Source organism: Nicotiana tabacum, chromosome 16 (assembly GCF_000715075.1).
Source record: "Nicotiana tabacum cultivar K326 chromosome 16, ASM71507v2, whole genome shotgun sequence".
Classification (NCBI taxonomy): domain Eukaryota; kingdom Viridiplantae; phylum Streptophyta; class Magnoliopsida; order Solanales; family Solanaceae; genus Nicotiana; species Nicotiana tabacum.
Window position 1 is genome coordinate 116,286,012 of NC_134095.1, and position 72,089 is coordinate 116,358,100.

The 72,089-nt window shown below is 39.3% G+C and overlaps 2 protein-coding genes and 1 long non-coding RNA gene across 5 annotated transcripts; 1 reads left to right on the forward strand and 2 right to left on the reverse strand.

Annotated features, from left to right (window-relative positions):
- Nucleotides 1-37,367: 37,367 nt before the first annotated feature.
- Nucleotides 37,368-37,830, reverse strand: LOC142170365 (uncharacterized). The gene is made up of 2 exons (XM_075232262.1): nucleotides 37,662-37,830; nucleotides 37,368-37,549 (listed from the first exon to the last, which is right to left on the reverse strand). The coding sequence occupies exons 1-2, from the start codon at nucleotides 37,828-37,830 to the stop codon at nucleotides 37,368-37,370; spliced, it is 351 nt and encodes a 116-aa protein (XP_075088363.1).
- Nucleotides 37,831-40,343: 2,513 nt separating this feature from the next.
- On the forward strand, nucleotides 40,344-44,758 carry LOC142170756 (uncharacterized). The gene is made up of 2 exons (XR_012700241.1): nucleotides 40,344-40,568; nucleotides 44,049-44,758. It is a non-coding gene; the product is annotated as an uncharacterized LOC142170756 (long non-coding RNA).
- LOC107788772 (uncharacterized) lies at nucleotides 44,384-48,663 on the reverse strand. Of its 3 annotated transcripts, XM_016610488.2 has the most exons (4): nucleotides 48,323-48,643; nucleotides 46,865-46,938; nucleotides 45,403-45,536; nucleotides 44,384-44,700 (listed from the first exon to the last, which is right to left on the reverse strand). In XM_016610488.2, exons 1-3 carry the CDS (start codon nucleotides 48,578-48,580, stop codon nucleotides 45,449-45,451), a joined length of 420 nt encoding a protein of 139 aa, XP_016465974.1. In that variant the 5' UTR covers nucleotides 48,581-48,643; the 3' UTR covers nucleotides 44,384-44,700; nucleotides 45,403-45,448. The 3 variants fall into 3 exon arrangements, with proteins under 3 accessions (XP_016465974.1, XP_016465971.1, XP_016465972.1); XM_016610485.2 differs by lacking the exon at nucleotides 44,384-44,700 and having other exon boundaries at nucleotides 45,214-45,593; nucleotides 48,323-48,663; XM_016610486.2 differs by lacking the exon at nucleotides 44,384-44,700 and having other exon boundaries at nucleotides 45,214-45,536; nucleotides 48,323-48,641.
- Nucleotides 48,664-72,089: the final 23,426 nt, after the last annotated feature.

Below are 72,089 nucleotides of genomic sequence, written 5' to 3' on the forward strand. Positions count from 1 at the left end.
AGTTTAGGGTTTAAAACCCTAATGCTGATTGCATGGAAAAGCTCAGTTTAGAGTTTAAAACTCTAATGCTGGCTGAAAGGAAAATTCAGTTTAGGGTTTAAAACCCTAATGTTGATTGCATGGAAAAACTCAGTTTAGAGTTTAAAACTCTAATGCTGGCTGAAAGGAAAATTCAGTTTAGGGTTTAAAACCCTAATGCTGATTGCATGGAAAAGCTCAGTTTAGAGTTTAAAACTCTAATGCTGGCTGAAAGGAAAATTCAGTTTAGGGTTTAAAACCCTAATGCTGATTGCATGGAAAAGCTCAGTTTAGAGTTTAAAACTCTAATGCTGGCTGAAAGGAAAATTCAGTTTAGGGTTTAAAACCCTAATGCTGATTGCATGGAAAAGCTCAGTTTAGAGTTTAAAACTCTAATGCTGGCTGAAAGGAAAATTCAGTTTAGGGTTTAAAACCCTAATGCTGATTGCATGGAAAAGCTCAGTTTAGAGTTTAAAACTCTAATGCTGGCTGAAAGGAAAATTCAGTTTAGGGTTTAAAACCCTAATGCTGATTGCATGGAAAAGCTCAGTTTAGAGTTTAAAACTCTAATGCTGGCTGAAAGGAAAATTCAGTTTAGGGTTTAAAACCCTAATGCTGATTGCATGGAAAAACTCAGTTTAGAGTTTAAAACTCTAATGCTGGCTAAAAGGAAAAAGTTCAGTTTAGGGTTTAAAACCCTAATGCTGACTAAAAGGAAAATTCAGTTTAGGGTTTAAAACCCTAATGCTGATTGGCTGGAGATAAAGCTCGAGAATACTACACGATCTATTTTTGAGTTTTCTTGTTTCGATAGAAAATAAAAGGGAGTTTTGCGGGAACTTACCTTTTGAGTGAATTCCTTATAGCCAAAATGTTTCTTTTACCCGTGTACCTTCTTCTTTGGGCGACACCCGCTTCTTGCATGGTTGTCTTGGATCATTCCTGTTTCAACTTTTCAGACAAAGAAAAATTGTTAGTTCGGAAACGACGGTTGGTTCGGTGACCTTGATCGTTCCCAATTGCTTTGTTGCGTCTCTATTTCTGTTGCGAAGTCCCGCCATTGATTTGATTCGAATGGCGAAACCTTTAGACTGCTCAGGCTTGTATTTCCGGATTCTGTGATGATTTGCCTCGTAAGGCCTCTTTTTTCTTTTGTCCCGTTTTGATTGAAGGTTCTCAACGGGGATTTTATTGGAGGTGTTCTGTGGGAACTTGTACAAAAGGAAGCTATGTGGGGGGGAATATTTACAAAGTGGATCCTTTGTGCGGATTCTGTACAATGGGGTGTGCTGGGTTTTTGTTTCAAAACGGGTTTCCCAGGGTTTGTTAGGGTAAGCTTGTTGGGGAATATTTACAAAAGGACTCGCCGGGGATGTGCTGATGAAATTCCAACGGGGATTTTTTTTTTTTACTGGGGAGACTTTGTGGGAGATTGTACAAAAGGAGAAACTCTGTGGGGATTTGTACAGGGGGAGACTCTGTGGGGATTTGTCCGAAGGTGGACTTGCTGGGGAAGACTTCAAGATTTCTCTCTTTCTTCTTTACTCCGGAACGACATCAAACGTCATGATTCATCATGCTTGGGTAATCATATCAACGAGATGAGGCGCTTTCCTTCATGAGACGGGATTCCGTGCAAACAAACCATGCCACCTGTCCTTTCCGGCGTGTCCTGAACTCGGGGTTAAAATGCGAAAGGGATTCGAAAAGAAACAAAGAAAGGGGAAAATAAAATCAGAAAAGGAACACCCTTTTTGGGACGAGAAAAACTTATCTGAGGAAGATAACGCTGGCTTTAAATGACATGACATGCTCTTTGGACTGGACGTCTGACCTTCTAAGAGCTTGCGTTTTCCTGAACCAGAACGGATCTGTGATTCCAAACTGGCGGCACTCCACCGAAACTTTCTTGGGATGGAGTCATTCTTTTCGGCCAACAGCGCCCTTTTGAGGGTTTTCGCTGGCTGACCTCTCTCATTTCTCTTCCTGTCATCGCTTGATAGCACTCTTTGCGAGTTTTTACTAAACAAGCTCTCTCATTTTGGTTTCTCTACTCCCGTCGCCTCAGGGTGCCCGAAGGTTTTCACCGCCGAGGCTCTCTCATTTTATCTCTCTCAATTCAAAGTGTGATGGTCTCCATTCGTGACGCTTATTGGTTCCCCATCATATTTGGTAATTGATTTGAAGGCTTGTGCTTGGTAAAGAGAGGTAGTGATACTAACTTCTCAACTGCTCGACGTGCCCCGGTTTTCAATTTCAGGGTGAATGGGATTTTATTATTGGTGTGACTGAACCTCAGGGAGAGGCTGCCTACGTATACTTTCGGAATCAAGTCAAACGTAGTTCAGGCCTCAATCAATGTTTTTTTTTGTTTTTTTTTTTTGTTTTCTTTTTTTTTGTTTTGTTTTGTAAGCGGTTAACTTTTTGTAGAGAGGGTTGGGTAGTGTTTGGGGAGTAGTGGGGAATAAAACCTTCGCCATTTTCAAATGTGTCAGGACCACTGGAGTATGATTCAGATGTAATACCTCTTGACGGCATCTGCATTTACTGCTGTGTCGGGGTCATTTCCTTCGATATCACCTAAATACAATGCTCCTCTTGGCAATATTTTCCTTACGATGTATGGGCCTTTCCAATTTGGGGCAAACTTTCCTTTTGCTTCTTCATGATGCGGCAGAATACGCCTCAGTACCAGCTGACCTACTTCGAAATTCCGGGGTCGGACTTTCTTGTTGTAAGCACGGGCCATCCTTCGTTGGTATAACTGTCCGTGACAAACTGCGGCCATTCGCTTTTCATCAATCAACGTCAATTGCTCCAATCGAGCCTTGACCCACTCGCTGTCCTCGATTTCTGCTTCGACAATGATTCGAAGCGAAGGAATTTCTACCTCTGCCGGTATTACAGCTTCGGTCCCGTAAACCAAAAGATAAGGAGTCGCTCCCACCGATGTGCGTACCGTAGTGCGGTACCCCAATAATGCAAAAGGTAACTGCTCATGCCACTGTCGGGAACTTTGTATTGTTTTCCTCAAAATCTTCTTGATGTTTTTATTTGCAGCTTCCACAGCACCATTGGCTTTTGGCCGATAAGGAGTGGAATTCCTGTGTGTTATCTTGAGTTGCTCGCATACATCTCCCATCAAGTGACTGTTCAAGTTGGCTGCGTTATCTGTAATGATAGTCGCAGGAATGCCGAAACGACAGATAAGATTTGAGTGTACAAAATCCACCACAGCTTTCTTGGTGACCGACTTGAGAGTGACAGCTTCTACCCATTTTGTGAAGTAATCGATGGCAACCAGTATAAACCTGTGTCCATTCGAAGCCTTTGGTTCAATTGGTCCAACGACGTCCATGCCCCAAGCGACAAATGGCCAAGGTGCGGACATGGGATGCAGTTCCGTGGGAGGTGCGTGAATCAGATCACCGTGCACCTGACATTGGTGACATTTCCGAACGAAGCTAAAGCAATCCTTTTCCATGGTCATCCAATAATAACCTGCTCGGAGGATTTTCTTCGCTAAAACATACCCGTTCATGTGAGGTCCGCACACGCCTGCGTGTACTTCGTGCATGATCTTTCTCGATTCCTCGATATCGACACATCTTAGGAGATTGAGGTCCGGGGTCCTCTTATATAACAATTCACCGCTTAGAAAGAAACCATTTGCATGTCGCCTAATGGTCCTCTTCTGATCTCCAGTAGCATGCTCTGGGTATTCTTGCGTCTTCAGGAACCTCTTGATGTCATGGTACCAAGGCTGCGTATTTGATCCCGCCTCGATTACACTGCAGTAACCGTGTCTTTCCTTGATTTGGATTTCCAAAGGATCGACGTGGGCGTTGCCCGGGTAGGGTAGCATAGAAGCCAGAGTAGCAAGTGCATCTGCCAGTTCATTGTGACACCTCGGAATATACCTGAACTCTATTGAGGTAAAGCGCTTGCTGAGGTCCTCCACATGTTGTCGGTATGGGATAAGTTTGATATCCCGAGTTTCCCACTCACCTTGAACTTGCCGGATGATCAGGTCAGAATCTCCCATAATCAGTAAGTCTTTGACATCCTGATCGATTGCCATATGCATGCCCATAATGCAGGCTTCGTACTCAGCTGTATTATTTGTGCAGAAGAAACGAAGTCTAGCTGTGGCGGGATAATGCTGACCGGCAGGTGAGATCAAAATTGCCCCAATCCCTATACCCTTGGCGTTCACGGCTCCGTCAAAGAACATCTTCCAAACATGAGCTTCCTCCGAGATCACTTCTACGGTGTTTACCTCTTCATCTGGAAAGTAGGTATCCAATGGCTGGTATTCCTCATCGACCGGGTTTTCGGCCAAATGATCTGCTAACGCCTGGGCTTTCATTGCCGTGCGAGTGACATAAACTATGTCGAATTCCGTAAGCAAGATTTGCCATTTAGCCAGTCTCCCAGTAGGCATTGGTTTCTGAAATATATACTTCAAGGGATCCAATCTGCTTATGAGGAATGTAGTGTGGGCTTGGAGATAATGTCTCAGCTTTTGAGCAACCCATGTGAGAGCGCAGCATGTCCTTTCCAGCAGAGTGTATTTGGCCTCGTAGCTGGTGAATTTCTTGCTCAAGTAGTAGATTGCTTGTTCCTTCTTTCCGGTTATGTCGTGTTGCCCGAGGACGCAACCGAAAGAGTTCTCCAAGACTGTCAGATACAAGAAAAGTGGCCTCCCTGATTCTGGAGGGACCAAGACTGGGGGATTCGAAAGGTATTCTTTGACTTTATCAAAGGCTTCTTGACACTCCGTTGTCCACTTAATCGCCGCATCTTTCCTTAACAGCTTGAATATGGGCTCACACGTGCTTGTCAGCTGGGCAATAAACCGACTGATGTAGTTCAACCTGCCCAACAGACTCATCACGTCTTTCTTCGTTCTCGGGGGAGGTAGATCTCTGATGGATTTTATCTTAGTTGGATCTAGCTCAATTCCTCTCCTGCTTACGATGAAACCCAAAAGTTTGCCCGACGGAACTCCGAAAGCGCATTTGGCTGGATTTAGCTTCAAGTCATACTTCCTTAGCCTCTCGAAGAATTTCCTCAAGTCTTGGATGTGATTATCCTGCGTCCTGGACTTGACTATCACATCGTCCACGTACACCTCTATTTCCTGGTGCATCATGTCATGGAAAATGGCAGTCATGGCCCTCATGTAAGTAGCCCCAGCATTCTTCAGACCAAATGGCATGACCCGGTAACAGTAGGTGCCCCAAGGCGTGGTGAAGGCGGTTTTCTCGGCGTCCTCTTCATCCATCAGTACCTGATGATACCCAGCATAACAATCTACAAAAGACTGTATCTCGTGTTTGGCACAATTATCAACGAGGATGTGGATGTTGGGCAACGGGAAATTATCTTTAGGACTTGCTCTGTTCAGATCTCGGTAATCTACACATACCCGAGTTTTCCCGTCCTTTTTTGGCACTGGAACCACATTCGCCAACCATGTTGTATATTGGACTACCCGGATCACTCCTGTTTTCAGCTGCTTGGTGATCTCCTCTTTAATCTTGTCACTGACCTCAGTTTTGAACTTTCGTTGCTTTTGTTGAACTGGAGGACAATCAGGATGAATCGACAATTTGTGAACCACTAGATCGACACCTAGTCCCGGCATGTCATCATATGACCAAGCAAACACGTCTTTGAATTCAAAAAGAAGTTGAATTATCGCCTCTCGCGTTTTCTTGTCCGTGTGAATGCTTATCTTGGTCTCCCGGATTTCTTCCGGGGTTCCTAAATTTACCGGTTCAGTGTCATTCAGATTTGGCTTAGGTTTATTCTCAAAATATTCCAACTCTCGGTTTATCTCCCTAAAAGCCTCTTCCACATCATATTCTGGTTCTGGGTTCATTAATTCGCAGTTAAATAGCTCATTGTGATCTGGGCGTGAAGTCCGCAAGCATGTCATATTTAAAGCCGCATTATTAGGACTGAAAAGGAAGATAAGAGGAAAAGTAATAAAAATCAGAACAAAAGAAAGAATAGGAAAGCAATGATGATTTTTTTTTGTATTTTTGTATATTTTCTTTGGAAAGTTGGAAGACAACAATGTTTACAACTAGGAATTCAAAACAACAAATGAAAAGAAGAAAACGTTCAAGTTATGTCCCGGAGATAACTTGTGATACAGGAAAGGTGGCAGGGCAGGTCTACCCGGACTTCCGTCTAGTCGGGAATGGCGTGGCCTCCCAGTTTTGAAGTTGGGCGTTCGGTCCCATGTACAGCATCTCAGCAGTGCTCGTGCCTTCACCTGGTTGAACCATGTGGACCTCGTAGAGCATTTCACTCATCGCCCCACATATTTCCTCGATTTCCTCAGCTGTGAAGACCTCATCATCTTCTTCTTCAGCGTACCTTGGCCTGACGAAAGTCGCATGTAAATCCGGCAGTGGTTGAGGCAACTTCCAGCCCTCATTTCTCCTTTTCTTTGCCCATTTTTCGTCTGCTGGAGTAGGTTTGAAACCTAGTCCAAAAGGTTTCTTGATGACTGGTAAAGTAATGGGTCCTGTCATTCCCTGAAGGGTTCGTCCAAGTCCCTTTCCTGGCCTAAATCCGTGTCGGATCATCTCTTTGGCCACCATAACCGAAGCATTAGACAAGAAAGGCTGGGGGCAGGGTATTCCCTCTTCGTGCTGCTCTGCCAGTACAACCTCGAAAGCTTGATAGACCGTATGTTCGCTCCCTTCTCTCGGTTCAAGATACGGGATGGATGGGTCCCGATAAATGGCATGTTCGTCTTCCCCATGGACCACGATCTCTTGGTTTTCGTACTCGAACTTCACCATCTGGTGAAGAGTGGAAGGCACGGCTCCTGCCGCATGGATCCAAGGTCTGCCAAGGAGAAAATTGTAGGATGTGTCCATGTCGATCACCTGGAAGGTTACTCGAAATTCGACTGGTCCTATGACCAACAACAGGTCTATTTCTCCCATGGTATCTCTCTTGATGCCGTCGAAAGCTCTTACGCAGACGTTGTTGGGTCGGATTCTTCCGGTCTCAATTTCCATTCTTTGCAGCGTGGAGAGCGGGCAAATGTCAACGCCTGAGCCTCCATCCAACATTACCCGCTTGACATAGTAGTCCTCGCATTTGACTGTTAAATGCAAAGCCTTGTTGTGTGCTGCTCCTTCCGGGGGTAGATCGTTCTTGCTGAAGGAGATTTGGTTGACGGCGAAGAATCTTTCTGTCATCCGCTCTAATTGCTCAACCGAGGTTTCAACCGGCACATATGCCTCATTCAGGGTCTTCAGTAAGATCTTTTGATGCTCGGCCGACCTTATCAATAATGATAGCATGGACACCTGCTCAGGGTGCTTGCGCAGCTGATCTATCACTTCGTAATCCGGCATCTTCATTTGTTGGAAGAACACTTCCGCCTCTTCAACACTCACAGGCTTCTTTGGAGGAAAGCGCCTTTGTGTGGCGTTGTTCAGTTCTTGGGTATTTGAGTACCCTCCAATGAAAGTATTTTCTGGAAGTTCTCCCATGACCTCTTTTCCTTTGTACATCACAAAAGTCTTTTGATAATTCCACGGCACTGTGGACGGGTTGGTCATTGGCTTTTGTGGCACGCGTCCGATAACCACTGGCTCATTCAGCCGAGGTGGTTGAATCGTCCCCCGGACCACATAGGCCCCTTTTGGCACGTACATAGGTTTTGTCTTTTTGATCCCGGATTTCTGCGTCTTCTCAGCTTGACCTCGCGGTACGTAAAGAACTCCGCCCTTTGCTGGTACCACTTTCTTCTCCACCTTCTTTTCAGACTTGCTCTCTGCAACCTTGGCCTCCTCCCCCTTTTCTGATTTTTGGTCTATTTCAGGCCTCTTCCCCGTGTCGACAATGGCAATTATGGCTTTCAAAGCAGGGTCGAACTCTTTGTCTTCACAAATCATGCCGATCAGCGGCCCATTATTGTGAGCGGGCAATGGATTGTTTGTTACATTCGGGATCTCCTCGTCCCTTAGCACTATTTTCCCCTGCTCTATCAAATTTTCGACCACTCTTTTCAATGACCAGCAGTCGTTTGTATCATGTCCCTCGGCCCCTGAATGATAGGCGCATCTGACTCCGGCTTTGTAAGAAGGAGATGTCGGGTTTTGCCTTGTTTGAGGGATGGGTTGCAAGAAACCCAACTGGACCAACTTTGGGAACAAAGTTGAGTATGGCTCACCGATGGGCGTGAAAGTCCGCCGTCGAGGTGGCTCTTGGGGGCGGTAGTTATTCTGCGGGGGTTGTGGGTTATAGTGGTTGCGGTAAGGAGGCTGATTTCTGGGAGGTGGAGCTGGGCCTCGGTTGGCTTGTTGTGGTGGATGGTTATAAGGTTGGGCATTCATGACCATATAAGGTTGATGAGCATATGCCGAATTTGAATGGGGGTAATAGTGTTGTGGGGCTCTTTCCGGAAAATGGGGCCTGGGATGACGATACTCCCTTGCTTCAGAGGCTGCCATAGTCGTTTCTTCTTTCTTCTTCCCCCTTGTTGTTCCTCCAGACCCGCTTTGGACGGCCTGGGAGGTTGCCCTTATGGCTGCTTGACTCAAAATCCTTCCCGTTTTCAACCCATTTTCCACCATCTCTCCAATCTTGATCGCTTCCGCGAATGGCTTACCCATGGCCGACATCATGTTCTGGAAATAGTCAGACTCTTGAGCCTGGAGAAAGGTAGTGACCATTTCCACTTCATCCATGGGAGGCTTCACTCTCGACGCCTGTTCACGCCACTTAATAGCATACTCTCTAAAGCTTTCCGAAGGCTTCTTCTTCAAATTCGACAGAGAGTTTCGGTCTGGCGCAATGTCGATGTTATACTGGAATTGTTTTACAAAATCTCTGGCGAGATCATCCCATATATGCCATCGGGACATTTCCTGATCCATATACCATTCCGAAGCTATCCCTACTAAACTTTCCCCAAAGTATGCCATTAGCAGTTCTTCTTTTCCGCCGGCTCCCCGCAATTGGTTGCAGTATTTCTTAAGATGTGCAATGGGGTCACCGTGCCCATCGTATTTCTCAAACTTGGGGGTCTTGAAACCCGTTGGCAGGTGTACGTGAGGAAACATGCATAGGTCGGCGTAAGAGACGCTCTTTTGCCCGCTCAATCCTTGCATATTCTTCAGACTTTGCTCAAGGCTTCTCATCCTTTTGGCCATCTCATTTTGTTCTACAACTCTGGGGTTCTGATCCTGCCCTGGTACAAGCTCGCACTGAGGCGGTAGAGGATTAGTACTGGTAGCGAACCTAGTTGGTTCCATTGAGAACGACGGTGCTTGGAATGTAAAAGAGGATGAGTCAAGGCTTGGCTTGTACGTGGCAGGCTGTGCCGTAGCTGGGCAAGGCGATGCAGTAAAGATGTTCATGCTTGCATCAGTGGCCGACATTCGGGGATGAGGCTCAGAAGGTGATCCTGCAGAGAAGGCGGAGGTGGCTGGGTACCCAAATGGGGTAGCAGGGTAATTTATGGGGACATTAGAAGTCCCACTTGACCTGGAGAATAGTTCAGGGAATCCGGGGACGACACTTGGCGGCTCTTTCCCATTGTTCCAGTCATCCAGCATTTCCAACATGCGGAGCCGTAGGATCCTATTTTCCTCCGCAGTTGCGGATTCAGGTGTGAGGACGGCTGAGATTGAGCTCTCCTCAGAGACGGGGACTGTTTGCAATGGAATTTCCGAAGACATTTCCACACTTCCTTTTGACCTGGTGAAGTAAGTGTGAGTACTGCTTCTGGTCCTAACAACAGGTAGTTGAACACCTCTCCTTGACCTCGTGAAGTATGAGTGCGAGGCCAGACTTTCACCAAACCAACCGTCTTTTCAAAAACCCTGGAAAAATGCTCAATGACAAACGCACGGTTAATTTTGCAGCAAATAATAGATAGTTAATCTCACGTTGGGCATGATGCACCTATACAGTTAAGTGGATTACTATATGTTTGCTACGAGAGCATGCGTCATTCCGGCATTTTTCTCTTATTAGTTTTTCCCTTTTTTCTTTTCTTTTCTTTTCTCTTTTGTTTTCCTTTTATTTTATTTATTATATATTTATTATATATATATATATATATATTTTTATTTTTGTAGTAAAAGAAATGCGACCGGATCCGATGAGGATTGCCTACGTATCACGATGCCTACGTGAATCAGATCATTACGTAGTTCGAAAAACACAAATGGGCGTAAAAGAAACAACCTCTTTATTGTTGAAACGTTCTATTACAAGCTACATTTTGCAAAAGAAAGAGCAAACTTGGAAAATGAACCTAGACTCAAAATAGACTGAAAATCACCTTGATGAAAAAACAGGCAGAAGATGCTAAAATACAGATTTGACCTATGAATGCATTATGGTTTTAAAAATTGGTTTCCGCGGGGCATCGTTCGGCCTCGCCGCGGTCCTAGGCGTGAGATCCCTCTCAAGTTGCTCCAGCTCGTGCATAGTCTGCTTGACATAACCCATTACTGCCGAGAGGACGGTAGCGCTGGACATGTTCTCACATCGTAGACATCGTCTGGTGATGGCATGGGCAATGGCCTTGATCCTATCTCTGGTTTGCTTCTTCTCTATGAGTAGGTGCCTTATCTGATCACCGCACGTCTTGAATACCTGTGAGTCCTGTATGTGCTGATCCCTCAGCTGCCGCACTTCTTCCTTCATTTGGGCCAACAAGTCGTAACAGTATCTACTCTCCATTTGGAAATCCCTGGCCTGCTTAACTGCTTTAAACTCAAGTGTAGCCATCTCCCTCTTTATTTTGGAAACAGCCTTCTCGTGGTCACGTTTCAATTGGTTCAAACATCGGCGATGCTTATCTACTCTTGTTTCCCACCGTGCCTTGAACTCTGTCATGACCTTTTCGGATTCTTCTAACCTGTCTCGCCATTCCGTGATCTCTCTTTTCAAACCCTTTATCAACCGCTAGTCTGATTGACTTCTGGGTTGCTCATCAAGAGACAATCTCAATTTTTGGACTTGGGCCTTAAGTTCTTCATTCTCTTGGATCAACCTATTCTTTTCGCTTCGATCCGCCGCGATTTGTACGCTGTTATCGAATTTCAAACTATCTATTTGTAGCTTCAAATCGCCAATCTCTGCTCGATAACCCTTCTCTTTTGCTAACCAGTTCCATTGCCCTTGGGATGATTCTACGAAATCTTTGAGATGCGGCCTCTTAGCCGGTCTTTCGTAAGACAGGCTACCTCTAAACCAAGCGTGATATCCTGAGGCGACTTCCCCTTTTGCCGTATCAATCACACAAGTGTTTGTTATCAGATGTTGGCATTCACTCCAGATTTGGCGAACTTCTTCTTCAGGGAAATGACCGTTCGGACTGATTTCAATCACTTGGGTACTCAAATCTTCATCTTTCGGTACCACTTGGTACCTCCCAAGTTGCCTCAAAACCCGATACGGTGCATAGGGTTGGATACTTTTCAGTCCCATCAACAGAAAATGAGGCCGGGTTGCCGGCATGTATATGATTTCCTCGATAGGTGACCATCCGAGCGTCCATTGGATTTGGTTGGCGGTGAGAGTTCGGAGAAATGAGGTCCATGATGTGACTCCCTCAGGTAAATTGAGCCCTTTGATTCTTGTGTAGAATTCTCCAATACAAGTTTTCTCTGGCGAACCATAACCCAAAAGTGAGGAGCGATGACATAAATGATCGGTCATCCATACTTGCAACAGTAGGTTACATCCTTCGAAAAAGTCACCCCTGGCTCGACAAACAGTGAGAGCCCGGAGAATGTCAGCCATAATCATAGGCGCCAGAGTACTTTTATCTTGGGTAAGCAAAGTACTGACAACCCCAGTTATTCTTAGATCGATGTGGCCGTCCTTCCTTGGGAACACTATAAGACCTAAGAAGGCCGTCATGAAAGCCAACTGCCTGTGTTCGTCCCATTTTTGTCGGTTGCCTTTACTACATAGTTTGAAATCCGGCTTATTGAACCCGCCCTCATGACCGTATCTAGCATACATGAGATGGAGACTGCAGAAACCTTTGGCAAGATCTGGATGGTGAAATGTTCGGGGTATTTTCAGAAAATCCAAAAATCGGTGTACCGTGACGGCCCTAGGTGCAATCAAGTACTTGAACCTTAACGGAGCTTCATCACCCCCAATGTATCCCGCTATTTCCTCCAACGTCGGGGTGAGTTCGAAGTCTGAAAAATGGAATACATTGTGCGCCGAATCCCAGTAAGTGACCAATGATCTGATAATATCACCCCGAGGCTGAATATCTAGTAAATCCGGGAGATTTTTCAGATATTTCCTCACTTTGCCTTGCCCTTCTTTGCCTAAGTCATTCCACCATAATCGCAACTCAAAAGGGATCTTGGTCATTATTGAAAATGATTCATTTTGTATCGTGCTCATCCTGCACATTTATTTAAGGCGATAAACTTTATTAGACTCAAAAATTAAAATTATCTAGATTTTTTTTTTTTTTGAAAACGGGAGGTTGGACCCGCCGAGGGTTGCCTACGTATCTCACCCCGTGCGAGAATCAAACCGGCGTAGTTCGGTCATATCGCGAATAGAGAAAATCAAATAAACCTAGTAATCAAGAATAAGCATTTTTATTATTTTTGGAGAAAGATAAATACTAAAAAAAATATATTGTTTTTTTTTTTTGCAATATTTGGACTATCAGTCCGAATTTATAAAAGGGTACTACAAAAGAAACAACACATTTTTTTGAATTATGAGTTTTCCATTTTTATATTTTTTTTTTGAAATAAATACCCTCTTTTTTTCTTAAAAGAAAAGAACAATTTTTATATGTGTTTTTTTTAATAAATCAAACTAAAAGGCAACTTTTGGTTTTATTCCCTTTTTTTTTAGAAAAATTCCGACGAGGTTTCGACACTACTTGGACATTGGTTTTATTTTTCCAAAATAAGTAATTATCTCCCTACGCTGCTATTTTTCTTTTTTTTAGAAACCGATCAACATGCGGAACCGAAGCAAATAAATGCGCAAAACAAATAGGATGCAGCAGGGTGGTCTTTTCATTTCTGGTTGCTTGTCCTAGACGGACCCAACCCCTGTGTTGAGCCCCCTAAGCCAAATGCAACATGATGCAAATAAGCGTTCCTACTAGGGATCCGGCATGAAGTCGAGTTATACTAGGTTTAAACCTTGGTATTTGTTCTAGACTGTGTACCCGAGCGGACAACTCGAGTCGAGGAGGGGCAACTTACCGGGAACCAAAAGGCCGTCCGGCTTCGTAACTTATCCGTCCTCTTTCTTATTTCGGGCATTGACACTAACAGAATAGGGAGTCTCGACCAGCGAGCTTCTCCCCGGAGGTAAGAAGAGAAGGGTTTCGGCACAGTTTATATACAGTTCAGATAATATCAAAGCGGTAAAAGACAACATTTAGCACGTTATGCAAAAACATGTAATAAAGATCAAATAATAAAGCCAAATATAACAATTATTCTAAGCTCGAATTCTTGAACCCTGAACCAGTGGTTCTGGGTTAATAAGTCCCCAGCGGAGTCGCCAGAGCTGTCACACCTCCTTTTTGCGCGCCCGCCCCGAAGGGTTAAATGCGCGGGTGGAGTTTTTCCAATTTAAGTGACAATATTCGAAATGGGATTATTTATTTAATTCAGAGTCGCCACTTGGGAAAGGTTTGGCTTTTGGTGTCCCAAGTCACCGGTTTATCTTGAATCCCAAATCGAGGAAATTTTTGACTTTTCCAAATGAAGTCTGCGAACCAGAAATTCTAAGTAAGGAATTCTGTTGACCCGAGGGAAGGTGTTAGGCACCCTCGAATCCCGTGGTTCTAGCACGGTCGCTTAAATTGTTATAATGGCTAAATATCTGATTTAAATACATGTTATGACTTACGTGCTTTTATTAAGTTTAAACCGCTTTTATCATTATCACTTATTTTTATAGAATTGCAACGTCGTGAAAATGCATCTCGAACCACGTCACAATCAATGCACCCGTAGTTGTTAACACATTTTGACTCCGTTGAGACTTGGATTTGGGTCACATCAATATACACCCGATTTTTTAAGAATATATAATTTACTAAAGTCGCGCCTAAAGAATCTAAACACGTTATTATCTTTGGGGAAGGCAGTGGAATTCACTAAAACAGTCCGTCCCAAATTCTAAGTATTTATCATGATCAATTATTGAGGGCCCCGCAATTTGCATTTTTATTCGGCGAGGCTCGTCTCATTATTTTAGAAGGGTACCCTACAATGACTACATTTCTATTACATTTATCTTTAAAGAGAAGGATGATGCCGAATTTTGCTGGTTTGGACAAATACGGACTGAATCCTTATTATGTTTGCCGAACCTAAACTTGTTTGATTACCTGATTGATTGTTCATGAGGTGAGGGTTACCGCATGCTTTGTCTTCATCGAGTGAATATGCTTATTAATTCGCTAAGTGAGATTGCAAACAAACTAACAACATATATTGAGTTATGTTTAACGACCTCCAAGTTCTATTTTTAACACTCTAACCTATTTGAAATTGATAAAACGAAATCGGCTGTTTTATTAGGGAAATTACTACTAATTGAACTCAAAAATGATTATTAGTTTTTATCAACAATCATCACATCATTTCGAAACAAAGAATCTATACCGAAACCCAGTATCGAACCTGCATTGGAACGAATAAACTGACAGGAGAACTGGCATTCATAGCCAGACTCTTAATGTGACTGTATGGGAGTTTGTTTGGGATACATTTATCCCGGACCCAGTACCACAGTTTTGTCAATTCAGTGGTCTAGGCAAAATACATACAAGTGCTTACCATGACTCTATGTTATACAGTCATAACTAAACCAAACAAGTGTTATACTGAACTGAATATATACTAAATCAAAACATGCTGTCTATGTCATGCTGTCATTACTGTTGAACCATGCTATCTAACAGTTCATCTTAAACAGAATGTATGCTAGTTTATACAGAATATTTGCAGTTCGCAGTAAAAATACAGGCCCAACTAACATTCGAACTATCTTTTTACACCAGTGCTATAACATAAACTGATGTTCATTTCTTTATTTCTGCTTCAACTTCAAACTTTCAACAATACAAGGTTCAAAGGTTGTGTACCTGGGAATATTTGCAATTGAAGAAAAGGGCAATCAGTAGAGTAACAATGAACAAATGCAGCAGCAGTAACAGCACTATCAGTAGCAACAAGGCAGAATAGCAGCAGGCAAAACAATACAGCCAGAAACAGGCTCGAGTGCAGAGATGCAACTATGGCCAATAGAAAGCAATAGCCAAATAGCAGCAACACTCAGTGGAATAGAATCAGAAATCCAGACAGACCAAACCAGTAGTAAACCAATGAAAACACTCGACTAATAGACACAAACTGGAATTTCAAAGAATCAGAATTGATTTGAACAGGTTGAACAACTGAAACCCAGTAATAATAGGAGGAAAAAGCTTCTGATTGTTGGTTGTATCCCTTCTATCCCTTAAACTCTCTCTATCTATGTGTATCTATTTTGTATGTATTTCAGCTCTCCTGTCCAAACTCCTCACAGTGTGTTTTTCTTTTTTTAACCTTTTTAAAAGTCCGTCCCTTTCTGTATGTCTGTCCCTCCTCTTTATAAGCCTTCCTTACCCCTTTCTAAACAGCCTGTTTAGACTATTACCATACCCCTCCCATGTGCCTTTAACCTTTTTCAGTTCCACTTTAGTTAATTAGGTATAAAAACCCCATCATTCCCTGGTAGATTTAACTTTTCCATTTTATTTAACTAAAAGCAAGTATGGGCAGTAGGATATGTTGACAGCATATGCTGTCAAACCATTTTAAAATTAAACAAAAACCTTTATGCAGGCCACAGGCTGTGCACCAATGCACATGAGGTGCACCAATGCACATGCTGTGCAAGAGTGCACATGCCCTCCAATTCAGCATTTAAACCAAACATCCCTTTTACATTACTGATCCAAATCAACAGCTATAAGTAAACAAATTTGGTTTTTAATTGGTTCAACAAATGTTCAACAGAAGCAAGTTGATTTACTATGCTCAGACAGTTGAAACTAATTGACGACTCATGTCGACTCGACTATATTAGCATTAACATACACAATCGTAGCCAAAAATCAGACATTCAGAAGTATGGGACACATGACTCGACTTATACTGATTAAAACAGAATTGTACTTCGAGGAATTAGTTAGTCAGTACAAATTTGGAATACAACCAATACACATGCCTCATCAGAATAGGAGGGGAGGGATTCAGACAAACACAGAGGTTCAAACAAAGTGGACAAACAAAAGTTGATAAAATTAAAACAAATATGAACAGTCTTTTAAAACAAATCACACGGGCTAAAAACAAATAAAGGAAAAGAAAGCAGACTCACCTTAAACTTGAAAAGTTAAAAGTTTGAACCCGGATTTGGACAGACCTTTCTTAAGGCTGAACGGACTTTAATCGAAGTGTTTCTCAGATGAGAAACACTTCGATTAAGGTCCATTAGACCTTAATCTCTTTGGTTTGAACCGTTTTGAACCAGTGACGAGGGACCTTGTGGTTTCAAAACTCAGATCTAATATTCGTGCTTCCCTGGTTAGATTCGGACCAAACCAAGTATGGTTTGGTCACGAGGAGGGTCCGGGGAGTGTCTGGTATGAAGCTGGGGTTGGTTGGTGTAGATCGAGTTTTGACTCGAATCTTCAAATGAAGATTCGAGGACCTGGGGGGTGATTCGAAGTGTGTGGTTGGTAGATTTAGGTTCAGGATGGCATGGGGGTTCTATGGTGTTCAGGTGGAGGTCACCGGCGTTCAGGCCGCCGGGTTTCTGGTGAAGGTGTGCAGGGGCGGCTAGGGTTTGAAGGGGATGGGTTTGGTGAAGACGAAGGCGGGGGTGTTGGCTAGGGGGGCAGGGTAAGGATCTAGGCTTATATAGTTAGTGGGTGGGTTGATCTCAACCGTTAGATCAATCTAGATCTACGGTTTGGATCTGATGGTCTTAAATGAAACGGTGTCGTTTTGAGGGTTGAGGGTTGGGGTCGGTCCGGGTGAGACGGGTCGGGTTTATTGGTGGGTTATGGGGAATTGATCTTGGCCGTTGATCAATTTGAGATCAACGGCCCAGATCAGGCACGACTCAAACGACGTCGTTTGGACACCCTGGGTATCAGGTGGTCTGGACCGGGCAGGCCTGGGTCTTGGGCTGTTCGTTTGGGCCAATTTTTTATTTCCTTTTTCTTATTTATTTTAAAACAAAACTAAGCCAAAAAATCAAATTAAAATTAAATACACACTCAATACAATTATTTGCACACACACTAAAATATTTCAAAACAGGTAAAGTCAAACAAAATAAAATCACGGACGAAGATACCTATTCATGATTTTTTATTTAACGACCGGATTACGGTTCGAATTATGCAGGACACATATTTTTTAAATTTTGTTTTAATAAAGTAAATAAATAAAAACGGGCCGAAGTCACAAACAAATCAACAAGGTGCCGCACAGAAATCCAAAAATTGTGCAGCAGAGCCATTTATTATTTTTTTTCTTTTTATTTCTTTTTTGGAGCGATTGTCGTGCGAAACAAAAATCACGTGCTCACATGTGGAATAGACTAGCATATGATTCTCCCAATGAAGTGAAAGTCTTTTGCTTCTGCAACCTCTCATTCTTAATGGCTTGGTTGGATCGAAAACCCGTTCCAGGAGGATTTCTGTAGGCCTTTGGGGGTGGATAGTTATTTTGTGGAGCTTGGTATGGGTTTTGTGGAGCTGGCGCACGCCATTGTGAGTGAGAGGGCGACTAGGTATAGATTTGTGCGTGATGGACAGAAAAATGGGGATCTGGCGGTGGGTAATAGTGTTGTGGTGGGTTATATGGAATGCGGGGGTAAGTTTGGGGATAGGGTCGCGGCTGGTTGTAGTAACGGGGAAGGTTCCTGGATCCAACCCAAGCTCCTGACTCAATTGTCGCAACATCCTCTTTCTTCTTTTTCCCGAGCACACCCCCAGTACCGTTTTGAATGCCCTGAGTGGTCGCTTTGGTCGCTGAATAACTCATGATCTTGTTGGACTTGAGTCCCTCTTCAACCATGCCTCCCATTTTTACGACTTCATTAAAGGACTTACCTACTGCTGACACCAAGTGACCGAAATAAGTGGGTTCCAAAGCCTGCAAGAAATAATCAACCATCTCGCTTTCTTTCATCGGAGGGTCAACCCTCGCTGCTTGCTCTCTCCAACGGAATCCGTATTCCCTGAAGTTCTGTATTCCCTGAAGCTCTCACCGGGCTTCTTCTCAAGCTTTGTCAACGACAGATGGTCTGGGATAATTTCGAGGTTGTACTGAAAATGGCAGACAAAGGCTTGGGCCAAATCGTCCTATGTGTACCACCTGTTGTGATCTTGTCTGGTATACCATTCTAAGGCCGACCCACTTAAACTTTGGCTGAAATATGCCACCAACAATTCATCTCTTCCACCTGCTCCTCTCATTTTGCTACAAAATCCTCTTAAGTGTGCTACTGGGTCACCATGCCCATCGTGCAGATCAAACTTGGGCATTTTGAACCCCGCTGGCAACTGAACATCTGGGAACAAACATAAATCCTTATAAGCCACACTTACTTGACCTCCTAACCCCCTCATATCTCGAAATGACTGCTCTAAGCTTTTGATCTTTCGGATCATCTCTTCATGCTCAGAATTTTTGGGTGGTCTGTCGGTCTCTGCTGGGAGATCAAGATGAGGGGTGTAAGGATATGGTTCTGGAACTTTGAAGGTTGGTTCGAGGGGATAGTACTGGTTGTCATGAGATTGGAATAGGGTTTCACTGGAAGATCGGTGTAATATAGCAGGTGGAGGTGCCACAAAAACAGGTGTAATTGGTGGGGGAGGGTATGGGACTTGTTTGGGTGGTGGAGCTTGAGAAGTATGGGAAATGGCGCCATGGCATTGTTGGTAGAGGGGAAAGGCTGGAGATGAGTTCACAGTGGGAAGCTCCGGGGGTTGGGCTGATGGTGGGATATAAGCAGGGTTGGTGGGATAAACCGGTGGTGGATGCCCTTTCGCCCAGGCTTGGTACATTTCTGCTGCTTCAGCTTATACATTTCTTCCCTCATCGCATTAACGTCCATTTCTTCCACCTCTTTCGATGGGTCGACAATACTTGTTTCTGGTTCCTGGTTGGCCATATTCAGCCTGTCTTTCGATTGGGTGTTGTATGAGTGAGTTGCCAGAATGCAGATCAACTAACCACCTGCCCGAGCTCAATACATCTATAACAACCTTGTTAGCGATTAGGCTTTAACAGATTGGTAACCGCACATTGGGCATGAATGCACCTAAACAGTTAACCAACTCTATTATGTATTTGATTTGTTGCATGCATCATCCCGGCCTTTTCTTTCTTTCGATTGCAAACTTCCCCTTTTCTTTCCTTTCCCTTCATTCTTGCCTCTGTTCTCTCTTTGTTTTTACTCTCTCTTGATTTCTTATTTTCTCTCTCGTTTTTCCGCTCTTTCCTTTTCTTTACTCTCTTGTTTTTCCTCTTATTTTCTTTCCCTCTTCTCTTTTTTTATTTTATTTTATTTGGTTACGGTTGAATCTTATGGAGATTGCCTACGTATCATGACCATGCATGAATCAGACCAAGCGTAGTGCTTGTAGATAAGTGCGAAATAAAACATTTTTGGGATTTTGTTTTCATAAAATAAAATAAAAAACAACAAATGCTTCCATTACAAACTCAAAATTAATAAATTCCATAAGACTAACGGATTTCGATGCAAAGATGAAATACAAACTCTGAAAATAGACCTCATACTCCAACAGAAGAAAATACAGACTCGAAAACAACTCGACGGACTCTAGCAGAAAGAAAATACAAACTCAACATGACTGACAGACGCTAACAAAAGGGAAATGTAGACTCGACCGGAAAAATCATGAATACATCAATGCTCCTGGTGCCCGCGGGACATCATTCGGTCTCGCCACGGGCCTATATGCAATCTCCCTTTGAAGTCGATCCAAGTCGCTCATTATCTGTTTAACAAATGTCTTTACTGCTGCAAAGAAGGTAGTGTGAGTCATATCCTCACAGATCTGGCACTTCATAACGATGTAGTCAGCGATGCTTCTAATTCTCTCTCTTATGGCGCCTTTTTCTTGTAACGAACGCCCAATCTGTTGGGCCCTGGCTTCCAAAGTTTGCTCGGCGGCATGATTTTGCTCCTGAAGTTGTTGCAAATCTATTTCTAATTGTGCCAATGCTGTATAACAATGTTCCCTTTCAACTTTGAAGTCTTTTGCCTATTTGATTATTTTGTTTTCCGTGGCGATGATCCTTTTCTTTAACCCTGCGACCTCATCGTCGTACCTTTCTCTCAACTGCTTAACCAGGCGTACTCGTTCCTATGCGTTTTTAGCCAATTGCTTTCGAGCCTTGGCTAATTCACTTTCTGCTTTTTTCAAATCAAAACTATAGTCATTTACTTTCTGCCTCAAGTTAGCGATGAGTTTTTTGTCTCTGTCACTTCGGGCTGGATTTTCTGCCGCTACTTTCATTTTATGAATTTGAGCTCGAAGGGCCTCATTTTCTTTGGCTAGCTTTTTCTTTTCTCCTTCATCCCCCATGACTTGCAAGCTATTCTCGAATTGAAGTTCTCTGACTTGGTTTTCCAATTTGCTTATGGTAGCCCTGTACTCGTTTTCTTTGGTCAGCCTGTCCCATTGCACTTGTGCTTCGTCGGTAAATTGTTGGACATGGGGTCTCTTTGCGGGCATGTCAGGTTCATATTGAACTCGGGATCTTTTACCATCCCAAGCAGTATAACTAGGCTCCACCTCGCCTCTAGATAGGTCTCGTACTTGAGTATTAGGCCCTAAGAATCTGCACTGATGCCAAATCCGACACACTTTCTCTTATGGGAAGGCAACTTTTGGATCTAACTCAATGACTTGCCGACTCAAATCTTCATTGTGTGGGATGGTCTGGTATCGGCCCAACTGACGCAAGACTCTGTGCGAAGCATAAGGCTAGATACTCCGAAGACCCATCAACAACAAGAAACACACCTCAGCCGACATATAGATTGCTTCGTTGACCGAGAGCCACCCGAATGTCCATTCGATCTTATTTGCGGTCAAAGATCTCAAATGAGCATGCCATGCTTCCGTACCATCCGAAAACTCATAACCCTCTACTCGCTTTTCATGTTTTTCAATGCACTAAAGGCCAGTCATACCGCAATTCAAGTAGCTGGGACGGTGGCAAAAGTGTTCCTCCATCCATATTTGTAACAGCATATTGCACCCTTCAAAAAACTTTGCTCCTTCTTGACAGAGAGTGAGAGCTCGGTAAATTTCTGCCAAGATCAGCGGCACTATAGTCCCATTTGCCTTTTTCATCATAAAGTCGGCTATCCCTACTAGCCCCATCTCAATGTTCCCGTCTTTTCTCAGGCAAACCAAGATACCCAAGAATGCCACTATGAAATCTAATCCTCTCTGAGCTTCCCGCTTGTCTTGATTTCTAGCGTGAGTAAGACCGGTATCTGGTGTTTCGAAGCCACGGGGATTCCCGTAATGTCGATACAGAAAGTAGAAGGTACAAAATCCTTTGGCCAGATTTCCGTCTCGGATGTCCCGACTGATGCTTAACAAATCCAAAAATTTGTGGGGGGTCACTGTTCTTGGTGCTACCGGGTATTGACTTCTGAGATTCCCTTCGAAACCGGCATAGCCTGCTATCTCTTCTAGCGTAGGAGTTAACTCGAAATTCGCAAAGTGGAACACATTATGTGTTGGGTCCCAAAATGGTATCAAAGTCTCAATCACGTCTTTTCTGGGCTTGACCTTCAAAAGCCCAATAAGACCGCCCAATGCTTTTGTCACAACTTTCCTGCTGTCGCCCCCCAAATCATGCCACCACATATGTAGCTCCAAAGGGATCTCTTCACGGACTGAGAAAGGTTCATTTTGATTTGTGCTCATCCTGCACATTTATTAAGGTGATTTTAAATAAAAGAACCATGACTCGTATTGACTTAAGAGAAATGACCATTTTTCAAAATTTCCACAAAACATCCGGCCTTGCCAACACTGCCTTTCAACACTTCGAAAACGAAGATTTTAAGGTTGTGTCAGCTAACCAGCCAAACCCTTTAAAAGTGACAAAAAGTGGCTGTTCTTGCAAAAACAGCCTTCTGGCGCCCTTTTAGGGACATTCAGCTATTTCTGACAAGAATGGCATTACCCTAATTATTTTCAAATTAAAGTAGAATTTTTATTCTTTTGGCTACTCTCGCAAAAAGGAAGTTGGACCTGATGGGGGTTGCCTACGTATCTCACACCCTGTGAGAATCAAACTGGCGTAGTTCGGGCAAATAAAACAAACTATTTTTTGTTTGAAACCAAGACTGTTTTTTTTCATTTCATTGGCAAATAAAACTATTTTTGAAAACACCAACTTTTGTTTTTCCTCTTCTTTTTTGTTGTTGTTATATTCTCAAAAATTCGGCAGAGTTTCGACACTGTTTGGACATTGTTTTTTTTAGAAGAGGTGATTAACTCTCTTTTTAACCCTCATACTGCTATTTCTCTTTCTGATATTCATAAGCCGGGCAACATGCAAGTCTGAAGCAAATAAATGCATAAGTAGCAAGTAAGATGCATCAGGATGGTCTTTTTGTTTCAGGTGCACCTGTCCTAGACAGACCCAACCCCTGTGTCGAGTCTCCAAAGTCAAAATGCACATGATGCAAACAAACGTTCCTACTAGGGATCCGGCATGAGGTATTTGTTATATTAGGTTTAAACCTGGGTTTATTTGTTCTAGACCTGGCTTACTCGAGCGGACAACTCGAGCCGAGGGGGGCAGCATACCGGGAATACAGAAGCTTCACCGGCTTTGCAACTTGTCCGAACCTTGTTCTAAAATTAGAATATGACTCTAATAGAAAAGAAGTCACACGAAGTGCACACTTCTTCATTATTTAGAAGACTCAGAGAGAAGAGGGATTTCGCAACAGTTTATATACAGTCCACGGAATATCAAAGCGATAAAAGCAATCAATCAGCACATTAGGCCCAAATCATGTAACAAAATCATATAATGGATACAGCCAACTATAACAATTATTCTAGGCTCGAATTCTTGAACCCTGAACCAGAGATTCTGGGTTCGGTCCCCTGCAGAGTCGCCAGAGCTGTTACACCTCCTTTTTATTACACCCCATAAAGGGCATAAATATAAGGGAGTTTTTCCAATTAAAGGACGATCGAAACATGATTTATTTATTAAAGATTCAGAGTCGCCACTTGGGATGATTTATGGTGTCCCAAGTCACCGGTTGAATCTCGAATCGAGGAAAATATGACTCTGTTTAACAGTCCGCGAACTAGAAATCCGAATAAGGAATTCTGTTAACCCAGGAGAAGGTATTAGGCATTCCCAAGTTTTGTGGTTCTAGCACGGTCGCTTAACTATTATAATTGGCCTATTATCTGATTTTTTAATGATTATAAACCTATGTGCAAATTTTAACTTTTAACCGCCTTTATTTAATTTTTAAAGAAGATTAAATGTCGCTTAAAACACATCTTTGGATCGCGCCACATGAAATGCACCCGCAATCCTAAACATATTTTATTCAATGTTTTAAGATTTGATTTGGATCACATGAAATGCGCACCCGAGTTTAATAAAGTAAAATTATTAAATAACGCGCCCTAAAGCAACTACGCGTTTTTAACTTTACGAGGGCCATGGAAAATTCGCTAAATGATACGCCTCGAATTCTAAGGATTAAAATATTAGCTAAGCGAGGGCCATGCATTTGAAGATTTTATTTGGCATGACCCCTCAATTCCAATTTAAACAGGGAATTCGAACTAAACTTTAGAGGACCATAAGCCATGTGTGTTATTTAGTATGACTCATTTCCACCAATTAAAAAACTTAATTATCTAGAACACTAAGAGAGTTGTGATTGTACTATGGCCCAAATTAGCTACAAAATAAGACAAACCATTAGATATCCATCAGCTGAAAATACATGGGACTCGTAATTAGACTGACATTTCATTTTGTGAATCACTGATTATTTAAGTAAGTTAACTAAAGCTGAACTTCTAAATATCTAACGTGATTTGGGCCTGAGTCTGCCTTGGACTCATATGGCCTCTTTATTTGAAAAATAAGCATTGGCCCAGCCTAAAACCATATTATATGTGCCCCCTTACTACTGATTCTACGTGAGAGGTAACTGGGCTCAAAGGGAAGCCCAGCCGGGCAGCCTAGTCACGAAACGAAGGCAATTGTAATTGGGCCAATGATGATGGCCCAAAACATGATTCAGCAAATATACTTGAAGCCAATTATCATTCAAGGAAATTCTGGGTTTGGGCGAGTGCTGACAATCCTTAAACCAAATGCAAAACATATTCAGAACTCAGTGCATGAATAGAAAACAGGATTAAGTGATAAGTCATACAATCCGGGATCCAGACCTCAAATTATACAAGAAAAAACTTAACAAGATTGAAAGAGAGCGCAACCTGTATCAAATTTGTTAGAACAAAATCTAAATTGACGTACATTCACACCATGGTTGTGACAAAAAACACTCCAACAACCAGACAAATGTTGCTAATTAAATTAGACCATAGTCTTTAATTAATACACATTAAGAGACCTAAATAGCTTTAAATCAACTACATTTAAACAAACTCAGATCCAAGCCTTAAAACAAAATGAAATGCACATAAGAAGCTAGACTAAAACATAAATGATAACAGGGTAGAATTTAATACAACAAGGACTGATATTTTCATTTGAAACCAACTGGATCACAGATCTTAATACACAGCTCAATCAAGTTTCAGTTCCATCCAAGTTTCAAAAGCATACCTGGAAATTGAAAGGGAAAAAGAGGTGAAGAAGCAGTTGATAACAGCAGAACAAAATGCACAGCAGTATCAATGCAACAGTGATCCCACAACAGCTTGAAACCCAGAACAACCAAAAATCAAACCATCTCCCCACCCAAGTGCAAGATGTGAAACTTTCAGAGATTTTAACTAATAAGGAAGGTCAGAAATCCCCAGCTGACACAGAATTATATCAGTTTTTATCAAAGAAATATGTTGGAAATTAGTGCAGTTTCAGAATTCTCAGTTGTTTTTGTTCTCTCAGAATTTTTTATCTCTTTCCAGTCTCTTAGGTCTGCCTTGAAAGGCAAGAAAAGCTGCCTTTATAGGCAAGTTATTAGGGCAGCTTTCAGATATTAGTCTTTGCACATTTGACCCTTTTTAATTTTCATTATAGCTTAGATACCCTTATTAAAAGAACAGAAAATCAGAACCAACCCCTTCCCCAGCTTCCTAGAAACTTCCTAGTCTGTTATAGCAAGATTCCCTTAAGTGACTTACCCAATTTACCCCTATTACCCCTGTATTTTACCTTTAAGCCCGACCAGACTTGAACATGGCTTTGAATTCCCCAAACGGGCTCAATGCTTAACTAGACATGGGCTCAGACTCAGGCCAAACATAATGCCTTTAACATGAGATATTAGACTGATCTCAGAGCCTAAAGACGAAACCCAAACGAACTCAAAAAAATTAAAACCCAAACAAATCAACTAATTAACAATCACAAACAAGCGGGGAACTAATTAAGCTAACTAATTAAGCTTAGTGACCAAAACAAAGACAAAAATGAGAAATTTAAGCATGGCACTAATGAAAATTAACAAGACCATAAACTTCAAAGAAAAAAAAGAAAGCTGAAAAGCCAATAAAACAAATACGAACGCAAAATCAATCTTAAGAGAAGCTAGGTTCAGAATTTTGTTCAAATTTCAGTCAAGGTAAAAAAAACTTAAAGAAAGGGAGAAGAAAAGAAGAGGACCAGAAGGTAAACTCAGATAGAAAAGAAAAAGGGAAAGAAACTTAACCTAGTAAACCCGAAATGGCATCGGACACCTTGATTTAAACGGAACTGATGCTAATCACTTGTTCTTTGTCAAGAACAAATGAGCAGCATCAATTCGTGTTGAATCAGACTTCAAACTCGAGCAAATCGGAGGCTTAATGTCATGCATGCCCATAGCTTCGACAGAATATTTAGGGTCCGAACTCAGATTTGAAATTCGGAGAGTTCCGGGGTGATTTGAGGGAATCTAAGTGGGGATTTAGAGTGAGGGAGAGATGGGGGTTCAGGGGTATGATTTTGGGGTCGAACCGAGGCACCGCCGCCATCAGAGAACACATGGGCGGCACTAGGGTTTTCTTTCAATCCAAGATTCGAGACGTTCTGGGCTTGTTCGATGGAAAGTGTTTGTAGATTTGGACTGGGGGAGTTGAGAAAGGTACTTGGTGTTAATTTGGGGTCGGTTCGTGGTGGCGCCGCCTCCGGTGGTGGGGGGATTTAGGGGCAGCATCGTTAGGGTTTGCAGGGGCGGGTTGTGAGGGAGATGAGTGAGGGGTGGGGGGCAGGTTTGGACATTTAAATACTACGGGACCTGGGCTTCAGGACCGTCCGATTAAGAAACCTCGACGGTCCTGATCTGTTGCCCATGAAACGACGTCGTTTGGTTTGGGGGGGGGGAACCGGACCGGGTTAGGGTGGTTTGGGCCGGGTATTGGGTGATTATCATTTGGGTTGGGACAATTAAATTGGTTTTAGCCCAGATCTGGATTTCTTTCTCTTCTTTCTTTTTCTTCTTTTTTCAATTTCAAAATTCTTTTCTTTCCAAAATTAAAATAAAACCCAAATTAATAATAAAATTTTTTAAACTAAATTAACCTACCCAATTAGATTAATCACTCGTCATGGTATTTACAATAATTAATTAAATCCTAAATTTAAAGAAAACTATACAATTCAAAATTAAAAAGTAAAAATGCAAAATGAATTATTTTTTGTGATTTTCATTTTTATAAAACAAACTAATTTACTAACTAATCTAAAAATATAAAGTTAAATCCTAAATGCGGATGCAACATATTTTTCGTATTTTTCATGAATTAAATAAAATAAACGTGCACAGACAAATGCAAATAATTAACAGGAAATGCCACGAAATCCAACAAAATTGCAAACACTGAAAGAAATTATGTTGTTTTGAATCTGTTGGAGTAATTCATATAGAGCAAAAATCACGTGCTCACATCTGTGTCGTGCCGCGACGTTAAATCAGGCGATTATTGGGAGGCAACCCAATTGTTAACCTCACTAACCCATAATTGTAGTTTAGGATTATTAGAATTAGGAGTTATGAGACTTAATTGGGCAGGTACAAACATGAATTGGACATAAAATAAGTACATAATAGAGCCGGGGTGCAACCCGGAAGCTAAATGTCAAAAATAAATCGAACTCTATGAAAAATGGCCTACCGCGCCGCGTGGGGAGCTGCGCCAGGTCAAACGGGTCTGAGAGACAAAAAGGGAAGGACTCTTCTACTTTCCACTACCACGCCATATGGGACGCTGCACCATGCGACGCGGCAGTACAAGTTTTTTTAAAAAAAAATTAGCGTTTTTTTTACACTCTCTGACCAGCGACTCCCCAACCCCTTGTTCCTTTTTCTCTTTCACTCTAAACGCTGAAGCCCTTCCCCCAAATCCCCCATTCTCTTTTCTTCTCAAATTTCCTTCCCACACACACATCCCATCCCTTCCATTCTTCCTCAAGGTAAGTTTCTCTACTCTCTTCTCGTTTCTTTAAGTAAGTTAGTGTAATGAGTAGTATAGTTTAATTTCAACTAAACCCTAAGTAGTGTATTGGTGCTAATTAATTTTTTTAATTTAATTGCTTATTTTGGCCATGATTGGTGCCTAACTTGTTGGGTTTTCATTGTGCTTATCCTTGTGGAAGATTTTTAGCATGTCTTGAGGCCTATAAAAAAATTTTATGGTGAAGTTGTGCGGAGGTGCCTTAAAGGCCGAAAATTAGTCGTGTATTTGTGCAAATTTGGAGCACTTTGTGCCATTGTTACATTGTGGTGGTGGTAGGATGGTTGATTGGTATGGTTGTGTAGTAATATTGGAAGAATTAAAGTTGAAATTGTGAGGTAACTTTGGTGAATGTCATGTGTTTGTCTAAATGCCTCAATGACATAGAAAGTGACATTGTAGCTTGGTGGAGCATAATTGCTATGAGAAAATGTGTGCTAGGTGCTAATTGGTATATTCGATTCATGCTTTATGCTTGTGTAGTGGTGTGTTTTATTTTGTGAAGTTTGTTAGTAGCGCATTAGTATAACTTCTTTTATTTCTCTTCGTAGTTACTAGATTAGCTTCTTAATTTTGTATGTTTAACTAGTATAGTCCATGATTTTGGAGTTGTACTATTATGATGGTGGTTGGGGGGATTGTTGATTGCTTGTGGCGCACTTCATCGGGGTAGTCGGAGTCCCTGATATACATTTTACTTGTGAACATGCCAATAACATAAGTGTGGGGTGGTTACCCCGTTTGGTTTTGTTTTGGGTTTTCATGTCTTGGCTAATATTGTTCGTCTTGTGCAGGGAGAATGTCACACCGCCCGAGCAAACGCTCTAACACTGGTTCGTCTGAGGTTGCTTCTAGCAGCCATCGTGGTGGGAGACGGGCACCTCCCCCGCCCCAGTATTAGAGGAAGAGGAGCGCATTGACCCTGATGTGGATGTGGTGCCAACATGAAAATATGGTATACGGGTTGTCCCCACCCATGCTCGATGTTGGTTTCAGACATTTGTCCCGTTAGTCAACCCGGATCCTGAGGTTGCTATTGACGATGGGAAGTTGGCCCGTAAATATGGTAAAATTTACAACAACATTCGGGCTTTGGGTTTCGAAAGTCTGTTCCGTCCGTATGATGCGGTTAATGTGAACCTAGTGAAAGAACTTATTCTAACTGGAAACCTAAACCCAACATGGATGCTGTTTACGAAGTGCATGTAAGGGGTAAAGTGATTCCATTCTCCTCCCGGGTGATCAATCGGATTATGGGATTCACAGAGCATTCCCACAAGCTCTTTCAGAGGTTTCTCCGTCGACCAGACTATCCGTCTATCCGCTGCCTGTTATATAGTGTTGACTCTTCTGTCGCATGGACACGAGATGCCAATGAATTCCAAAAAGATATGAAAAAGGCAACTTTCCAGCGGCTAGCCAGGGTTCTGTTGCGGTTGATTAATGCCAGGATCACGCCGACTGGAAGTGACATTGATGTACCCCACCTGAAGGTGTGTTTGATTTATGCCTTGTTGACTCGGATGCAGTTCGACCTTGGTAAAATCATGCTTGAGCATATGGCTAAAGTGAGACCACTTGGGGCTCGCCGTCTACATTACCCGAGTATGATCACTCGATTGTTGTGAGCATACCTTGTGGATGAGGAGTACCACTATGACAGGACTATTTCAGTATCTTACCTTATTAGGCCCTTTGATGTTACGGCGGTGATCGACCCCCCTACTGCGGCTGTTAACTCAGACCAGAGGATGGTCTGCATTGAGGAGACTCTACAGCTACTGTTTTCTGACTTGCACCTTCGGGATGATCGTGGGGAGGCTGACTTGGAAGAGTTGCAGCAAGATCACCCCCTTTCTGCTATCACTCAGCAGTGGTTGGGGTTGGCGAGAGGAGGACAGCTTCCACCCGATGAAGATGTGAACTCTATTCCCTCAGATGATGAGGAGTATTTGCGCATCTTCGAGGGTGCTGATGATTAGGACTTGGGCCTCAGGGAGTACCCTTTTCACTCTTGATTTTACTGCTTTGCATTGGGGACAATGCAATCTCTTAAGTGTGGGGTGGGGTGCTCCTATTTGATTGTATTTGTACTTTTCTTTGTTTGTTTCTTGCTTTCTTAGACAATTGGTCTGTAAACTATAATTCTGAGTTCTATCGGGCCTGTAATAGTTAGTAATTAAGTATGTAGTCGACGCTTCCCGACGATGGATATTGTCGACTGATTTCTTGAGGGAAATGAGTCGAAAGAAAGAGAAAAAAAATCCAAAAATATGTCTTTTATTTTTTTTTCTTTCTTTTAGGTAGTGTAACAATTCTCTCTTGGTTTTTCTTTGTGCCGCGGTTCTTTTCCAAGGGTTTTTCTTGAACCGAGTGTAGTTAAATCTTTATATTTTTTAGGAATTAAGAATCTTTAGTTAGGAAGCTAAGTTGAAGGATCAATTTCCCTTGATTGTATATGCCTTGAGAGTGGTAAGGGCCTTAGTTGTGACACCTAGGCTCAATTTTTGATTCTTGTATAAGTACCTTAAATTGTATGTTCTTAACTTTGCTCAATTTCTTTGACTAGAGTGTCTTGATGAGTCAAATCCTGAGTGTGTTATGTGCCATGTGTGTGTAAGGTTTTGTGTTATTCTGTGCATTGCATTTGATGTCTAGGACTTGCCCCGTGTGTTTGCAAAGCGAAATAGTAGTTTTGTTCAGTCTTGGAAGTGATATAGGCATTTATTTGTTGAGCCATATATATATTACCCACCTAATTGTGAGGTATCATAGTTAACCCCTTTGAGCCTGTAATCCTGTTTCTTTGGCAACCACATTACAAGCCTTACCCATTTATTTGAATTAACCATCTATTTGAACCTTTTCACCTCTCATGAGCACTTGAATTATTATGAACTGGGTAAAAGTTAAAGTGTGGGGTGGTTGGTTTGGCTTTTGATTGGAACTAATGAAATAAGGAGAAAGGTGCACTATTTTGAAAAAGTAAGAGCCACATGAATAAAAAAAAAGGAAAAAACAGTTGTATTGTTGTGAGAAAAAAAATTCTTTGATAAGTGGTGACTCTTGATATAATTGTGCTAGTGCTTAAAGAAGTTTTGGAGTTAATATACATTGATGAGAAGGTGGATTTTTGATTTGACATAAGCATGGGCTTGAATGTTAAAGTGTATATATTAAAGTGCTTAGGGAGGTGAAGTCACTCTTATGTCTAAGTATATCCTACCCGTCCCTCAGCCTACATTACAACCAAATAAAGTCCTACTTGATCCTAGACTGAATGAGCTCGATTAGTAGAGTAGTACACTACGGGCAAGCCTATGGTGAATCTTTTGTGGAATATGAATGTGATTTCTCAGAGTGAGTGAATTCTTTCTATCTCGAGTTCCTAAATATTCTTAAATTTTATTGTGTGGGACTACTCTCTTTTGTTGTGTGAGGGCACTTGATTCATGAAGGACAGGTAATGTCATTGACCTCTATGTGAGAGTAAGTGGGTGAGTGATTAATGCATGGTACTTTTGAGTCGAAGCTTGAGGGTCGGATGTTATGATAACGTGCTCAGTCCACTTTAATTATTCTTGGCATGGTGTATCAGGGAGGTTGTTTGATGAACGGTTGTCCCTAGGTGCGGTGTAGTTCAAATGCTCGAGGACAAGCAATTGTCTAAGTGTGGGGTGTTGATGTTAGGCTAGAAACCCGTGTTTTAGCCGTGGTATTTCATTCCAATGATTGCATTTTTATGTGCGTTTGAGCTCAAATGATAAGTGAATTACACTTAGTACGGTTTTATGCCTTGCAGGAAGCGATCTGGAGCTCAAAAGTTAATTTGGAGCTAAATTAATCAATTTGGAGCTTTGAAGTCTGAGTAAAAGCCCAATACATAAACCGAGATCGTGTTCGGAGGTCATGTACCAAGACTGGATGTTAAAAGAGGACGAAAAAAGTTCACTCTGAGAAAATTGCACTGCTGCGCCGCAAGGCGAGGCACAACAGTGTAAAATTGAGCCTGACTCGAAAAAATGAGGCTGCAGATAAAATGCACTACCGCTCCGCATGGTGCGGCGTAGCCTGCGGCGCGGCTGATCAAATTTTATAGAGCTAGTTCCTAGTTCGTGCAGGAAAGCGTTTTTTCGTCTAGGCCTGACCCTACTTGGTAAAATACATGTAAAAATTCCATTTTGAAGGCTTTTGACATATCTTAAACCTAGGGAGGCTATTGCGGAAGGGAGAAAACGTTTGGAGCAATTTCCGGAGGAGATTGGCATCAAATTCTTCATTCCTTCATCTTTGCTTTGTAATTTAATTATGCAATTTATTTGGGAAATTATGAACACGATTATGAGTAGCTAAATATTTAGTCTAGGGTTTTGATGGAACCTATTGAAGGATGAACATCTTGTTATGTTAATATAATTTGCCTGGTTTAATCTCTATTTGTTCAACTATGTTCTTCTTATAGTTAATTGATTGGATTCTCAATTAGTTGTGCCTATTATAGTGTGCATAACTCGGGAGAGAGTGCATATTTAGGTAATTGTTGAACAACACCACTCCCAAAGTATATGAGGGATCAATAACTGCGGGTTTAAAGGCGGGATTAGGGATAACGAAGTCTTGGGTGCAATCTAAAGTGAGCTGTAATAAACAAAGCCAGCTAGCGTATCTCAGGAGAGTGCGTCTAGTAAATTAACGTGATTACTCGGGAGAGATTTACGGTAATAGGAGTGCTCATGATTGATAGAGATGATTTGGTGAAATCTATGTGAAACATAACCGGAAGGGATTCCATCAATAGAGGAAATCATAACCTTAGATCCTTCTCTTAATTGTTTACAACTTAATCATAGTTAGTCTTTCTTTGCTTAATTACAGTCAGTCTTAGTTAGTAGAAACATCCTCAATTGTTATTCAAAACGTTTGGAAAGTTGATTACATAGAATTTAGTGAGTTTGACAAGAGTAATTGGTAGGTTAATTCCTTGTGGGTTCGACTCTGGGCGAAATACTCAGATTATATTTGCAACGTTCGCATATCCTTTTTATAAGCCATGGTTGGGCGTGATCACTTAACCGAGTAAACCTGACTGAGCAAGCCTGTTAGATTTCATTCTACCCAAATTAATTCATGAATAAGGAGGAGATGTACTCCAATAATCAAATTCTGAATGTATTTCGTTACAACTTCCGTTTCATCCCGTTAACAACTTCATTCATAATTTCCAAAATAACACAAGTTTATAGATTTAATGAAAAACATTTTTGTCAAATACCAACATTTCTAGTTATATTAAAAGCACAAAGGCCCTTAGCGAAATGTCGTTCGTCATATTTACCCTTCGTTAAGTGCACTCTAAATGGGATAAAAATGTAAATACAAATAAAAAATTAAGTTTATAGCAAAAAAAAAAAAATATCGAAGGAGAAAAGGGAAAAAAGAAGAAGAAAATTAGTGGGAAACTTCCCCAAATAAAAATAGATATCCCATACGAAGAGGGATTGTCGTAGGTTAAAAAAGGAAATTAAATAATTATAGGATATTATAATAGGAAACTTATTATATATTCTCTCTATGAAAAAGAAGTCAAAATTGTGCAGGTTCAAAAGGAAAATAGGAATAAAAAATATAGGTGTGAAACTTATTACTATTTAGTATCGCTATTAAAGAGGTCAAAAACTCTTTGTTCTCCGTGAACACTATTATGGTTGGCTAATACATTCATCAACCTAATTTTTAGAATAAGGAAAAGGTGAATCAATGTTAAATTTTAGAATTATTCCACTGTTCTAGGCCAAAGGTAATATTGCTTGTATCTATCATGAAGCGATTTATTTGCCATCAGTTCGTCGATCATTAAGTTGAGATTGATCCTCCTCTGGAACTACTTTAATTTGAGTATTTGGAGCAAGAACAAACATGGTATGAAAATTAAGTAACTGAGTATTATTTTATTGTACGATTTTAGTTCTTTTTTGCTTATTTTAACATATACTTAATATTAGCCGTTTATGACATGCCCAAGATTTCTACGAAGTAATTTTTCAAGAAGTTTAGAAGTTATATATTCCTATCTGTTATGCATTGAGGTAAGATTCCTCTTTATTATCTTGTAAAAAAACATTTTTACATTAGATAAAATAATAATTTACGTTATTTTTCTAATATGTAGAAATAGTCATTTAGCTATTTCTCTAATATTTGGAATAATCAAAAATTATTACTCTAATGTTAGAATTTTAATATAAAATCCAGTACTTTCAATTTCCTTCCAATATTAGGGGTCCTTCATATCAACCATTTAGATTTAGCAGTTTTAGGCGTCTTCTTTCAAAGTTTACGAGTATTAGTTTAGTAGTCCTTGTTTTTCTTTTCTTTGCTTAGGAGACATTATTTTCTTTTTCGTTTTTTCAAGTTTAGGAGTTCTTTTCTAAGGTTATGAGTATTTTTGTAAACAATAAAATAATTATTTAATTATTTCTCTAATATTTCAAAAATTTAAATTAATTAAAGTTTTTTTTATTAAACCATGTTTGGGAGTAATCTCAAAATTCATTAATTCCAAAATTTCTAAAATTTAACTATCAAGCTTAATTAACAAAATATTTTAATTTTAAGAATATAAAGAAAGAGATTGGTTGGTAAAATGTCTTTGAATTAACTAATTTGCAAAAATGAAAATTAAAAAAATCACTTTTTTTAAAGTTTCATAAAATTTTGTTGTATAATATAGTATTAAAAGTTAAATTGGTAAAAATACAAACTTTACGCAATAAGGGTGAAACAATATAAGACAAAAAATGATATTAAGTGAGTTGTCATTTTTTTCATATATTCATTTTAACAAATGACAAATTCCTTAATTTTTTTGCATATTAAATTATTTATTGTAAAATATTACCTTAATGTAGTCATTTTAAAACTCTTTGCGTGTTCTTTACTTGACGCTAGTCACATATTTTAAAACTTAATTTACATGTTCTTTTTATACATATATTTTATTGATTCACGCTAGGCATACGTGCAACGCACGCATACTAAGACTAGTCTTTTTAAATATCATGCAAGGATCGCTGGTAGAACGCGATAATATGCAGACTTGCATAGAACTTACGCAAAACTCACTACACATTTTACTTTTTAAAAAGTAATGAATTGAGGGGATATGAAAGATGACCACAATAAAGATCCATCCCACTATTTTACAATAACGTAAATAAATTCAGACAAGCAAATATAAATCACACGAGTTAAAAGATATTAGTCAGGTTACGACTCAAGAATAGAATCTATCAGAATATTAAATAGAAAAATCTAAGAAAGATATCCAATACCTTGTGGCTTGCCACTTATCGCTAAAGAAAAAGAATTTAATGAGTTGTTACTTTAAACTTAAACCATATGTTTCATATATAAATTACGGTTCAATATTTTTCATATATAAATTACGTTTTTATATTAATTATGATTCCATTTCGGTTTTATTTAAAAAGAAATCTACCCTAATCATTCTGTTATATTATAAAATTATATAACAACCTATAATTTTATTTAACATAAAACATTATAATGCTTACATTCAAAGTTGAAAATGGAGTAGCAAGCTAGATTCTTTTCCTTTTTGAGCAAGTTACAGCTGACAAACTAGCAAAATGGTGAAGAAAAATAATACGTACATTTTTTTCTTTAACTAGGGCCAAAAGAATATTTTTCTCTTGAACTTTTCTTTTCTCCATGAAATAGTAAAAAATTTACACCCTTTGTCTGATTACATAAGTAAAAATGAGATTAAGAAAATAAAGCAAAAACAAAACACCTGAATTTTAAGGGGAATAAAGGATGTAGAATGCCTTTGCATTTAATTGTTTAGAATCTTTGAAGAAATTGATGGCAGCGGATGTTCCTCTTGCCATTGGATGGAAGAGAATACAAATTATTATGGGGAAGTGCACAGTTAGCCACTAATTAGAGATATTTTTACGTTTTAGTTACTGTTTAAAATGTATTTACTGTTTAGCTAGTGGTTAATAAATTTTACCCACTCAGACAAAAATACCCATGTGCTAGATATGAGTGTTGTGTAAATATTAAGGACATGGTGTGTGTTTGTAAATATTAAGGACAAAGTGACATGTATTTGCACCTTTATTAAACTTTTGGACATCATGTCCTTAACTTCATATGTGCAGCGTAAATGTTAAGGACATAGTGTCCTTAACTTTATGAGTGTTGTATAAATATTAGGGACATGGTATCCTTAACTTCATGAGTGTTGTGTAAAAACGTCTTTTCGTAATAATTTTAATAGAGTAGTGACTATTTTTGTTCAACATTAAAAATACTGGATAAAAACTTAATACCATATTAAAAAGTGGCTATCCCGCACAATTTTTACAACTATTATGGTGTTAATTTTTGCGCAATTTGATCACTTAAAAGCTAATTACTGATGATGATGACTTCCATAAAAATTTTAGACCCCCTACAAAAAGCTAGAGCTAGCTACTGAGCATCTGGTAGGAAGGGCTAAGAATTGGTATTATTTCTTTACCAAGATAGGTTTATAGGACTATTGAGTTTACTTTATTCTAAAGTAATTAGCACCAAGTTGAGTAAAGACATGCTTGGAACTTCTCTCTAACCTACTAAAAGAAAAAGCCTTCTTCTTCTACACTCATCCTTCCATGGAAGCAGATCATCCTACCATCGAAATGGTTCTACTAATGATTCCCCTTAAACTGCCAGACATTATCAATAATAATAATAATTTTCATCCTCAAACTCAAACTATCTCATATAAGGATAAACTAATTAGGGAGGGGAGGGAGGGGGGGGGGAGATATGGATATCAACATTGATCCTCTTGAAACCTTACCATCTACATCCTTGGATACTTCAATCATGAATCCTCTAACTACACTGGACAAAAAAATTACCCTCTCACAAGAGGACAAAACCCACATGTATTTACCTTGCAAATACTCAATTGTTATCAAACTCCAAGGTAAAAAAATTCTTCATCGAATCCTAAAGAAAAAGGTTCAAGATATGTGGAAAATAAAGGAAAAATTTCCCTTAATTGACCTTGGGGAAGACTACAATATTGCAAAACTACAGAACAAAGATAACATACATTCAATCATGCAAAATGGCCCATGGTTCATCTTTGGACACTTTTTATTAGGCGTAATACATACGGAGATACTTAAAGTTGACACGATCTTTCATTTAAACACCTGAACTTAAGAGAGTTCTTATTGAGCACGTACGTTACATGAACTTTGTTCCAATTAAACACTTCTTGCTGAGTTGGAACATAAAGTGAGTTTCACCCAATATGGGCGCGTGAAAAGCCCAAAAAACAGATTTTTTTTATTTCCTTCTTCTTCTTTATGTCCACCACCATTTTCATCATTGCCTCCTCCACTTTCCGTCATCTTCTCCGACTCAAATCGCTATTCTTCTTTCGAATCCCATACTAGATTCAAATTCAGCCGAAAACGAAAAGGTGAGTATTTGTGATTGGAAGAAAACAAAAAGGATACCACACACACTCATAAATCATTTCCGCTTAGCTGACATCATCCTCACTATTTTCATCTTCATCAGTGTCAGAGGGAGGTGAAGGGTCAAGCCTAGCAGCATCAATGGCCCACTTAATCACCTTCTCAACTTCATCGTCATCCTCTTCATTCTCCTCCGCAACCAGTTGGTTAGCCGAAGAAGAATAAGCGGGAAGAGAGCTTTTGAGAGCTGCAAATCTGGGAAACAAGTTAACATCGGAAGCTGTAGAGGTTGAACATGGTTGTTGGGGAATAGGGTTTTTGGTTTTGGGGGGTTTGCTTGGATTTGGGGGCACGGAAACGTTGATCGAGATCTGGATCGATGAATTGGGTGGAAGAACCACGAGCCATATGGGAATTGAGGCAGAGCTTGAGGAATACGTCATCCTCTGCCGCCCGCAGCAGCTCTTCAACCTCGTCGTCTTCCGCCTTCTTCTTCCTCCTATTGTTGTTGTCGATTCCTCTGCTCATTCTCTTCCTGTTGATGACACGGTACCACAGATGTTTGTTTAGGGCTAGTTATCTGTATTTTAGTGGAAATAACACTATATAGCTGAGGTGGACAGTGAGGTGGACAAATAAAATGATGTGGCACGATTTATAATGGTTACTTTTGCCACGTAGACGGAGATTGCAGAACACGCGCTTGGTTAATTAATAAGCCAGCAAAAAACGTGTCTAATTGGTATGAGAATTGTCTAAGAAACGTGTCTAATTGGAAAGAGGTCTAGTTTAAGTGTCTAAGTGAAAGATCGTGCCAACTTTAGGTGTCTCCGTATGTATTACGCCAAGAATCAATGTCATACATGGGTACCAAATTTTGTGCCATCAGAGGCAAAACAATCCTACGTTGCAATTTGGCGTCGTTTCCCAGATCTTCCAACAGAATTTTGTGATAGCTTTATTCTTCAAAAGATTGAAAACTCAATAGGGAGGCTGCTGAAAAAAATAGATGCTTGCACATCAACAACCTTAAGGGGTCGATATGCCAGAATGTGCATGGAATTATCCATGAACCAACCGGTGACAAAATTTATTTACATTGATGATCGTAAACAGTCCATAGAATATAAGGGAGATAATTTCTTTACAAAAGGTGTGGGTTCCTAGGCCATACTCATGCAAATTGTTCACGCTCATTAAAGCCCATGTCAGAAGATACTATTGATGAGAAGGCTGCCCCAAGCCACAACGAAGATGTAGAGTCACACATGCCTCAAGTGGAAAATGGCTGGCAAGCCGTGACCTTCCAAAAACCAAGGAATTCAAGAAAGCCAACAACAATGGTGGACAAAGGTTCTCCAGTAGAGGCTGGTATAAGTGTCAAATTATTTAATGCTTCCACAGGTAAGTACATCAACACTCAAAAGTTTAAGTATGTTAGTAAGGATAATAATACCATATCAAATTACCATAGCAATAGATCTTATGCCCAGGAAACCAACCCTAAGAAAAATTCTAATCTTAATAATCCTAAAGGCTTTCTTCTAGAAAACCGTTTTTCCATGTTGCACCAAGAGTCCATGGTTTCACAAAATAATAATCTGAATAATTATAATTTGTTAATGAAAAACAAAAACACGTTGCATGCATTTAGTAGGATTTTAGACATGTCTAGTAAAAAAATCTCCTATTGATTCTATCAAATCTTCCTTTATAAAAAATAACTCTAGCAATAATACTCTACCTATGACATACCAAGATATGATTTTGCCAAACAACCCTACCATTAACCCCTTAAATCCCTCCATTACTATGTCTAACCCCCTCAATAACAATTTACACTTGTCTCAAAAACCTATTCTTGATGGCCAAATGGTAAACAACATGCAACACATGCCAATAGATTTGCATGCAAGATCTTCTATTATATCTCATACGCTAGACCATCCAATTTGCATGCACTTGGACATAATCATTTCCTCCTCCCAATCCCCTCCTATTTTAGTTAGTAACAAATACTCTGAAAATGCCAGACTTCCCTTACACAACCGGAGAAGATACCGTCTCATCCAAATCCTCAGTCAACAGCGTCCATCCAACATGAACAACCACCATTACCCCTACAAATCCAGAATCGTCCACTAATTTTTGTCCAATCTCCACTACCACAAGACCATCACCCCATGTCCTGGATAGAAATAGGTCTAATAGTGAGGGGTCTAGTATTTAATGCCACAATCAATGTCTAAGAGAGTGTGATCTTGATTCAAAATCCAAGAGACCTAGAACAATTAGTGTCCGAGGGACTCCATCTTGCAATGAGCAACTATTGAAATCATGTGTGGGTGAACAACATTTTGCAACCACTAGTCCCACAACTAAATCAAAACCTAGTAGAGGAAATGAGAGCTCATTGGAACCTCCCCCTCCCCCCACTTCAATCCAGTTCCAATCTTCCCTCAGAATCTAGGGTTGGACCTTCCCTTCTTTCCCCTAGAAGCACTCACTGTCATCAACCCTATTTTGATGCCTTGAGAGGCACCACATCAAGCTCCACCCCCTCAAACACAACCTCAACCACAGAATGTAAACATGCAAATGCCAATGGAGGAAATGAATCTCAACCCTCCAGGAGCTCCAAACTTAGGCAATCCAATAGAAGAAGAAGTGAACGAACAAATAGACTTAGCGGGGGAATGAACAGAGGAATTGTCAAACTTAGACGAGGTAAAAATATTTCTATTCAAGGAAGTACTAGAGAAGCACATACTTACTTGCCCTCTACTACAGAAGAGGCACATACTTACTTGCCTTCCAAACTTTCTCAAATGTTCAATGGACATTCGTCCTCCTCACGACCCAACAGTGGGCAACAGGGCAATAATTCTAATCCCCTCCCTGAGGAGAAGCTCAACAACCCCGAGGGACTTGTTATTTAATGGTCACTCTCATGCACAAAATTTTAACATGATAAGTCCTGTTAATATAATAATTTGGAATATACAGGGGGGGTGGAATAATGAAGACTTTAGAAGGAATTTAGAAGGAATTTTAAGGATCTAATGATGCACCATCACCCAAGTGTAGTGACACTGGTTGAGACAAGAATGATATCCCATGAGTCTCTTCTTAATGAGTTTGGTTTCTCCGATATGATTGAAGTTCCAGCGGATGGGCAAGCATGTGGAATGGTTATTCTATGGAACAATGCCAAGGTGTTTGTGCACAATTTTGGGAGAAATCAGGAGATCCATGCAACAATTGAGGTATGTCCTACTAAATTCAAATGGCTATTCTCTTCAATTTATGCTAGTACAAACGTTAGTTCTAGAGATGCTATGTGGAATAATATTAGAAGTATCTCTGACAATTACAAAGGGGCCTAGATTGTGGGAGGAGACTTTAACGACATTTTTAAAGCAAATGAAAAATTAGGAGGAAGATCACTAAATCATAGACGTGCATGTAAGTTATGGTTCAATCTCAACCACTGTAATCTACTTGACCTTGGCTATAAGGGCACTAGATTCACATGGTCAAATAATAGATTTCATAACAATAGTCTAATTATGGAACGACTTGACAAAGTATTTGGCAATGAGCAATGGATCCAAATTTTTTCAAATGCTAGCATAACTCATCTAGCAAAAACTCACTCAGATCATAATCCGTTACTTTTAAATCTTATCCCTAAGCAATACACTAACCTTCAAAAGCCATTTCGTCTTGAACCCTTTTGTTGCAAGCACCCGCAGTTTAGGAATCTAGTTGCTTCTTCATGGTCTAGTAACCATTTTGTAACAGCTTCATCCTCCTTTCAATCCCTAGTCAATACCTGGAAGAACAATACCTTTGGTGACCTCAAACGAAAGAAAAACAGAATTTTAGCTAGGCTTAGAGGTATTCAAAATTTCACATATTTTTATTCTAGTTTATTTCTTCAAAATTTAGAAGTCACTCTAAGAGTTGATTATAATAACGTCCTAAAAATTGAAAAGGACTACTGGAAACTCCAATATAGAATCCAATGGCTCAACGATGGAGATGCGAATACAAAATTCTACCACATTATGGCCACTAATAGGAGAAGAAAAAACAAAATAGTTTTCTTTAAGGATGAGAATAACAATTGGATAGATGATTCGCATGCCATCCTTAATCACACTAGGGATTATCTTAGTCACATGTTCACAACCTCTCAAACCATTAGTGACTGGAAATCTATAAAGTCTGATCCAAAAAATTACAATAAAATAGACTTATCCCCTCTAGATAATCCTCTCACAAACAGTGAAATTATCCAAGCTTGCTTCTCCTTTAAACCTTACAAAGCTCCAGGCCCGGATGGGCTTCACTCCTTTTTCTTCCAAAATTATTGGAACATAATTGGAAACTCTGTGATCAATCTCTGTAAAGATGTTCACTAGTGGAAAATTTCAGAAGGTATTAATGACACCCTTCTATGCCTCATTCCAAAAATCCCCAATACAAACAATTTAAAAAACTTTAGGTCAATTGGACTTTGTAACACTGTTTACAAAATCATTACTAAAATTATTTCTAACCGATTAAAGCCGTTCCTGAACAACCTCATTAGCTCTTTTCAATTTAGTTTCATTAAAAACAGAAAGGCATATGACAATGCTATTATCATTCAAGAGCTCTTGCTCAAAATGAACAAATATCGGGGAAAAAAATCATAATATGATCTTAAAAATTGACCTAGCTAAGGCTTTTGATTGCCTTAAATGGTCATTCATCTACATAACTCTTTACTTCTTTAATTCCCCCCCCCCCCCCAATATTACGAAGCTCATTATGAATTGTATTACCTCTTCAAGGATTGCAATCCTTGTGAACGACTCCAAAACTGACTATTTTGTTCCATAACGTGGTATCAGGCGAGGGGACCCTATGTCCCCATACCTGTTTATTCTATGTATGGAGATGTTATCCACTCTCATCAACCATAATGTTGACATAAGACACAGGACCCCATAAGCATAGGAAAACATAATTACCAGTTATCGCATTTATTTTTTGCTGACGACCTTACCTTAATGGCTAGAATTAATAATAAAACCATCCATAATATTAAGCATTGTCTTGACCTCTTCTGCTCCTTGTCTGAGCAATCCGTCAATAGAGCAAAATCCAAAATTGTTGTGTCCAAACACTGCCCTAGGAATGTTTGCAACAACATTTCTAATGTCCTTAAAATGAATATTTGTCACTCCTTTGGTAAATACCTAGGTTTTCCAATTACTAATTTCAAACCTAGAGCGCCTGATTTTCAATTTGTTATTAATAACATGCTAAACAGACTAGCTGCTTGGAAATCGAATTGCCTTACAATGGCTGGGAGATGCACCTTAGCGACCTCATGCCTAAATTCTCTCCCCAACCACATTATGCAATATTCCCTACTGCCCTCCAAAACCCTAGAAATTATTGACAAAATTCAACGTAATTTCTTATGGGGCACAAATTCTACCTCCAAAAAGCTCCACCTAATAAAATGGGACACTATCACCATGCAGAGAAAAGAGTGGTTTAGGAATCTATTCTGCTAGAAAAAAGAACTTAGTTAACCTAACTAATCTTGCTTGGAGACTTCTAGCAAATGCCCACTCACCTTGGGTTAAGATTATCCACGAACTACATGGTAATGGAAATAATGGTAATAATGGCTCCTTTATTTGGAAAAATATTATCCAAGGGTGAGAGATTTGTAGTAAAGGGATTACTTGGATCCCCCACAAGCTCTCTCCTCTAAATGCATGGGACAATTGTTGGATCCACCAAAGTCCTCCATTACACTAATGTATCCACGGTCCTTTAGGCCAGAATGAAAATCTACTCTCTATTAAGGACTTATGGGTTAACAACTAGTGGAACTTGTCAAAAATCTCTCTACAAATCTATGCTTCTTTATTAAACAAGATTAAAGCTACCATTCCTAACAACTTCAATTGTGACTAACCACAAATGGGTTTTTCTCTAGTAAACTTGCTATACCCTCCTGGACAACCACCCCAACATAACTCAAGATTTCAATTGAATTTGGGATTTAAAATGTCCAAACAAAATAAAATTCCTCCCATGAAAATGCCTCCACAACAAACTTCCTATTAAAACCTACTTAATGCACAACAGTCAAGGAATTCTAGCATCAGTTAGGCATCAACACGAGTGGTTACAACTCGGCTAATCAATTATTGATAAATATTCGTGAACTCTCACATTTCTCTAAGAAAGGGCCACATAGATTGACATGATATGCTCCTTTTTGAGATATGGTATATTTGGACAAACAGGAATAACAACCTTTATAACAACACTACAAACAAAGCGTACATATACTATCCTTACAAGTTAGCAATTGAACACAAATTCCTTACTGAAAAAGAATCTATGCTTCAAGGCATCCCTATTTCTGTTAAATGGATAAAACCTATTGCTAACCATATTAAGCTTAATATAGATGGCTCCTTCAATAACGTAATATCCACATGTGGCTTTCGTGATCTATTTAGAAATAGCAATGGCATATGGGTGCTGGGGTTCCAGGGCTCTTCATATGGTCTATCTCCCCTGCATGCAGTACTTATGGCATTAAGGAAAGGCCTACAACTAGCAAGGGAATAGGGTTTTACCAACATTGATGTGGAGACAGACTCCACAGATCTCATCAATTGTCTACAACATGGTTACACTTTACTTAACAATATTATTCATGATTGTAGGTTATTGATGCACCAGGTGAAAGTTCAAACAGTGGAGCACAACTTCAAAGAGGCCAACAAACCAGCACACAAGCTGGCTAAGGAACTTCGTGTAAACAATGGCAAGGATCTCGGAACTTTGAACTATCCACCACATTTTGTAATCGTCGTCTTAGCAACTGATTATGAAGCTACTACCTATCTAGTTAAGAATATTAGGAAGGATACATGCACTAAGCTTGCTTCTTTTGGAAACAATGTCCTCCGTGACTTTTCAATGCTTTGTAATAGCCAAGTAGGTAAGGCTTTGTAATAGCCAAGTAGGTAAGGCCCCGTTGGGCGACTCTGTCAATGTAGCTACTACCTTATAATTATTAGTATAATATAATAGATCCCTGCTTATCCAAAAAAAAAAAAAATAGCACCAAAGAGGCTATCTACTTAACATGCAATTGAGTATATGCTGCAACAACTATACTATTGTTACAGAATGCGGTATGATATGAGTTTTTCCTAGAGTTTCTAATTGAAGATTCTACCAGAAAGAAAAGGATTTAGATATGTTGGATGTTTCCTTAAATTTGATCAACCGGCCGAGTTGTTCTCTTCACCAAGATTCTGCTTAATCCCACTGCAACAAAAGAAATGTGGCAATTTGACTCGACCACAAGCACTGCAAGTTGTTTGCATCAACATGTTGTCAACAGTGTTATTATTCATACCTGTGGTACTTGAAACAAGGAAAAGGAAACTGGAGGACATAAATAAAATCAGAAAGAATTGGGAGCACATGCTGATTTTCTACATTTTCTGTGAAAAATATTTCAAATAAAATTGATAGATAATAGTAGAAGGAAACATCAGATTTTATGCCATTGCCTTCCTAAGTATAAACATAGATAAGCATCATGGTTGCCTATAAAATTACTACTGACTAAGATAAGCATCATAATCACTATAAACTCTGAAATACCAGCTCCAGTGGAATTTGTACAATTGCAAAACAAGGATACAATGATAGATTATTAACAAGAACACATTAAGAGATCATGCCAATAATATCTTGTATGCTAAGTTAAGCAAGATACACCTCAGACCACATAAAATTTAAAATTCATCTATTTAGAAAATCAACCAAACAACTTTATGAAGGAATGACCTACTCATGACTTTTATGCTAGGATTACGGATGGCATGACTAATATTTTGCTTTCCATTCATAGTTATGAATTCTGTACAGTATGATTTTAAAACAATTTAACCGTCATCTGCTTCAAAACACAGTTAAACCAATGCACCCCCAACACATGGCACTTTGATAATAAGGCAACAACGCCATCACCGGAAAGAACACATTTCTAATTGAAGATTCTACCAGAAAGAAAAGGATTTAGATATGTTGGATGTTTCCTTAAATTTGATCAACCGGCCGAGTTGTTCTCTTCACCAAGATTCTGCTTAATCCCACTGCAACAAAAGAAATGTGGCAATTTGACTCGACCACAAGCACTGCAAGTTGTTTGCATCAACATGTTGTCAACAGTGTTATTATTCATACCTGTGGTACTTGAAACAAGGAAAAGGAAACTGGAGGACATAAATAAAATCAGAAAGAATTGGGAGCACATGCTGATTTTCTATATTTTCTGTCAAAAATATTTCAAATAAAATTGATAGATAATAGTAGAAGGAAACATCAGATTTTATGCCATTGCCTTCCTAAGTATAAACATAGATAAGCATCATGGTTGCCTATAAAATTACTACTGACTAAGATAAGCATCATAATCACTATAAACTCTGAAATACCAGCTCCAGTGGAATTTGTACAATTGCAAAACAAGGATACAATGATAGATTATTAACAAGAACACATTAAGAGATCATGCCCATAATATCTTGTATGCTAAGTTCAGCAAGATACACCTCAGACCACATAAAATTTAAAATTCATCTATTTAGAAAATCAACCAAACAACTTTATGAAGGAATGACCTACTCATGACTTTTATGCTAGGATTACGGATGGCATGACTAATATTTTGCTTTCCATTCATAGTTATCGATGAATTCTGTACAGTATGATTTTAAAACAATTTAACCGTCATCTGCTTCAAAACACAGTTAAACCAATGCACCCCCAACACATGGCACTTTGATAATAAGGCAACAACGCCATCACCGGAAAGAACACATTTCTAATTGAAGCTAATCAGAGATGTTTCTGACTTGCAATTGACAACTGGGACTGAAAATGTGTTTAGTTTAAACCGAAGAACCAAATAGGAGACAACTGTACGTCTCCAAACAGTTAATTTTTCAATGAGACAGTACTGCCTTGGTTTAAGTTCTCACATTGAATGCTTCCATACATTTATCAGTATAAAATTTCAAGAACTACAGGAGTATAAAAAGAAAAAAGAAAAAGTTAATTAAACATCCAAAAGAAAGGTAACAAAACGTCAACGAAACAAAGGCAAAAAAAGCTAAGTAATCCAATGTGTAAACGCAATACACAGAGTTGTCATCTGAATACTCTATTTCCTTCTTAACTTTCTTGGATTCATTGGTTTGCAACCTCCTCTATTGCTCTATTTTGTTTGTTTTAATTTTGTACTGGCTAAGGTATTTTCATATTTAAATTATAAAAACTTGCCCTTGAAAACTAGGTTAATTTCATTTTACAGAGATCATAAAAGCATATATGTTTTGTCAAGAAATTCAAATCAGCTCTTCTAAATTCAAGAGTGTACAGGTTAAATGACACTTTGCGGATTTTGCTTCAAGTTTAAACATTTCAAATACAACTTGTTTACTTTTGCTGGAAAAGCTCTTACTTGCATCGAATAATCACTGGAATGGGTTTTAGAGCCTTTGGTCCATTCCTTATGCCTCTCTTGTGAGGGGAAACCTGCATCATCAACCACAACCCATAAAAGAAATGCAGTCAGATGTAAATTCTTCAACTCATCCCCTCCCAGAGAGCACCATCCCACATCCAAACAATCCCCCCCACACAACTTCAGAGCATGTATTCATGTTATGCACACATGTAACGGACTACGGAAATCTAAAAAAGTCCTAGTTAATATGCGCAACCAAAGAAAAGAGCATCACAAATGGTTAGTCAGTTAGTGTAGTAAAGAACAATGGCATTTAATGGAACAAGGATCAGATCCCGATCTATCATTGATCCTCAAGGGAAAAAAAGATAGAAAAGAAAAAAATATGGAACAGAGACTGCAGCAGCAAGAAGAGAGAGGAGTTTCCGTCTATATAAATATCCTTTAATGTGTGAAAGCGTATCATCCTTGCTACTACTCAGCACATAAAGTCAGCCGAATGTGTTTACAACGGTCCTAAGTGGCAGCTAACTTCAGAATATTTGTTAAGACATTTAGCTTATATTGACTCTAATTGCTATGAACAGGCAAAGATTCAATAATTCCTATGATTTCAGTACTATAAATCTATCCTATTAGCAGAAATCTTAAGGGATTCAATGGATTAAACTTCAAGTTTAACTAGAGACTACATGTACTTAACTAATCCACACAGCCAATCAAGCTTAAGTATTAAAGAGTACCTTTAGTTCCTAGATGCCATATCGCAACCCAAAGGGATATCTCCTAGTATGTGCCAGGTAAAATGTTTTTGAGAGAACACAAAACTAAAAGAACCGAAATAAGGGAAGCAGCACGCAGAGAAAGATTTTAAAGAATTGATTATATCTACTCAGCAGTGATTGATGTTATATGCAAAATGCCAAATAGCTTTAAAAGTAGTTGAGATTCCTCTAGAGAAATCTTGTAGTTACACAATAGCCCAGTGCCAACTATACAATATTAACTTCAAAGTTCACACAAACACAACAACAAAACAACTATGCCTTGATCACAAGCAAGTTGGGGTTGGCTATATGAATCCTTACTATTCATGTTGCACTATTTAAGCTCATCTCAGTCCTATATTATATAAAATGCAGAACAACCGTAATACAAAAAAAAAAAACAAAAAACAAATGTACTAACCTCCCCAACTATGATCGTCTACAGAACCAAAATGACCGGTCAATGACAAATACAAGTGAAACAATGGATAAATGAGTACATAGTGAACCTAATCTGCCAAATGAGCATGATATGCAAGAATTTAAGAGCCACAAAGCAAAATCCCACAATATCTTTTAGGGAAAAACTTCACGATAATCATATTGGTTGAGTTAAATTTAGATTTTTTTTACTATTATAAGAAATTCATCTTGGTGCCAAAAGTCAAAGGAAAAAAAATCGAACCTTCTTTTTAGGAACAGCCATAAGCTCCATGGACCCACCAATGACAGGTGAATTTGGAAACATATATCCTATGTTACTGTTACTGTTGTTCTTATTATCATTTTCAGGCAAAACCAACGACGGTGATGTAGCCGTCGGCTGATTAACCACGCTATCTAGAGGCGAAGGTCGGGCCGTGATGTGAAGAAATCGTCGGAGACCGGAGTTAACGCCGGCGATGGTCCCGCCGGTCCGTAGCATCGCTGCACTTAACGCCATTTTTGCTGAAAGTGAGCAGTAGAAAGCTTTAGATGGTGAAAAGACTGAGGGCTCGGTGGTCACATGGGCCGAATATTATGGGCTGTCTCCCTTTTGCTATTTGGGTTCAGATGTAAATAGGCCCAAAACGGCTTTTATACCCGATTTTGGGGTTATAATTGAACTTATATCTGTTCTGTAATTTTTTTTTGTCAGTCTATTCATTTTATGATCAACTTCAGACTTATTGGGTCGAAAACGAAAAAATTGCACTTCAGATACACTTAAGGCCAAATAGGTATGAAGTATAACTAATTCATGCATTTAAGGCAAATAAGCATGAAGTGAGAAGTTACACTTTAGATGCACTTAAGGCCAAAAGGTTTGAAGTGCAACAACCGTTTTCCTACACTTAAGGCCAAAAAGGGATTTTTTTCATTCTTATATAATATTTAAAACTTACTTACTATAAGTGTTCTAATTTTGTATATTACCTGCCCTAAACAAGGATTACTTACAAATTATATACATTCCACCTTAAAAGACTCATAATTCTTTATCAGTGCCTTCAATTAAGGGATTTAGTTACACCATTTTTCCTTATTTCTCTCATCTCTCCCCTCCTCTCTAGAATATTTAGACTAAAGATACTTCCAACAGTCAGCATTTTGCACAAAACAAATCAAGTAATTACAGTAATTTCTTCCACCTTAGGACATTGTTCAGCTATTAAAGAAATACAGTCGATGATCTAAGTCTTGAGATTCGGAAGTGGTTCACTATTTGGTGACAACAAGATATGCAACCAACTAAAATCGAAAGTGGTACACTATTTGTTTTTTTTTTTTTTTGGTGATTCAGTAATCTCAAAATTAGCGAGGAGAGACACAGCAAGGTAGGTGGACAACAACAACAACACAACTCAGTAAAATTTCATCAGTAGATTTGGGGAGGGTAGAGTATACGCAGACCTTACCCCTATCCTAGAGTGGATAGAAAAGTTGTTTCCAAGACCCTCAGCTTAAATACAATAGATCTACGCCGGAAAATTACTGATAAGAGAAGCAATTCAAACTAATTAGTACATTAAAACACGACTGAACAGCTACCAAATGTGCATCTTAGCGGTCTCAAGCATATAGTGGAGAAATCTTATTTCTTAATAGAATATAGTACACAAAGATATCAGTTTCGGAAAGTAAGCAAGTAGGTATAAGCTTACCACATAATAACTGTCACGACCCAAAATTCACTAATCGTAATGGCATCTAGTCCAATCTGCTAGGCAATCCAATTAATAACTATTCAATTTCAATAATATAAAAAAAGACAATTAAACAAATGAATTATCTGAATCTTACACATTTCTCAAGGACTGGTATTAAAAATCATGAGCTTCTAAGAATAGAATTTACAAAGTTGATATGAAGTAAATACATCTTCTGTTTGAAAACGTACATAAATAGAGTTTTCATAAATCTACGGCTACGATGAACAAGAGGCATCTACAACCGGAACGCAGGAACATCTTCAAATCCAGCAACCATCGAACACAGCAACAATAACAACCAACATCTGCACGCAATGTGTAGAAGTGTAGTATCAGTATAACCAACCCCATGTACTAGTAAGTAATAAACCTAACCTTAGATTGAAAGTAGTGACGAACTGTAATAAAGGTCGAGTCCAACACCAATAGCCAACAACAATTCATAATAACGTAAAGCAAATAATAAAAGAAATAACTCGGAATTCAAAATGCTCAGCTTATTCATAATTTTGAAAATAGTTCCGCTTTTCAAGTATAGTAGTGAAAACCTAAATCCTTTACCGAAATCGTCAAAAATATGAGTAAGTTTGAAAACTTAAATTTCCCCCCAAAAACTTTTGTTGATACCCAATTTTTCTCTCATATTTTAAATATATATACATACACTTAAAAAATAGTGCATATGAGTCATCATTTGATTTATAAGCATACACAAATATTTTTCATAATTTTTTATAATTTTTAAAGGTTTTAAACCAATTTATTCCTGCATTTTATTATATATAAATATCTAATAATTATCTTTCAAACTATTTTTATGATGATTTAATCGTTTAAACTTATCATTTATACCAACATAATATTTTAATATTTTTCAGTACATTTTTATAATTACATTTGCATTTTTAAGGCTAAATTGTACATCTTTGCAATAATAGCCCATATTAATGTATAATTATATTATTTATGCATAAACTGACTTTTTATTTTTTATAATGTTAAGTAATTCTTTTTAATTATTTTAGTGCACAAATGATATTTTTTATATTTATTAATTTCTTTTATAAATTATTTTTTGTTAAAATATTAGGTATTTAAAATCTGGCCCCAAATTCACCTTAATTTTGGACCTACACTACCCAGACCTTGGCCCAATAACCCCAGCCCAATCGTAAGAGACCCAACCCAGTCCAAAACTGATCCCAACCCTTCTCAAACCCCAGCCGTTGATAAAAAATGATCAACGACTCACAACACCTTTCCCCCTTTCCTTATATCACCTGACCCCAAACCCCAATCCCCCTTTCTCTTTAGTCGCCACCTTCAAACAACCCTCCCTCTCACAGAAACCCTAGCTGCCTATCAATAAGCCTCTCTGAATTCGTCTCAACCAGGGATTTTTCCATGATTCTCTTACCTATTGTGTGTTATATCGCCATCTCCTACGAATTTATGTTATCTCCTAGTACTTGCTTAAACATGGCAAGTACTATATCCTAGATTCCGGCCATTTTCCTTTTGACCGCTTGAATTTGGACATGAATCTCATCCATATACTTCACGACCATGGCTATATGGGTCTGATTAGATTTTGGCCAATCTTCGATTTCTATCAACTAGGGTTTGAATTTCCCTTTATTCCTTACCGATTCTTAACCGATATTTTTTTTTGTGTGATTGACTACTCTTTTTCCTTATGTTTTCCTAATTTCTACTTTATTCTTTGCCTTAAATTTGACTCTAAATTATTTTTGGTATTATTTGTATGTTTCCCTATTGATTTACTGAATCCCATTGATTTATGCCCTAAAACTGATTCTAATTGATTCTAGATTATTTTTCCCTTGTTTGTGTCTGAATAATTTATTTTCCATACTTATTTGTTCGATTTCTACACTATATAAACCCTTTCCCCATTCCCCTTTAGGACAGGTTTTGGAATCATTATAACCTCATTAGATCTAAAATCTTTACTCTGTTATTTCATCTTATACTTTGGTTTTGTCCGGCTAAAAGCCAAGGCCATTAAATTCTAGGTTTTTGCTTCTCGTTGATGATCAGAATACTCTGGACTTTTGTTCTTTCTTACATTTTCATTTAACTGGTAAGTTACTTGACTTTTGCAATTTCATCCTTATATGTCTCTGATTTGCATGCGTTCTTACTTCTGAATACATGGCTTAATACATTTTTGGGTTACTTTTAAGCATCGCTCTGTAACTACACACACGTTTTAAGTCTCTTTAGCATTTAATTACTCTTAATGCTACTAATTCTGAGATTATCTACGCCTAATTAGGTAATCTGAATCTTCCTAGGATCGTTTAGCTAGTGTGTTGATGCCTGAATATTCATGAACCTGTTTACTTGATTTGAATCTCTGTAATGAATGCCTCACATCTGTAGTAATACGTATTAAGACTTTCATTGTTAGTTATAATTTGCCTCCCTACTATTGTGTCACTCAGCATGCTCACTCGATCCCATACCCCTTTAGTATTTGCCTGTGATTCAGAACAGTTGTCTCAGCATGTTGGAACTGGTATTAGGATGAATATTTGATACAACTGGATCTGCTTTAGTTAATTAGTCTACTATGGCAATGCCTGAATGCCTATATCTGCTACTTGACATGAGTTTACCTTCCATTCTATTCAGAATCTCTGTAGTGATAGTCTTGCATATGTTATGTGTCCTAATTTGTTTGAGACTTTTTCTAGTGAATGTGATATTGCCCCTCTACTAACATGTCTCGCAATATGTCTTTGACCCACTTGATGCTCTTTCCTTCTGTGCTTACTTGGTTTATCACAATGCTGTCTTGTTTCTTGTATACTTAGCATAATTTCCAACCATGTTTCAACTTGTTTAGTATTGTGCACCTGTGCATAATAATCCTTTTCAATCCTACAAATATGTTCTTTCCTTAGCTTTTTTAGCATGTGGCTGCCTCTGTACTAAATGTTGAACCTGTTTCTAAGTCTCTGTTAAGCTTGCTTTTAAAATTCTGTGATTTGTTCGATTGTTTGCTCTATATACTCAATTTGGTTGTATTTGTTTAAATCCCTCAATTCCTATCTCTCAACCTTGGTCCCCTATTTTTCACTTGTTACTTGGGCTCTTTGAGTTCTCATTCTTAGCCGGCTGAAAGCCAAGGCTATTTAGGTTCTATCATCTAACCTCCTTAGTGTGAGCACTGCTCGGGGTCCAATTGAGATCCTTATGAACTCTGACACACTAGGACTTGGTCCTTAGTTATTCTCTGAATTTCCTCTATCCACATCCCTAGTGTGAGCACTACCTTAGGTTCTTGAGGCCATTGGGAACTCTAACATACTAGGGTCATGGTTCTAATTGCTCAACTCTGTTTTTCACCTACTGGCTGAATCAATTGGTTTCTGGCTGCCTTATATCAATGAGGATGTAATTTCTGGGCCGTTGAATGAAGGCCTGGCCTAGCTGGTGTATCTTTGGGCCTGCTGTAGGCTCCCTATAATTATTTTATTTTGTAATTTATGCCATTCATTGGGTCTGCAATAATAATCATGTAATAATATTTGGGGTGTTAGTAAAATTGGGAAAATGGGGTTTATCTTAACACTTGCATTGAAATGGGTAGAAATCCTGCCTATAGGTTCTCTACTTTGCTCAAAATGTGTCATTATGCTCAAATATGTTTAGTTGCTATAGAAATCCTGCCTATAGGTTCTCTACTTTGCTCAAAATGTGTCATTATGCTCAAATATGTTTAGTTGCTATAGAAATCCTGCATATAGGTTCTCTATTTCGCTCAAATGTGTTCTGCTTTTATCATTATTAGAAACCATGCCTATAGGACTCGATCAAGCAGTTCTGGACATATTCTTGTCATTACCATTATTAGTTACTGCGTGAATCACCTAGACATCATGCCTATAAGTTTAATCTCTTATACTCATAATCAGTAGGCAACTACATAGGCTCTTAGAAATTGTATTAAGAAAAATGGCTCCTACGTATGAAATTGCCTGCTTATTAAAATCCAGAATCACATAGAGAACCTGCCTATAGGATTCTACAACCTTAACTCGTTTAAAATCTGTCACTATCAATGTTAATTAGTCAGCGTGCATTTATTATTTAAGTGTGTAGGCTAACTTGAGCCCTTAACTGCTTTTATATGAAGTCCAACCTGTTTAGCATGACGATTAGTTTTATCATTTTGAGCAGCCTAAGTTGAAGTCTAGAACTACTTAAATAGAGGTCCAAAGCCTCCTGGACCATAGGCATGGGACGGGTAGTGCACACATAGGGTGCGAATTAGAATTAACTAGTGCGCTTTAGGTAACAACTTAAAGATAGTAATCGGGTAGCAGGAGATGATAGTCTGTGACCGCTGAATAATATGAGTAACACCCCATCTCGAGGGAGTTACAAAGTATTATGTTGCAAGAGGTGATCCTTTAGGCTAAATATTTTAGGACCCCCACCTTGTCTTTCATCAATTATTTGTGTTTAATAATGAACTTCCCGAATTCCTTATTTTCTTATCTTTGATCATATAGACTAATTCATATAATTGAGTTTGCCAGGACCCACATTTGTGGACCTTAAAGAGTGCCTAACACATTCTCTTCGAAGTAATTTCGAGCCCTTACGCGATCTTTGGTGACGCAAACTAGTCAAACAGAGTTATCTGCAAAATAGGTGCCCTAACGCACCTCAAACTCATTAGGTGGCAACTCTCTCTTTTAAAACCCTTCCTTAAAAGAGTTGTCACGTGTCGAAACCCGATTTTGCGAGAAAAGAGGCGCGATAGCATGTCGACTCTGCTGGGGATTTTTAAGTTCTGACCATAAGTGAACTTGGTTTATATGAATTAGTCTTCTTTGATAAGTATGCTTATTATCTTTGCTGTTACATGAATATCCCACTCCCATTTCCCTTTTATTGCTACCTATACACCCTTTACCCCGTTTTCCATTTATTTGAACTCACATGCAAATCTCTACTTAATTTGGTCATAACATGCGCTTTCCTTTAGACATTTTTAAATTGCTACATCATGTCTCTCCCCACGCTCACTCCCTTATCTACTTTATTACAATTTCCACATTGCGCGAACTGACTTCTTCCTTGTTTTTCTTTCTTTGTATTTATGTTTCATTCAATACTGCATTTACTACTTTCAACATACAAAAAAATATTTGACAACGTATTGTTTTATATTTGCATAAAGCATGCTCCATATCATATTCCACTCATGCGTAATCAATACCATAGTGACACTTGATGAGTGTCCGCGCTCTTCCTAAATCACCCTTTAAATTTGGAAAGGCTTATTTGTAGTAAAACTAGTCGATCAGCGTTGCAGACGATAGTTTCGTACCTTTCCCTCTAAGTTGATAGCTTGAGGGTACCGGTCTAGACTCTTCTAGAAGCCCCACTCTAATATCAACTATGCATGCATCATGTCCAAACCTAATATGAGTTAGAACACTGTCCACATAATAACTCGCTAAGACAAGCCTTGTCAAAAGTCCGCCGATATTTCCATAGTTCCAATTGGCACAATCACGATCTGTGCATTATTTGGAGAAAATATGCCAATATGTTGATCACTAACGTGTAAATAACCAAATCTGGAGAGGGAGCAAGCTAACTTTATTTGTTTTGCAGAAATGAGGAACGAAGTCCCCAAGTTCGGCATGGTTCAGAACATCCCACCTTTGCTGCTGAATTGGTGGGAAAACCTCGCACCAAGTGACAAAAATCATGTGAAAAGAGTCCTCGGAAATTTACCCTCTATGTTAGATATCCATCCAAATAATGCACTAATTGAGGCCGCTACTATGTTCTGGGATGAGAAAAGAGTCATTTTCCATTTTGGTGATATAGTAATGACTCCCCTTTTGGAAGAAATAAGAGGTTTCACTAGGCTCCCATGGGATAGTCCTGGTTTGTTGGTACTGAAAAACCACACTTCTCGAGGTTTCTTGAAGATGAAGGGTTTCAGGAAAAATGATGATTTAGTTGAAGAAGTCTTATATACCGTTCGATTTCCTCTATGAGCGTTATAGGCACAACAAGTCATACTGCCTTTACCATGATGAGTTCGCCATCACTTCTTTGGGTTGGACTCACTGCCGAGTTTTTGTGTTCATTATCTGTTTTCTGGGGATGCTGGTATTTCCGATACAAGAAGAAAGGATCCACACTCGCCTAGCTATGGTCATTAAGGCATTAATGGAGGGAATTAAGGGGCAAACTTACACCATTGTCCCTATGATTTTGGCTGATATATACCGGGCTTTAGATCGTTGCAAGAAGGGATATAAACACTTTGAGGGCTGTAATTTGTTGCTGCAAGTATGGTTGTTGGAACACCTTCAAAGGGGAGAATACCGTCAAGAATTTCCGCGACGACCATAGAATGACCACATAGCCTATCACCATCCAAAGAGAATGACTTTTATCCCAAACAGGTTTCCGCAATCGTAAAACGCTGTGAGTTGGGTACACTTTTTCAGCAATCTAACTTATGACAAAGTACATTGGATGTTCTAGTGGTTCCCTAGCAATAAATTCATCATCAGGTCGAGAGATACTCCTCATCTAGTGTTAATAGGATTAAGGGGAATTTATCCTTATGCCCTTATCAGAGTTATGAGACAAGTTGGGAGAAAGCAGGTTATACCACGAGTTTGTAAAATGGTTCAGTATAAGACAGACTTCCAAGGGAATGCCATTCCATTTAAGTTTGAGGCACAACACATGTGGCATCAAAAGGTCATTGTGGAGAAAGATACAATCGAGCCAGATCGGTACCATGCCGGACATGTGCACTTCTATCCATCATGGTTGGTAGATGATATAGCGGGGGATGTCAAACCAGGGATTAATCTAAAGAATAGGGTTATAGATGATGCTAATGAAGCACAAGTCAAGTATAGGATGCTTTGTAAAAGGGTTTTCGAGTCTGAAGCCAGGAATTTGGAACAACATAAAGCAGACATGGAAGTAATCAATGAGTGGAGAGAAATCGCTACTAAATCGATGGAATGATTGGAATATTTAGAGCAACGGTTGTTGGAGCTTGAAGGGAAGATGAGAGATAGGGTTACGGGCTGTCAAAACATGGATGACAATGAAGGAGGGCTCTTAGCAAGGGCATATCTTCTGTTGGACATGCGCGACCTGGGGAATCTGATCGATGGAGCAAAGAAGGCCAAGCATGGAGAAGGTTCCTCTGGGACCAAACAAATTATGAATTATATTTTACTTGCTTTCTAGACTCATTTTAGGCTTTGGTTGTAATAAGGCAAATGCCATTAGTAACTCTTTATAGTTATTGTCGTTTTAGCAGAGATTTGGTTCATTTATCATATTAATGAAATGACGCAGTTATTGGCATCAGTTTTCTCCAAATTTAAATGTCGCTTACGCCTACCTCGGGCACAATGAGGTCCCCAAATTAGGACGCAAATTTGTAATTCCGCAATATGTGTTTAAATACTGGAAACATCCTTTTAATACTCCTCACTAACTTGTTTACCTTTTGTTTTTCTTCTTTTCTTTATTTGTTTATTCTCACCCCTTAAGCATTATTATTAATTATCCTAAGGAACCAACGAGTATGGCATGTAATGAGACAATGCAACATAAGGATAGTGATTTAGAAGAAATAGAAGAAGAAGATATAATCCCTGAGGAAATTATCAGAGAGGTGGAAAATTTTGAGAAAAAGCCTAAGTCAAATTTGGACGAAACCGAGATAGTCAATTTGGGAGATTTTGAAACAGTCAAAGAAACTCGCATAAGCATTCATCTGTCAATATCAGAGAAAGAGGAGTACACCCGTTTCCTTAAAGAATACGAAGATATCTTTGCATGGTCTTATGATGATATGACCGGTTTGAGCACATCTATAGTGGCTCATAAACTACCTACCGACCCGATATGTCTGCCTGTAAAGCAGAAACTCAGAAAGTTCAAGTCTGATATGAGTCTGATAATCAAAGAGGAAGTCACTAAGAAGGTAAAAGCTAAGGTTCTCATAGTGGTCGAATACCCTACTCGGTTGGCTAACAATGAGCCAGATCCGAAGAAGAATGGTAAGGTCAGAGTATGTGTCGGCTATCGAGATTTAAACAAAGCAAGTCCCAAAGATGATTTACCGTTACCCAATATACAGATATTGATTGACAACTGTGCCAAGCATGAATTCCAATCCTTTGTGTATTGCTTCGCAGGATACCATCAGATCTGGGTGGATGAGAAAGATGCCGAGAAAACAACCTTTAGCACTCCATGAGGGATGTATTGTTATAAAATGATGTTGTTTGGCCTGAAGAATACTGAAGCCACTTATATGAGAGCATGACTACTATTTTCCATGATATGATTCGTAGATAGATAGAGGCATTGATCTATGTTATTAACTTGTTTCGTATCAGTTATTTCTCCGCCTTCCATTACTTCTCGTTATTATATTTTTATTTTGTTTATTATGTCCTTGTATATGCCTTGACTGTTCTCGTTACTACTCTACTGAGGTTAGGATTGATACTTACTAGGTGCAATTATGGTGTACTCATACTACGCCACATCGTTTTGTGCAGATCTAGGTACGTTTGCTCGTGCTGGACGTTAGTGACTGGTGGTAGCTGATATCCCGAAGACTTCAAGGTATACCTTCTCGGCATCCGCAAGCCTTAGAGTCACCTTCGTTATCTTTCTTTGTTGATGTATTTCGCATTCTGACAGTGTTATAGTAGACATTCTAGTTTATTCTGTAGAGCATATGACTCAGTTCCACCGATTTTGGGAAGTGTGTTGTTGAGATCCTATTTCTGAAGGTTATATGAGTTTATCAGTCTTGCTTTAGTTTTTCTATTAATTATTTCTATCAAGTTATTATTAAATGTTAGTCTTACCTAGTCTTAGAGACTAGGTGCCACCACGGCATCCTAAGAAGGGAAATTGGGATCGTGACAATATATGTGGTACTTGTCTATGATTGTTGGATTTGCCTCGGTATTGTGATATGAGACTTGTTATTTTGGGCTATTTGCTGTTGCTGTTGTTGTTGTTGTTGTTGTTGTTCTTATTATTATTATTATTATTATTGTTATTATTATTATTATTATTATTATTATTATTATTATTATTATTATTATTATTATTATTATTATTATTATTATTATTATTATTATTATTATTATTATTGCGTACATGTTAATGTAAGTGACCCAGGAAAATTTTGCTAAGTAATTTAAGGCTTTGTGGTGCCAAGGTAGGCTAACTTATTATATTTTCGGAGTTTTTGGGTTGAACATTGTGTTGGGGAGTTGAAATTTTTCAATCTCGCGTCGCCCAACTTGTATCGCGCTAGACAGTACTATACTGCTCTGCGGGCCGTAGATTCGTTGCAGAGTGCAACAAAAATAAAGTAAAATTTTGGAGGTTATTTTGCAGTCCACTATGCGACCACATAATTATTTTGTGGTCTACACATCCGTCGCAGACTCCGCATGAGAAAATTTCGTAGGGGGGTTTCGTGGCGCATTATGTGATCGCATAACTAGTCTATGGACCGCAGACCTGCCGTAGATCGGCCTGAACAACCCTGTTTTTGGGTCCATTTCCATGCTCCACTTCGCGGACCGAATACCTATTCTGCGTTCCAGTATGTGACCGCAGAGTTGAGTTTGGAGGGTCCATTTTTTCTTTATTTTTATAACCTGACTTAATTTCTATAAAAATGACTTTGGGGTTATTTTGGCTGGATTAAACTGCTATTTTAGAGAGAGGGGAGTGCGTTAGAGAGAGAGAGAGAGAGAGAGAGAGAGAGAGAGAGAGAGAGAGAGAGAGAGAGAGAGAGGATGAATACTCAAGTGCTTTGATCATCAATCCTTGCCCCAATCTTGAAGATTCTAGAGAATCACTCACTAGACCATCAACTATCCAGGTAAGATAAGCCATGCATGTGCCAATAGGAGGTAGTATGTGGGATTGTTGAACTACTTTGGGCAGATTCTTGTTGAAATTGGTTGAGAGATGAAGGATTACCATTGTAGAGCCCTGTAGTCGATTTTCAATAATAGGTGTTTGACGAAAATCCCAAGAGACTTATATCATGAGAATCCTTCTAATTATGATTTGTTTTTATCATTTTCCTATAGATTGAAATTTCTAAGAGTATTTGGATGTTGTAGTAACCTAAGTAAAACTCAAACGAGATATTTTGGCTAAACTTCTTTTGTAGAGTCAAATTCAATGATGTTTTCGTAAGATTCAAGTATGATTGGCTCAAGTTCCTAATTCCCATGTTCCGAGCCATTTTGAGTATATTCAGTTATTCCAAATAAGCATTGTCGAAAATTATATGCTCAAAATATGTTTCACTTGCTTCTCTCATATCATGCTCTCATTCGAGAATTTTTTCAAGTATGGTTTATGTATCATAATGCTATAACTTCAATTCATGGTTCAAATGCAAGATTTATTATGCCTTTTTCTTGGAAGGAAAGCTCAATGTGTTTAAGACTTGTATTGCTCATATACATGTTTAAAATCTTGATTACAAATGCTCTCATTATTGATAATCTATGATGATGCTTGAAAGTGAAAGAAGTGCGTATGAAATATAAAAAGTGGTCATCGTGCTAAGAATGAATTACACTTGTGGCCCATGGAGCCAATGCAATGAAAGGAAGTGTGAACAATTATAAAATGAGTTGTAACTGCATTATATAATAAATGTTTTAGGAGTATCGTTTAGTCACCAAGAAAGGGTAGGTTGAAACAACCTAACCCCCAAACTACACGTGCCGGTGTAGGAGTAATTGAGGGGTAAATCCCCGTGATTGATGTGTTGAGATTATTCCCCGAATTGGGATGAGATTGATGTGTTGAGATTATTCTCCTTAATTGAGATGAGATGATTGCTAGCAGAATGTGATGTCGATTCATATGACATTATGGTGTGACGGCTTAGCCGATCGGGCCAAGATTGGATGCCATGTATATTGATATTCATTTGAAAAATTATCTTTCTCTTAAACTGATGCTTTAATATTGCTTGAGGCTCTCATTGATGCTATGTTTCTTCCTCCTAGTACTGTTACTTGATTCATTGAGAGGATGTTTAGTCTTACATACTAGTACTATTCTATATGTACTAACGTCCTTTTTGCCAGGAGCGCTGCATCTTTAATAGATGCAAGTGATTCCATAATAGGCGGCATCGATCAGTGATGGCAATACATCCTCTTCTCAATTGACTTGGTGAGCCTCACTTCATATCGAGGTCTTGTATCTTTTGTTTCTTATGTATAGTGTTTTGAGGTATAGTCGGGGCCTTGTTGTCGGTACCATCATATTACTCTTTTCTATCCATTAGAGGCTCCGTAGACCTAGTGTGGGTTGTATCATACTTTTGGAAAGTTAAACTAGAAATGTTGTATATGTGTCACATGTTCCCACTTCTAAACTATGAATGTGCAATATATTTTGGAAATTGTAAATGAAGTAATTAATGGTAATGAAATCGGTGTTATTCATGTAATGGTAATGGAATACATCCCCACTTTATTCATGGGTAAGGTCGGGTAGAATGCATCAAGTAGGCTTGCTTGACTGGATATCTCGGTTAAGCGTCGGTCACGCTCCCCAAGGTCGGGGCGTGACATTATAAGTGCCCCTCCTAAGCCTCATCACTACTTCATCGAGGTTAGGCTCTGCACTTACAGAGTACATGGGGTCGGTTCTACTCATACTTCACTCTGCACTTCTTGTGCAGATTCCGAAGTCGGTCCCAAGAGCGCTTAGCGAGATTTCCCGGATCTAGCTGCCTATGGAGACTTGAGGTATCATTGCATGGCGTCCGCAACCCAGAAGTTATCATGACCCTAAAATTGATCCGGTCATGATGGCGTCTATCGTGAAACTAGGCTAGTCGACACAAACCCGAACACCAACCAGAAATGCATAATAAGTCATTTAAAGTCATTGATTAGCTAAAATCCCATAATATAAGTAAAATGAACAAGGCAGAAAACATAACATAGCCCGACATCGGGTGTCACCAGTCATGAGCAACTACAACTCGTCAAGGAATAAGAAAAGAACAACATAGTCTAAAAAAAACAAAAGCTAATACAAGTTGAATAAGATAGGAAGGAGAAGCACTGGGATGTGAATGCCAAGTAGCTACCTAGTCAACTCCGGAGACTTGCTGGAAGACTGATCAGCACTCGCAGTCGCGACCCGAGACTCCAGGATCTGCACATAGAGTGTAAGGAGTAATGTGAGTACGCCAACTCAGTAAGTAATAAAAGTAAAGGCAACTGAGCAGTAAAAAAACACGCAAACCACATCATAACGCTACATCAAAAATAGTATAAGTCCAGAGCAATGCAGTAAAGCAAGGAAACTCGTAAAAATAACTCAATTCAGTAAAACCTTTTAAAACCTCTTTCAATAGTTTCAAATGAGTGATGAAAATAGTGAGTAAAATGGATAGAAATGTAAAAGCCCCTTAGGCAAAACATATACCACAACCGCCCCTAGGGCAAAATAGCAATAGAACCAGCCCCTTGGGCTACCTCACAATCACTCGTAATCAGCCCCTCGGGCAATAACACATCTCACACTGGGTACCGACGTTCACTAGGGGTGTTCAGACTCCGGAGGGGCTCCTACAACCCAAACGTTATAACAAGCCATCTTGTGGCGTAATCAAATAGGCCCTCGGCCTCATAACAAGCCACCTCATGGCATAACAATCCTCATAATCATGAATCAGTAACAACCTACTACGGCGCACAGCCCGATTCAAATAATAATCCTTACAACACAGGCCCTCGGCCTCACTCAGTTAGAAATCTATCAGGTCCTGGGCTTTGGAGGTCCCGGGCCAAACTATCATTTAAAATATCAAAAACGGAGTAAATACGGCTGAGTTATGAAAATAGTAGAATACAACATGACTGAGTACACATATGAAGCCAAAACAGTGAGGAATATTATTAAAAAGCCCCTAAGGGTCCAAAACAATTGGCACGAGGCCCAAATATGGCATTCAACCCAAAACATAGTAATAATTTCCAAAACACAACAATCTCGACTCGGCCTCCGGATGCTCCAAATCTAGCCAAAAACAATTCCATACCATCAAAATATGCTAAGGGAACAAAGCCCACTCGAAAATAACCAATTTACATCAAAAATCCTGAAATTGGCCAAACCCGACCCCCGGGTCCACATCTTAGATTCCGATAAAAATTACAAAACTAGAATCCTTACACTCTCACGAGTTCATACATACCAAATACTTCAAAATCCGACCATAAACGGCTCCTCAAATCCCTAAATCAAGGTCTCCAATTTCAAGCCCTAACTTCTCAAATTTTAACCACAAATTTCCATAGATTCCATGTCTAATAAGTGAAATAACACCATAGAATGAGTTTTGGTTCCAAGAATCTTACCTCCACGAAGTTCCCTTGAATTCCCTCTTCAAAATCTCCCAAAAAGTTCCCAATCCGACTTAAAAATGGTGAAACAAAGCTGAAAATTGGGAAGAAAACCTTATATATGTTCTGGCCCAGGGTTCCGCACTTGTGGCCCTTTTCCCGCTTCTGTGGTCAACAAACTGCTTCTGCGGTTTTCACTTAAGTCCCTCAAGGCCGGATCTGCGTCCAGAAACCACACCTACGGTCCCGCAGATGCGATCAATGCACCGCATCAGCAGCCAAGCTCCAACTGGCCAAACTCCGTTTTTACAGCCTCCTCTATGCATCTGCGGCGTCGCACCTGCGGTCCCCAATCCGCAGGTGCGGAAACAACAGGAGCAGAAAATTCTGCAGCAACACTCAAGCTCCAACTCTTTCGTCAACCATCCAAAACCATCCCGAGGCCCTCGTGACCTCAACCAAACATGCCAACAAGTCACGCAACACTATTCAAACTTGCTCCAACCCTCAGAACACTCAAAACTACATCGGAACACCAAATCACCCTTGGATTCAAGCCTAAGAATCCCAAAACATCCAAATTTTGCTTTCTATCAAAACGTCTATCAAACCTCCTCCGAATGATCTGAAATTTTACACACATATCCCAAATGATACAACGGACTTACTCCAATTTTCAGAATTCCATTCCGACCCCGATATCAAAATTTCCACTACCAACCGAAAAATACCATAATTCTAATTTCGCCAATTCAAGCTTAAATCTACCCCGGACCTCTAAAACACATTCCGATCATGCTCCTAAGTCCCAAATCACCTCACGAAGCTATCCAAATCATAAAAATCAATTTCGGAGATCGTTTACTCACAAGTCAACTTCTGGTTAACTTTTCCAACCTAAAGGCCAACTTAAGAGACTACATGTCTCATTTCTCTACAAAACCACTCCTAACCCAAACTAACCAACATGATGTGATGAAATACCACTGAACAACATATAAAGAAGCAGAAATAGGGGAAATGGAGCGGTAATTCATGAAACGACCGGTCGGGTCGTTACATCCTTCCCCTCTTAAACAAACGTTCGTCCTCGAACGAGTCAAGAAACATACCTGAAGCCTGAAATAGGTGAGGATATATGCTCAGCATCTCCTGCTCGGTCTCCCAGGTAGCCTCCTCCACGGGCTGACCTCTCCACTGCACTTTCACTGAAGCTATATTCTTTGACCTCAACTTTCAAACCTGCCGCTCCAAAATAGCTACTAGCTCCACATCATAAGTTAAATCATCATCTAACTGGACCGTACTGAAATCCAAAACATGAGACGGGTCGCCAATATACTTCTAGAGCATAGAAACATGAAATACCGGATGCACACTTGATAAGCTGGGTGGTAAAGCAAGCTCATATGCCACCTCCCCAATCCTCCGAAGCACCTCAAAAGGCCCAATGAACCGAGGGCTCAATTTAACCTTCTTACCAAATCTCATAACTCCCTTCATGGGTGAAACCTTCAATAGAACCTTCTTCCCAACCATGTAGGACACATCACGAACCTTTCTGTCAGTATAACTCTTTTGCCTCGACTGCGCTGTACAAAATTGCTCCTGAATCACCTTCACCTTGTCTAAAGTGTCGTTCCCCCTTTTTCCTCGCGGAGTATGGGTTTTGACATTCACCAGGAACAACTCGTTTCCTTTTGGGAATTGGGTATTTAAATTTGAAGAGTCTCCACCTAACAGATTTAAGGTGCATTAGGGCACCTAAAGCAAATAACTCATAAAATTGGTTTGCATTACCAGAGATTGGGTAAGGGCTCAAAATAACCTTGAGGGGAAGGTGTTAGGCATCCCTCGTGGTCCACAATAGTGGGTCCCAACCGAACTCAAATTATGTGAATTAGTCATTTAACAAATAGGCAGTCTAAACACACATATAGGAAAAATTGACAGATAAGCAGTCCAAACACACATATGAGATAAAGGGAATTTGATAGATAAGCAGCCTAAACACACATATGTAAATAAGGTGAGGGAAGTCCTAGGTTTGTTGGCCTATAGAATCACATTTGTATAATACCCGGTAAGCCTTCCTCAACTAAAGGGGTTACGCATGGCATTGGCGCACATGTCATTATATCCTTTACTACCCAATTACCCCCTTGGTTATAGCCTAAAGCGTTCTAGCAACCTTAAGATGTATGCTATGCGTGCACTACCCATCCATTTACTTATATAGTCCCGGAGGTATTTAGGACTTCTAGTTAAGGTGGATCTAGACTCTCCTACAGTAATTAAAAGGAGAAAACTCTAGGCGACAAACAAAACATGTAGGACTAGACCAAAGATAGAACAATTAAAAGGCTCACATTTACCTCCACAAATAGAGCAAGTAAGTGCATGTCTCAAACAACAGATTTCAGATATTTAAGAAAGGACCTAGAACAGGATATCTAGGTGAGTATGACAAGCAGAGAATATGCAGTATTGAGTTAACGTAAAGTGTTAAAGACCTATTCAGTTTGCCTACTGAATTTTTTAGAACCTGTTGAATTTGGGCAGTCACAAGTAAGCAAAGCATAGTTTCACAATTTTTATTAGACCTTGATTATCTATAGGCTTGCCTAGGCGTGGATTCGTAATACCCTATAAACATGTTGTCTAAATGCAATCAGAATTCTGGAATCAGTTTAAAACTAATTGAATTTATTAATTCCTATAGGCATGCTGGTCTAGGTGTTGAACATTACTGAGCTGGTTTACATACATTTAATCCTAGAACATGATATCTAGGTGTTAGAATTGCTTTTAAACAGGATAGTTACTGATTTATGCGATGTAGACATGGTTTTAAAGCGCATGCAATTATAGTCCTAAAGCAGGATCTCTAATGCACATGACGAATGGACGTTTGTTAAGCAGGATTATAGCAGTAATTAAATAACAGAATTTCTAGGTGATCATGATTATGCAGAAGCAGAATTTCATAACAAATGAGATGATGAGCCTATAATATATTTTCTAGTATGCCAAACAATCCTAAAGCATGGTTTCTAAAGCAAGTAAATATAATAAACCTAAGGCATAATTTCTAATACAAGTAAACATAATAAACCTAAAGGTATGATTTCTACCCGATTTCCCCACAAAAATCGTATAAGAATTCCCTCCCCTTTTACTAATTGCCCAATATCTGTTTACAAGGATTATTATTATAGACCATAAATGAATTACATACTGAATAAAAGCCATATTATAGGTAGCCTGAAATAGGCCTGAAGTGACCTGGAAATACCAGGCCTTCAAACAGTCCAGAGGCCATAGTCTCACGATGTCTAATAAGGGTATCCTGGTGCGTCAAAGTTCCCAAGGGCCTCAGGGACCCAGGGAAATGCTCACACCAAGATCTTTTTAAATAGAAGAGTAGTTATGTGCAGTGTGGAAGGGCAAACCCTAGTGTTCCAAAGTTCGGAAGAATCTCATGGATTCCTAGGCAGTACACACACTGGAGGGGCAAAACTTAAGTAATCTAGGAGTAGAAGTGAGAGTGCTTGACATAGTTGATTTTTTTTTGAAAACAGTATAGAGGTAAAATCTTGAGGAGTGAAAATACTTTAGGAGTTGTAATAGTTTGGAGAAACATATTAGGAGTGAAAAACATGTTGAAAAACCTTTTTGAGGGAAAGGAAAGTTCAACAAACAACAGCATAGTCACAAAAGCATCACATTTCCCAGTTTCAACTTCACTTTGTTAATCAGTTCTAGGTGTACAAACAGTTGCACAAAAGGGAGCAGGGGTTGGGAACACAAGACACTTGAAACAGGAGCACATAAGAAGAAGGGTGAAGGCAGTCATGTTAGTTAATAAAGACACAGAGCAGGTAGGAATACTGATTTAAGGTCTAAATTACAATCATACTTAATGATAATCATGCTATTTAAGAACACACAAGACTTAAGCACTGCAATAAACATGTTGGCTAAACATAGTAAGACATAGGTCTGGATACAGAGGCAATCATGCTGAAGAATACATGAAGGATCACAAAGATTCAATCACACAAAGTAGCCATACTAATTGAAATCCATAAGTAGTCATGCTAATTGAAATACAGAAAAGTCATGGATTTAACAAAAGTAAAGCAACAGACAATAAATCGCATAGGTTTAAGCTTCATAACATAATGAATGGCATTAGGAATGGAAACATACCAGTTAAAGATAGCAAAACAGAAGGTGAAAGTATGCAGAACTCAGTGATCAGCCTTGGCTTTCAACGGGCTAGACAATGTAGTGAACACAAGTAGCAGAAAGGTTTTAGTGAGAGCAAAGTTTGTGTGTGTGTGTGTGGGGGGGGGTTTCTGAACTGTTGTTCGTATCTTTAAAAGAATCAGAATGAGAGTATATATAGCACTTAGTAGGGTAAAAACAAATAAGGTAAAGAGTGAATCACAACTCATAAAATAAGGGTAATCAAATAATTATAGAATCAATTCATGTAAGGGAGTCCAGAATAGACCCCTTAATTAGGGGTAATCACTTAACTTATTAAGGTAAGGCAGGTAAATATTGTAAATAAGGTAAAAGAAGTAATCAAATAATCAATCAATCTTTACAAGGGACAGAAAATCAGGGAATTATTCCCATAAATGACATAGATTGAGTTTTAAATAAGGCACAAAGTGGGTTTGACAACCAGTTAGGGTTAGAGCCAATAAATCAAGCAATCAATCACACGAATAAGACAATCATAGGTAATTAGAGACTAATCAAGGGTTAGTCAATCCCATAATAGGCAAGAGATGCTAATTAGGGATCCCTAGATTAAGGTAAGTGAGCAGAAATCAATAATGAAACCCTAGATAATTTAGTTTATCAGTCAATTATTCAAACAATAATGGACAAAAATGTTGAAGTTACACAATGAACAACCAAGCAATCGAATAAAAAACATAACTATGTGAGAAAGATTAAACAAACATAAGGATCTCAGAAAACCTTTTTGCAAAATAGAAGTGGAAACCCTAAAATTTTAGAAATACTTAGGGTTGATTAATAGTAGGAAGATAAGGAGAATCTTAAAGAAATAGTCATGGAAACTCGAAACTACTTCAACATAGAGGTTCGACTAACAAACAATGAGAAAACCAACCCTAATATAACAAAGTGCTTAAAAAATCGGTTTATCAGTAAAGAAATAAGGGAACCTTAAGGAAAAATCAGTGACAAACTCAAATATACTCCAGATCTGCAAGGATTTGGACAGACTCAAGTCCAAACATTAAGGTTTTGAAGAAAAGAAAGGGTAAAGAGAATTTGGTCTTAAATCAGAGATTTGGGCCGTAAAATATCGATAGAAAGAACTCACAGATCATAGACAGACTCTTGGAGAGTTTTGAACAAGATCTGGACCAGATCTCTTCGAGATCCTTCCATGAAATCAAAAAATCGAGCAACTAGGGGAAGTAGGAGGTCTATAGGAGTCCCAAATAGCCATATAAATCCATGGAACGGGTAGGAATCGAAGCTATTAGGGTTGGTTTTGGGTGGCGGCGATTAGGGTTAGAGTTTGGTCTCTGAGAGAATTAGAGAAAAGAGAGTTTAGGGTGGCGGAAATGAAAGAAATGAGGGGTTTAGGGGGGGAGGGGTCATTTAGGATTAATATGGTAAGTTTAATAGTGGATCGTTTATCTAAAAAATAAACGACCATGATTAGACGGAATGGCTGGGTCAGGTAGGTTTAATTGGGTTAGGGTCAGATAAAAATCGGGCCTGGGTAGGTTTGGGCTAATTTTAATTGAATTGGAATTGAAATTGGGCTGTTTTAATTAGGTTAGGTCCGAAAATAAAAGGGCCATTTTATAAATACCTATTTAATTGATAAAAATAATTTTAAAAATAATGAACAGATTACAAAAAATGATTTTCATACCTAGAAATGTTTTAAAATAATTACCTAGTATTTAAAAAATATAAAAGGCTATTTTTTGGACAAGAAGGGTTTCTCTAATGGTAAGCAACCTCCACTTCCAACCAAGAGGTTGTGAGTTCGAGTCACCCCAAGAGCAAGGTGGGGAGTTCTTGGAGGGAAGGATGCCGAAGGTCTATTTGGAAATAGCCTATCTACCCAGGGTAGAGGTAAGGTCTGCGTACAACTACCCTTCCCAGACCCCACTAGTGAGATTATACTGGGTTGTTGTTGTTGCTATTTTATGGTAAAGTACTGTAATAATGCATGCATGGTCCATAATTGCAAAGCAATTGCAATTGTAACCCTAAAAATGCAAATGTTACTATTTGTGCAATAATTAAAACTTAGTACAAATATAAATGATAAAATTAAACCACAAAATTATTATAAAATTATTTGTGGTTTAATTAGTAACTGTTTATATAAATAAAAATACTGGGACAAATTAGTTAAAACCCTTTAAAATGCAGAAATTATGGAAAAATATTAATTGATGCTAATGCACAGTTTTGGAGGAATATATGCATTTTAAAAACATTATAGGAAAAAATTGGGTATCAACACAAAGCATCTTGCACCAAGTCTGTACCCAAAGCCTAGCCTCACCCGGCTCAAACCAACCGACTGGAGATCTACACCATCTCCCATACAAAGCCTCATATGGAGCCATCTGAATACTCAACTGATAACTATTGTTATAAGCAAACTTCGCGAACGGTAGAAACTGATCCCATGACCCTCCAAAATCAATGACACAAGCGCGTAACATGTCCTCTAATATCTGAATAGTGCGCTTGGACTACCATCCATCTGAGGGTGAAAAGTTGTGCTCAACTCAACCTGAGTACCCAACTCTCCCTGCACGACTCTCCAAAACTATGAAGTAAACTGAGTACCTCTATCTGAAATGATGGAAACTGGGACACCATGCAAATGAACAATCTCTCGGATATAGATCTCTACCAACCGCTTTGAAGAATAGGTAGTACACACAGGAATGAAGTGCGCGGACTTGGTCAGCCGATCCACAATCACCCAAATAACATCGAACTTCTTCAAAGTTCGTGGGAGCCCAACTACAAAGTCCATGGTGATCCGCTCCCACTTCCACTCTGGAATATCTATCTGCTGAAGCAAGCCACCCGGTCTCTGATGCTCATATTTCACCTGCTGATAATTGAGATACCGGGCTACAAATACCACAATGTCCTTCTTAATTCTCCTCCACCAATAATGTTGTCTCAGATCCTGATACATCTTCACGACACCCAGATGGATGGAATACCGCGAGCCGTGAGCCTCCTCCAGAATCAACTCCCGAAGCCCGTCTACATTGGGCACGCATATCCGGCCCTGCATCTTTAATACCCCATCATCACCAATAGTCACATCTCTGGCATCGTCGTGCTGAACTCTATCCTTAAGGACAAGCAAATGAGGATCATCATACTGGCGCTCTCTGATGTAATCAAACAAAGAAGATCGAGAAACCACACAAGCTAAAACCCGACTAGGCTCTGAAATATCCAACCTCACAAACCGATTGGCCAAGGCCTGAACATCAACTGCAAGAGGTCTATCCCCAATAGGAATAAATGCAGATTGCCCATACTAACCACCTTTCTACTCAAAGCATCAACCACTACATTGGCCTTCCCTGGATGGTACAAGATAGTAATATCATAGTCCTTTAGCAGCTCTAACCATCTCCGTGGCCTCAAATTGAGATCCTTCTGCTTGAACAAGTGCTGGAGGCTACGATGATTAGTAAACACCTCACAAGACACTTCATACAAATAATGCCTCCAAATCTTCAACGCGTGAACAATGGTAGCTAACTCGAGATCATGAACAAGGTAGTTCTTCTCATGGGGCTTCAACTGACGAGAAGCATAAGCAATAACTCTACCCTTTTGCATCAACACACACCCAATACCCACTCTCGAAGCATCACAATACACTGTATATGAACTTGAAGCTGATGGCAAAACTAACACTAGAGCTATGGTCAAGGCTATCTTGAGCTTCTGAAAGCTCACCTCACACTCATCCGACCACCTGAATGGAGCACCCTTTTGAGTCAATTTGGTCAAGGGTGATGCTATAGATGAAAAATCCCTGAACGAACCGACGACAATAACCCACCAAACCAAGAAAGCTGCAAATTTCTGCGGCTGAGGACGGTCTAGGCCAACTCTAAACCACCTCTATCTTCTTCGGATCAACATAAATACCCTCACTAGACACCACGTGCCCCAAGAAAGCCACTGAACTAAGCCAAAACTCACATTTGAAGAACTTTGCATAAAGCTTCTCCTCCCTCAACCCCGGCAACACAACTCTCGAATGCTCCACGTGTTCCTCCTAACTACGCGAGTATACTATAATATCATCAATGAAAAAAATCACGAACGAGTCGAGATAAGGCAGAAACATGTTGTTCATCAAATGCATAAATGATGTTGTGGCATTGGTCAGCCCAAAAAACATCACAAGGAACTCATAATGACCATAGCGGGTCCTGAAAGCTGTCTTAAGAATATCTGAGTCCCTGATCTTCAACTGGTGATACCCTGAACGGAGATCAATCTTGGAGAACACTCTCGCTCCCTGAAGCTGGTCAAATAAATCATCGATATGAGGCAAATGATGCTTGTTCTTGATTGTAACTTTGTTCAACTGCCTGTAATCAATGCACATCCCCATCGTACCATCCTTCTTCTTCGCAAATAGAATAGGCGCACCCCAAGGCGACACACTAGGACGAATAAACCCCTTATAAAGGAGTTCCTACAGCTACTCCTTCAACTCCGCGGGTGCCATACGATACGG

Coding starts and splice junctions, on each gene's coding strand:
- LOC107788772 (XM_016610485.2), bottom strand. CDS start 48,580: ATGGCGTTAAGTGCAGCGATGCTACGGACCGGCGGGACCATCGCCGGC. Junction 46,939..48,322: donor TGGCTGTTCCTAAAAAGAAG/GTTCGATTTTTT, acceptor TTGATGATGCAG/GTTTCCCCTCACAAGAGAGG. Junction 45,594..46,864: donor CCAGTGATTATTCGATGCAA/GTAAGAGCTTTT, acceptor CCTTGTTTCAAG/TACCACAGGTATGAATAATA.
- LOC142170365 (XM_075232262.1), bottom strand. CDS start 37,830: ATGAGCAGAGGAATCGACAACAACAATAGGAGGAAGAAGAAGGCGGAA. Junction 37,550..37,661: donor CGATCCAGATCTCGATCAAC/GTTTCCGTGCCC, acceptor CCAGATTTGCAG/CTCTCAAAAGCTCTCTTCCC.